Here is a 72,089-nt window from a genome sequence, read left to right as displayed (position 1 = left end):
ATTACAGGCACACCCTCCCACCTCCCACCTCCCACTGGAATTTGGTTAAGCTCCACCCTTTGAATTCTATGTGTAGTATCCAACCAATTCTTTGATTGAATCAGAACTCTCGGTGAGAATACTTTTTCAAGGACCACCTCTCAGACATTTCGCCTGTTGATTAACAACATATCATGAATTTGTGGATTTTCCCCTTCATTTGCTTAATTCTTACATAGTTTTGACTTTGATATTAGACTGAGTCTTGCTGTGAAGCCACAGTGGTTTAGAACTCTAAGTTTAGCAGTCCTCCTGCCTCACCATCCTTCTTCCTGTGAGGATTAAAGGTGGGAATCAGTATAACTGAGTGAATTTTATTCATGTGACAAAAGTTAGTTTTATTTGCTGCAGTTCAGAGTTTAATTTGTTGCTGAAAATAGTCATGTAAAATAATTCATAAGTCTTGTTCACTTGACTTGGAACAAACAATTTTAATAATCACTTATATGTTCTGGAGCTCAAGGACTGAATAAAAAGTTTTTTCAATAAACTACAGTAACACGTATTCAAAGGTTTAGGCAGGATCATGGCTTGATTCCATTAGTATTGTCCCAGGGTCCTGGGTTTCTACTCTGTATTCACAGAGCTACACAGCATGGAGGGAGTCATCTCTCCAGCATTCCATGCACTGGGGAAGATGGCCAGCCCTGTAGCCTCACAATTTGAGAGTTGAAAGCCAGAGGATCAATTCAAAACCATCTTCAGCCATATTATAATACAGAGACAGCCTGAGGTGCACATTTGGAGTCATTTCTAAATAGAGGTCTGAGAAAAGAGGAAAAGGAGGGTTGGAGGCTGTCAGAAATGAGCAAATAAGTCAGGTAGGATCAGCCTAGTATGCTTGCTCAAGTTGAAATCAGTACTAGGACGTGTGCTGAGGCAGGAGGACTGCTAAACTTAGAGTTCTAAACCACCGTGGCTTCACAGCAAGACTCAGTCTAATATCAAAGTCAAAAACTATGTAATAATTAAGCAAATTTAGGAATTCTGCAAATATGAGTGTTCCCAACTTATCATACAGCATTCCAAGATACCCAGTAACCACTGAGCATGTCTCCGTGCCCAATGATCCTTCCTTTCTGAAATCCCCTTCAACTTTCTTAAAACCATGGATGACATATTCCCCCGACACACTTTTTAAACTGGTTTTAAAATATTTTAGTTCAGTACAGGCTTCCCTGACACTTTATATTATAGCCAAAATGACATTGTATTTCTGGGACTTTACTCAGACTCACAAGTTTTGAAAAGAAATGCATGCCTCCATCTGTCTAGATGATGCACTGATACATAAGCTACTCTTTTGTGATTTCCAAGCAAGGACTTTACTTCCTGAGTTACAGTATTGTGGGAGGGAAATGTTAGTGATGCCCCTGAAACCGACATGATCTGATCTGATACAACTCACAGCAGGGTTTTTACACTGTTCAAGTCAGCTCAGCCCACCTCCCAACTCACCTCCATCAAACAGGAAAGTCTTGGTGGTGAGGAAGCCCCAAATATCTGCAGAGGTAATGTGCAAGCATCTAATTGGAAAGCTACTGTTGCCTTTAACATAATTGGCCAGTGCTGGAAGACAATCATTAACTTAGTTTCTGTTACCCTCTCCATTGGTGATTCTTAGGCAAGGGGTGAGATTGTAACTGGAAGGTGCAGGTTTGTTGGGGGAATAATCTAGGGAAACTGGTCTGTTTGAGGGTATAACATGGAAATGCTGGTCATGTTGGGAATTAGCCTAGAGATTTGGATTTGTTGGGGGGGTGGGGGACAACATTGAAACTAATACTAGGTACCAGCCCATTAGTTTACCTGAGTTCACACTTAGCTCATGTTCTCTAAAATTAAGTATGATCTTAAAAGATAAGGCATTTCAGCAGCCATAGAAATCCTTGCCAAAATGAATGCACATCATCCTCCTGCCTCAGCCTTAGGAAGGCTGCCCTAATAGAAGATAGCAAAGCATGAAGCTCAATTCTTTCTTCCATACCAGACAAATAATTGTGTAAGGTATTTGTCATGTCATCTTTCAATGGTATTTCATAGTTTTGTGCATGTATTTTCAAGAATAGATTAAGGGCTACAGGTGAGTTTCCTGGTGAACAATGCTGGTCATAAATGAAGAAAGCACAGCTAGTTGACTTGGCTCACAGAGAGTTCCTCCCAATAGGAAATAAAAACCAAGGCCAAAGGATCTCTGTGAGTTGGAATTCTAAATTACCCCTCGCTATAGAAAACTAGACTAACAAGCAGGCTGGAAGTTTTTAGTTTTTTTCCACCACACACAGAACAAGGCTTGGCAGCAGGATTTCAGCCTCAGGCCGATCCTGAGGACACCCTCAACCAAAGACTGAACTCACGAAAACGAACAAACCAACAAACAAACAAACCAAAACAGAACAAGAAATTCTGTCAGGCCCTCCATCCTCCTACTCTGAAGTGCATGAAACAGAAGATCAAAGGCACCAGGACAGGGCTTCCAGTATTTTTGGGCAAACCATACTGGCCAACCAATTGAATCTAATGTGCTCCACCCTTGCATGGAATTCTTCAAAGTCATCCTTGGCAAGCTTCTCAGAGGGACACACGTCAATGACAGAAAACACTAGACAAAAGCTTGTAGGAATATAACAGCATCAGGTGTCTATCCCTTCCCATTGAGCCCAAAGCCTGGACTTGAAGAAACTTATTTTTCCACCACTGCCTATTTAGACGAAGGGCTCCATGCTTATGAGGGTTCAGTTTTTTCAACCTTCCTAAAAAATATGTCATTGGGTTTTTCTCTGGCTAGATGTACTTGTGGCCCTTCCATTAATAACTGTGGTGCCTATTAGACTGTCAAGGTCAGTTCTAACTTCTGGTCTCCCCAATTCCCTGCTCCTGAGCTGCACCCAGCTCAGCTCAATATCTCCTTTCTCTTGGTCCCATTTTACACTGAAATTCTTTCTTCCCACTATTGATTTCTACTTCATTTTCCCAGGAGACATCCACAGCACTTTGGAAGAAACCCATTTTCTCTTAACCCAAGGATCTGGGACTCTGTAATGCAGTCATTTTCATTCATGAAATCCAAGGACAAGCAGCTGAGATGCCTTTTTAACACCAAGTTCCAATTGTAGGTATTTGTTTGAGGGATAACAAATTATATTATGTAGTCTAGGTTAGACTCAGTTCAGGGGCCTTCCTTCATCAGTCCTTTGAAGCTTCCATCACCACCTTGGATCAACTCTGCTGCTGTTCTTTCAATAATGACAATCTTAGTTCATTTGTGTTTTGCTGTGTCAGCAGGGGAGCCTGCATGTAGATGTGGGAGGACTAGAACCTGAAGTGGTGTCTCTCAGTATACCTGTGGGCTTAATTAGTGAATTCAGGCTTGGTAGCAAGTACCTTTCCTGTCTGAGGCATATCACTGGCTCTAAAGCTCTCTTCAGGTTTTTATTTAGGAATTTTGTTTGCTTGGTCTCATATTTTGTTGTGGCTGTTGCATTTTTGTTTTGTTTTGTTTTGTTTTTGACAGGGTTTGCCTGTGTAACAGCTCTGGTTATATCTGAACTCACAGTTTACACCAGGCTGACCTTGACCTCAGAAGTCCACCTGCCTCTACTTGCCTAATGCTAGGTTTAAGGCCTGTACCTGAATCACTGCCTAAACTATACTTTGTTTGTGTCTTTATTTGTTTTCTGGTTTTGAGACTGGATATCTTCATTTAAGAGCCCTGGTTTTCCCACATGCCACTCTGTGAACCAGTTTTGTCTGGATCTGGAAGACCCCCACACCTCTGTGCCCTGAGTGCTGGTATTAACATCGTGTGACCCCCTGCAGCTCTGGTTTAATTTTAAGATAGATTTTCACTCCACAGACTTCAATGGTTAGGAATTAAATATTTAGGTAAGGCTAGCCCTGAACTCACTGAATGAATCAACCTTCAACTCCTGAGTGGTATGATTAAATGTGTGTGCCACCATTCCCAAATAGATCTACCGTTTAAAAATTTATTCTATGTGTAGGGTGTTCTGCTGACAACAATGAATGGTCATCCCTCACATGCTTGGTGCTGAAGAACGTCAGAAGTTTGTTGAGTCTTTGGTGGAACTCATTCACAGATCAATTCAAGCAACCATGTAGGTGATGGGAATAGAAGATAGACAGGTGCTCATTTTGGATGAAGCAATTCTCCACCTCAAGTCCCACTTCAGATTTCATCCCTTGACTAAGGCTGTTTGGATGATCCTACCTGATATACTCTCTGTTTCCTGAGGAGCCAAGGGCAGCATCTCTTTTACCTTCTTTTATCTGTCTTTTTGTCCATTTACAAAGCAGGTTTTGTAGAGCTCATGCTATTCTTCAGCTTCCAATTTGGCTGAAGATGACTTTTAACTGAGCCTCCTAACTCCAACTTTCAATTTTCAGCTTACCAGCATGCCCCATCATGTATGCTGCACAGAGAGTTGGAGAGATGCCTCCCAGTATACTGCATAGCTCCCTACCATCTGAGTACATACACGGCACCCTGGCAATAATAACGGAATCAAGTCATGCTCCTGTTTCACCCATTTGAGTGGCTGCTGCTGCACTTTATTGACAGAGCATCCACTTCAGTTCTTGAGCTCCAGTACATATTCCTTTCTCTGATGTGGTGTTTGTTCCCTAATCCAGTGAGAAACGAAATCATTGAATTATTTTTTTCTTTAATCAGCAACAGATTAAACCCTCAGGTTTAGAAAACTGGGAATGATTCTAGTCACATGAATAAGATTCAGTCAGATATGGTTATTCACAGCAGTAATCCTAAGAAGGATTCAGAGGCAGGAGGATTGCTAGAATGTTGACTTCTAATATAACCTTGGCTTTAGAGCATGACACAGTCACTGAAGCACATTGAAAACTCAGGAAACCTTAAGCAAGTGAGTGGACAAATCACAAAGCTAGGTGTTGAATGTTTCATTAACAAGTGTTATATTTGTACTTAGCCAAGAAACTTTAGGAGGGGTGGGCAGGGACGGTGATGAGTGGAATGTATGTAATTGCGAGCCCTTCTGATTCAACCACTGAAATGATTGGATGTTTGCTCTAGAAGTAAAATAGTGGAGATTAAACCTGGAAATCCAAATCCAGTTCGCAGCTGAAGGGTGAGGATACAACAGGGAGGGTTGAGCAAAGAGGTACATAAAGGCTTCAGTGGAGCCAGAGAACACACTCAGAGACCTGCAGCCTGAATAACTGCCTGGTTTGCCTGAAGACCTCTCTGTAGTGCTCAAAACTTGGAAGTAATGATTTTCCTTTGGTCATGTAGATGGATGTAAAGACCTTTAGATTCCAGGATAGGATAGAAATTTTAAATTCTGTCTCATGAAAGGAACATATTGAAGAGCTTGGATTTCATTCCAAATGATGTTTTAGGCTCATATCCAAGATATTTCTACTATAGCTTGTATATTTCATTAGTGTGCTTGATATAATGTTTTTCAACAAGGATTCTTTATGTTGTTCAAACACTCATAGAGCTAACCAGGCGGATATGGATAATCTGGAAGTCAGATCACTCTGACTAAGATATTCTCTCATGTTTTCCTTCACTGAAATGATCGTCTTTATTTCTCTTTGTGAAACACTGGCTCATACTGTAGTCTTGAAAATGTTTTATGTTTGGTCTCTTCCAACTCCCAATAACTAGAATTACTCTTGTGAGTTACTTCCATTTACTGTCTCAGGCTTCTCTTTGCACTTTATTTTTTTTTAATCATTATTAACTTGAGTATTTCTTATTTACATTTTGTCTGTTATTCCCCTTCCCGGTTTCCAGGCCAACATCTCCATAACCCCTCCCTCTCCCCTTCTATATGGGTGTTCCCCTTCGCATCCTTCCCCCATTACCGCCCTCCCCCAAACAATCACGTTCACTGTGGGTTCAGTCTTGGCAGGACCAAGGGCTTCCCCTTCCACTGGTGCTGTTACTAGGCTATTCATTGCTACCTATGAGGTCAGAGTCCAGAGTCAGTCCATGTATAGTGTTTGGGTAGTGGCTTAGTCCCTGGAAGCTCTGGTTGCTTAGCATTGTTGTTCATATGAGGTCTTGAGCCCCTTCAAGCTCTTCCAGAACTTTCCCTGATTCCTTCAACGGGGATCCCATTCTCAGTTCAGTGGTTTGCTGCTGGCATTCGCCTATGTATTTGCTGTATTCTGGCTCTGTCTCTCAGGAGAGATCTACATCCGGTTCCTGTCAGCCTGCACTTCTTTGCTTCATCCATCTTGTCTAATTGGGTGGCTGTATATGTATGGGCCACATGTGGGGCAGGCTCTGAATGGGTGTTTTGTATGCCTGTTTTAAACTTTGCCTCCCTATTCCCTGCCAAGGGTATTCTTGTTCCCCTTTTAAGGAAGCAGTGAAGCATTCACATTTTGGTCATCCATCTTGAGTTTCATGTGTTCTGTTCATCTAGGGCAATTCAAGCATTTGGGCTAATAGCACTTATCAATGAGTGCATACCATGTGTGCTTTTATGAGATTGGGTTACCTCACTCAGAATGATATTTTCCAGTTCCATCCATTTGCCTATGAATTTCATAAAGGCTTTGTTTTTGATAGCTGAGTAATATTCCATTGTGTAGATGTACCATATTTTCTGTATCCATTCCTCTGTTGAAGGGCATCTGGGTTCTTTCCAGTTTCTGGCTATTATAAATAAGGCTGCTATGAACATAGTGGAGCATGTGTCTTTGTTATTTGTTGGGGCATCTTTTGGGTATATGCCCAAGAGAGCTATAGCTGCGTTCTCAGGTAGTTCAATATCCAATTTTCTGAGGAACCTCCAGACTTATTTCCAGAATGATTGTTCCAGTCTGCAATCCCACCAATAATGGAGGAGTGTTTCTAATTCTCCACATCCTTGCCAGCATTTGCTGTCACCTGAGTTTTTGATCTTAGACATTCTCACTGGTGCTAGGTGAAATCTCAGGGTTGTTTTGATTTGCATTTCCCTTATGACTAAAGATGTTGAACATTTCTTTAGGTGTTTCTCAGCCATTCAGCATTCCTCAGCTGTGAATTCTTTGTTTAGCTCTGAACCCAATTTTGTAATAGGGTTATTTGTCTCCCTGTGGTCTAACTTCTTGGGTTCTTTGTATATTTTGGATATAAGCCCTCTATCTGTTGTAAGATTGGTAAAGATCTTTTCTCAATCTGTTGGTTGCCTTTTTGTCCTAAACACAGTGTCCTTTGCCTTACAGAAGTTTTGCAGTTTAAGAGATCCCATTTGTCTATTCTTGATCTTAGAGCATGAGCCATTGGTGTTTTGTTCGGTAAGTTTTCTCCAGTGCACATGTGTTCACGATGCTTCCTCACTTTTTCTTCTATTAGGTTGAGTGAATCTGGTTTGATGTCAAGGTCCTTGATCCACTTGTACTTAAGCTTTGTACAGGGTGATAAGCATGTATCGATCTGTATTCTTCTACATGTTGACCTCCAGTTGAACCAGCACCATTTTCTGAAAATGCTATCTTTTTCCCATTGGATGGTTATGGCTCCTTTGTCAAAAATCAAGTGACCATTGGTGTGTGCCTTAATTTTTGGGTCTTCAATTATATTCCATTCATCTATCTGTCTCTCTGTGTACCAATACCATGCAGTTTTTATCACTATTACTCTGTAATACTGCCTGAGTTTAGGGATAGTGATTCCCCCAGAAGTCCTTTTATTGCTGAGGATAGTTTTAGCTATCCTGGGTTTTTTGTTATTCCAGATTATTTTGCCAATTGTTCTGTCTAACTCTTTGGAGAATTGCATTGGTATTTTGATGGATATTGCATTGAATCTGTAGATCGATTTTGGTAAAATGGCCATTTTTACTATATCAATCCTGCCAATCCATGCGCATGGGAGATCTTTCCATCTTCTGAGGTCTTTTTCAATTTCTTTCTTCAGACGTTTGAAGTTCTTATCATACAGATCTTTTACTTGCTTGGTTAAAGTCACACTGAGGTATTTTATATTATTTGAGACTATTATGAAGGGTGTCATTTCCCTAATTTCTTTTTCGGTTTGTTTCTCTTTTGTGTAGAGGAATGCTACTGATTTATTTGAGTTAATTTTGTACCCAGCCACTTTGCTGAAGTTTTTTTTATCAGCTTTAGTAGTTCTCTGGTGGAACTTTTGGAATCACTTAAATACACTATCATATCATCTGCAAATAGTTATATTTTAACTTCTTCTTTACCAATCTGTATCCCCTTGATCTCCTTTTGTTGTCTGATTGCTCTGGCTAAAACTTCAAAAACTACAGTGAATAAGTAGGGAGAGAGAGGGCAGCCTTGTCTAGTGCCTGATTTTAGTGGGAATGATTCAATTTCTCTTCATTTAGGTTAATGTTAGCGACTGGTTTGCTGTATATGACTTCTACTATGTTTAGGTATGGTCCTTGAATTCGTATTCATTCCAGGACTTTTATCATGAAGGGGTTTTGAATTTTGTCAAATGCTTTCTCAGCATCTAATGAAATGATCATGTGGTTTTGTTCTTTCAGTTTGTTTATATAATGGATCACGTTGATGGTTTTCCGTATGTTAAACCATCCCTGCATGCCTGGGATGAAGCCTACTTGATCATGGTGGATGATTGTTTTGATGTGCTCTTGGATTAGGTTTGCCAGTATTTTTGCATGTTATTCATAAGGGAAATTGGTCTGAAGTTCTCTTTCTTTTGGGTGTTTGTGTGGTTTAGGTATAAGAGTAATTGTGGCTTCATAGAAGGAATTTGGTAGTGCTCCATCTGTTTCAATTTTGTGTAATAGTTTGAATAGTATTGGTATGAGGTCTTTCATGAAAGTCGATAGAATTCAGCACTGAACCCGTCTGGACCTGGACTCTCTTTGGTTGTGAGAAATTGAATGAATGCTTCTATTTTGTTAGGAGTTATGGGGTTGTTTAAATTGTTTATCTGTTCCTGATTTAACTTTGGTACCTGGTATCTGTCTAAGAAATTTTCCATTTCCTGCAGATTTTCATGTTTTGTGGAATATAGGCTTTTGTATTAGGTTCTGATGATTTTTTGAATTTCCTCTGATTATGTAGTTATGTCTCCCTTTTCACTTCTGATTTTGTTAATTTGGACACACTCTGTGTGTCCTGTCGTTAGTCTGGTTAACAGTTTACCTATCTTGTTGATTTTCTCAAAGAACCAAATTTTGGTTCTGTTGATTCTTTGTATGGTCCTTTTTGTTTCTTTTATTTATTTATTTATTTTTTTTTTATTAACTTGAGTATTTCTTATATACATTTCGAGTGTTATTCCCTTTCCCGGTTTCCGGGCAAACATCCCCCTCCCCCCTCCCGTTCCTTATGGGTGTTCCCCTCCCAACCCTCCCCCCATTGCCGCCCTCCCCCCATAGACTAGTTCACTGGGGGTTCAGTCTTAGCAGGACCCAGGGCTTCCCCTTCCACTGGTGCTCTTACTAGGATATTCATTGCTACCTATGGGGTCAGAGTCCAGGGTCAGTCCATGTATAGTCTTTAGGTAGTGGCTTAGTCCCTGGAAGCTCTGGTTGCTTGGCATTGTTGTACTTTTGGGGTCTCGAGCCCCTTCAAGCTCTTCCAGTTCTTTCTCTGATTCCTTCAATAGGGGACCTATTCTCAGTTCAGTGGTTTGCTGCACGCATTCGCCTCTATATTTGCTGTATTCTGGCTGTGTCTCTCAGGAGCGATCTACATCCGGCTCCTGTCGGTCTGCACTTCTTTGCTTCATCCATCTTGTCTAATTGGGTGGCTGTATATGTATGGGCCACATGTGGGGCAGGCTCTGAATGGGTGTTCCTTCAGTCTCTGTTTTAATCTTTGCCTCTCCCTTCCCTGCCAAGGGTATTCTTTTTCCTCATTTAAAGAAGGAGTGAAGCATTCACATTTTGATCATCCGTCTTGAGTTTCGTTTGTTCTAGGGATCTAGGGTAATTCAAGCATTTGGGCTAATAGCCACTTATCAATGAGTGCATACCATGTATGTCTTTCTGTGATTGGGTTAGCTCACTCAGGATGATATTTTCCAGTTCCATCCATTTGCCTACGAATTTCATAAACTCGTTGTTTTTGATAGCTGAGTAATATTCCATTGTGTAGATGTACCACATTTTCTGTATCCATTCCTCTGTTGAAGGGCATCTGGGTTCTTTCCATTTTCTGGCTATTATAAATAAGGCTGCGATGAACATAGTGGAGCACGTGTCTCTTTTATATGTTGAGGCATCTTTTGGGTATATGCCCAAGAGAGGTATAGCTGGATCCTCAGGCAGTTCAATGTCCAATTTTCTGAGGAACCTCCAGACTGATTTCCAGAATGGTTTTACCAGTCTGCAATCCCACCAACAATGGAGGAGTGTTCCTCTTTCTCCACAACCTCGCCAGCATCTGCTGTCACCTGAGTTTTTGATCTTAGCCATTCTCACTGGTGTGAGGTGAAATCTCAGGGTTGTTTTGATTTGCATTTCCCTTATGACTAAAGATGTTGAACATTTCTTTAGGTGTTTCTCCGCCATTCGGCATTCCTCAGCTGTGAATTCTTTGTTTAGCTCTGAACCCCATTTTTTAATAGGGTTATTTGTTTCCCTGCGGTCTAACTTCTTGAGTTCTTTGTATATTTTGGAAATAAGGCCTCTATCTGTTGTAGGATTGGTAAAGATCTTTTCCCAATCTGTTGGTTGCCGTTTTGTCCTAACCACAGTGTCCTTTGCCTTACAGAAGCTTTGCAGTTTTATGAGATCCCATTTGTCGATTCTTGATCTTAGAGCATAAGCCATTGGTGTTTTGTTCAGGAAATTTTTTCCAGTGCCCATGTGTTCCAGATGCTTCCCTAGTTTTTCTTCTATTAGTTTGAGTGTGTCTGGTTTGATGTGGAGGTCCTTGATCCACTTGGACTTAAGCTTTGTACAGGGTGATAAGGATGGATCGATCTGCATTCTTCTACATGTTGCCCTCCAGTTGAACCAGCACCATTTGCTGAAAATGCTATCTTTTTTCCATTGGATGGTTTTGGCTCCTTTGTCAAAAATCAAGTGACCATAGGTGTGTGGGTTCATTTCTGGGTCTTCAATTCTATTCCATTGGTCTATCTGTCTGTCTCTGTACCAATACCATGCAGTTTTTATCACTATTGCTCTGTAATACTGCTTGAGTTCAGGGATAGTGATTCCCCCTGAAGTCCTTTTATTGTTGAGGATAGCTTTAGCTATCCTGGGTTTTTTGTTATTCCAGATGAATTTGCAAATTGTTCTGTCTAACTCTTTGAAGAATTGGATTGGTATTTTGATGGGGATTGCATTGAATCTGTAGATTGCTTTTGGTAAAATGGCCATTTTTACTATATTAATCCTGCCAATCCATGAGCATGGGTGATCTTTCCATCTTCTGAGGTCTTCTTCAATTTCTTTCCTCAGTGTCTTGAAGTTCTTATTGTACAGATCTTTTACTTGCTTGGTTAAAGTCACACCGAGGTACTTTATATTATTTGGGTCTATTATGAAGGGTGTCGTTTCCCTAATTTCTTTCTCGGCTTGTTTCTCTTTTGTATAGAGGAAGGCAACTGATTTATTTGAGTTAATTTTATACCCAGCCACTTTGCTGAAGTTGTTTATCAGCTTTAGTAGTTCTCTGGTGGAACTTTTGGGATCACTTAAATATACTATCATGTCATCTGCAAATAGTGATATTTTGACCTCTTCTTTTCCGATCTGTATCCCTTTGATCTCCTTTTGTTGTCTGATTGCTCTGGCTAGAACTTCAAGAACTATATTGAATAAGTAGGGAGAGAGTGGGCAGCCTTGTCTAGTCCCTGATTTTAGTGGGATTGCTTCAAGTTTCTCTCCATTTAGTTTAATGTTAGCAACTGGTTTGCTGTATATGGCTTTTACTATGTTTAGGTATGGGCCTTGAATTCCTATTCTTTCCAGGACTTTTATCATGAAGGGGTGTTGAATTTTGTCAAATGCTTTCTCAGCATCTAATGAAATGATCATGTGGTTCTGTTCTTTCAGTTTGTTTATATAATGGATCACGTTGATGGTTTTCCGTATATTAAACCATCCCTGCATGCCTGGGATGAAGCCTACTTGATCATGGTGGATGATTGTTTTGATGTGCTCTTGAATTCGGTTTGCCAGAATTTTATTGAGTATTTTTGCGTCGATATTCATAAGGGAAATTGGTCTGAAGTTCTCTTTCTTTGTTGTGTCTTTGTGTGGTTTAGGTATAAGAGTAATTGTGGCTTCGTAGAAGGAATTCGGTAGGGCTCCATCTGTTTCAATTTTGTGGAATAGTTTGGATAATATTGGTATGAGGTCTTCTATGAAGGTTTGATAGAATTCTGCACTAAACCCGTCTGGACCTGGGCTCTTTTTGGTTGGGAGACCTTTAATGACTGCTTCTATTTCCTTAGGAGTTATGGGGTTGTTTAACTGGTTTATCTGTTCCTGATTTAACTTCGATACCTGGTATCTGTCTAGGAAATTGTCCATTTCCTGAAGATTTTCAAATTTTGTTGAATATAGGTTTTTATAGTAAGATCTGATGATTTTTTGAATTTCCTCTGAATCTGTAGTTATGTCTCCCTTTTCATTTCTGATTTTGTTAATTTGGACGCACTCTCTGTGTCCTCTCGTTAGTCTGGCTAAGGGTTTATCTATCTTGTTGATTTTCTCAAAGAACCAACTTTTGGTTCTGTTGATTCTTTCTATGGTCCTTTTTGTTTCTACTTGGTTGATTTCAGCTCTGAGTTTGATTATTTCCTGCCTTCTACTCCTCCTGGGTGTATTTGCTTCTTTTTGTTCTAGAGCTTTTAGGTGTGCTGTCAAGCTGCTGATATATGCTCTCTCCTGTTTCTTTCTGTAGGCACACAGAGCTATGAGTTTTCCTCTTAGCACAACTTTCATTGTGTCTCATAAGTTTGGGTATGTTGTACCTTCATTTTCACTAAATTCTAAGAAGTCTTTAATTTCTTTCTTTATTTCTTCCTTGACCAGGTTATCATTGAGTAGAGCATTGTTGAACTTCCATGTATATGTGGACGTTCTTCCCTTATTTTTATTGAGGACCAGCTTTAGCCCGTGGTGGTCTGATAGGACGCAAGGGATTATTTCTATCTTTCCGTATCTGTTGTGGCCTGTTTTATGACCAATTATATGGTCAATTTTCGAGAAAGTACCATAAGGTGGTGAGAAGAAGGTATATCCTTTTGCTTTAGGATAGAATGTTCTATAAATATCTGTGAAGTCCATTTGGTTCGTGACTTCTCTTAGTGTGTCTATGTCTCTGGTTAATCTCTGTTTCCATGACCTGTCCATTGATGAGAGTGGGGTGTTGAAATCTCCTACTATTATTGTGTGAGATGCAATGTGTGTTTGAGCTTTAGTACGGTTTCTTTTATGTGTGTAGGTGCCCTTTTATTTGGAGCATAGATATATAGGATTGAGAGTTAATCTTGGTGGATTTTTCCTTTGATGAATATGAAGTGTCCTTCCTTATCTTTTTTGATGACTTTTAATTGAAAATCTATTTTATTCGATATTAGAATGGCTGCTCCAGCTTGCTTCTTCCAACCACTTGCATGGAAAATTTTTTTCCAGCCTTTCACTCTGAGGTAGTGCTGTCTTTGTCTCTGAGGTGTGTTTCCTGTAGGCAGCAGAATGCAGGGTCCTCATTGTGTATCCAGTTTGTTAATCTATGTCTCTTCATTGGGGAATTGTGTATATTGATGTTTAGAAATATTAAGGAATATTGATTATTGCTTCCTGCTATATTTATATTTTGATGTGAGATTATGTTTGTGTGCTTTTCTTCTCTTTATTTTGTTGTCTAGACGGATAGTTTCTTGCTCTTTCTAGGGTGCAGCTTGCCTCCTTATGTTGGGCTTTACCATTTACTCTCCTTCATAGCGCTGGATTTTTAGAAAGATATTGTGTAAATTTGGTTTTGTCATGGAATATCTTGGTTTCTCCATCTATGTTAATTGAGAGTTTTGCAGGATACCTGGGCTGGCATTTGTGTTCTCTTAGGGTCTGTATGACATCTATCCAGGATCTTTTGTCTTTCCTATTCTCTGGCAAGAAGTCTAGTGTGATTCTTATAGGTCTGCCTTTATATGTTACTTGACGTTTTTCCCTTACTGCTTTTATTATTCTTTCTTTATTTTGTGCATTTGCTGTTTTTACTATTATGTGACGGGAGGAGATTCTTTTCTGGTCCAATCTATTTGGAGTTCTGTAGGCTTCTTGTATGTTTATGTGCATTTCTTTCTTAGGTTAGGGAAGTTTTCATCTATGATTTTGTTGAAGATATTTACTGGTCGTTTGACCTGGGAATCTTCACTCTCTTCTATTATACCTATTATCCTTAGGTTTGATCTCATTGAGTCCTGGATTTCATATATGTTTTGAAACAGTAGCTTTTTCTGTTTTACATTAACTTTGACAGTTGTGTCGATGATTTCTATGGAATCTTCTGCTCCCGAGATTCTCTCTTCTATCTCTTGTATTCTGTGGGTTATACATATATCTATGGCTCCTTGTCTGTTCCCTTGGTTTTCCATATCCTGGGTTGTTTCCCTGTGTTCTTTCTTTATTGCTTCTATTTCCATTTTTAATTCCTTCAACTGTTTGATTGTGTTTTTCTGGAATTCTTTCAGGGATTTTTGGGATTCCTCTCTATAGGCTTCTACTTGTTTATTTATGTTTTCCTGTGTTTCACTAAGGGAGTTCTTCATATCTTTCTTGAAGTCCTCTAGCATCATGATCAAATGTGATTTTAAATCTATATCTTGCCTTTCTGGTGTGTTTGGATATTCAGTGTTTGCTTTGGTGGGAGAATTGGGCTCCGATTATGCCATGTAGTCTTGGTTTCTGTTGCTTGGGTTCCTGTGCTTGCCCCTCACCATCAGATTGTCTCTGGTGTTACTTTGTTCTGCTATTTCTGACAGTGGCTAGACTGTCTATAGGCCTGTGTGTCAGGAGTGCTGTAGACCTCTTTTCCTGTTTTCTTTCAGACAGTTATGGGAACAGAGTGTTTTGCTTTCAGGCAGGCATGAAGTCTTTCCTGACTACTGGTCTTCAGCTCTTCCTGTGGGCCTGTGTCTTGAGTCCACCAGGCAGGTCACTTGGGGCAGAAATGTTGGTCTTACCTGTGGTCCTGCTGCTCAAGTTGCTCCTTAGGGGCTGTTTTTGAGCTCTCCATGAGGGCAGCAACCAGGAGGGCCTGTGCTGCCTTTTCCAGGAGCTCCCATGCACCCGGGTCCCAGATGGCATTAGGTGTTTTTCTCCAGAGTCAGAAATGTCAGCAGAGGGTAGTCTCTTCTGGCTTCCCAGGCGTCTCTGCCCCTCTAAAGGTTTAGCTCTCCCTCCCACAGGATTTGGGTGCAGAGAACTGTTGATCTGGTCCCTTCAGGTCCGGGCATTGTTTGGAGTGGGGGGGACCTGCAGTTCCAGTGCCCCATCTTCCAGTTACCAGAGGTCATATACAGTTTCCTCTTGGGCCAGGGATGTGGGCAGGGGTGGGCAGTATTGGTGGTCTCTCCCGCTCTGCAGTCTCAGGAGTGCCCACCTGTCCCGGCAGTGAGCTCTCTCTCCCAAGGGGTTTGGGAGCCATGAGCTGCGGGCCCGGATCAGAGAGTTTGGGGCTCCAGCTAAAAACTAGAATGGTCTGGTCCCAGAGGAATTTTGCCTTTGTGTGTCTTGAGACCACCAGGAAGGTTGGTTGGAGCAGAAAAGTTGGTCTTACCTGTGGTCCCGAGGCTCAGGTTTGCTCGTGGGTTCTTGCCTTTGAACTCTGCATGAGGGCGGCATCCAGGAGGGCCTGCGCCACCTTTACTGCCACTTTGCACTTTTTTTTTTATTAACTTGAGTATTTCTTATATACATTTCGAGTGTTATTCCCTTTCCCGGTTTCTGGGCAAACATCCCCCTCCCCCCTCCCCTTCCTTATGGGTGTTCCCCTCCCAACCCTCCCCCCATTGCCGCCCTCCCCCCTACAGTCTAGTTCACTGGGGGTTCAGTCTTAGCAGGACCCAGGGCTTCCCCTTCCACTGGTGCTGTTACTAGGATATTCATTGCTACCTATGAGGTCAGAGTCCAGGGTCAGTCCATGTATAGTCTTTAGGTAGTGGCTTAGTCCCTGGAAGCTCTGGTTGCTTGGCATTGTTGTACATATGGGGTCTCCAGCCCCTTCAAGCTCTTCCAGTTCTTTCTCTGATTCCTTCAACGGGGGTCCTATTCTCAGTTCAGTGAGTGGTTTGCTGCTGGCATTCACCTCTGTATTTGCTGTATTCTGACTTTGCACTTTTTAACACATGGCTTTGTTCCATACACATTTTCTGCTTCTCAGACACAGGAAACCCTAAAAACTGCAGAAATGCACTGATACCACCCTGTTTTCTGGGAATCAGTATTGATCCACATAACCAGGCTTTTGTTTGTTTAGATGGTTGTTTGGTTGGGTGGTTCCATGGTTGATTTACTTTCAATTTTGTTTTTGAAAAAGGCTCATACATTTTGACCTGAAAATTCTGTGCCATTTGTGTGATAGAAAGGATCTCATGGTACCATTTTGGGAGTCTGTCTTTCCACCCTCAGTTCAGGAAGAAGAGGTAAATTGTTGTATTTACCACTGACAGAGCAGTAATTCAGAAGCTTAAAGGTTTTGATTATGGGGAAGTTTTATAACTTTATCTTGAAAGTATATTTATTTGACTCCTTACCCAGGAGCTTTCTTACCTGACACCTCAGAAGATGAGTGTTCAGAACAGCCCACACTCCAGAACCTGGCAAGGCACAGTCTGCTAAGAAATGAGGCTGTGAACATGTCCTCTCTGGAGGAGCTGCCTATTGTGCTTTCCTCAGCACTGTTCAAGGAGGCCTTCGAAGGCAGACACACCAATATCATTAATGCAATGGTGGCAGCCTGGCCTTTTCCCTGTCTCCCTGTGGAGACGTTGATGAAGACACCACTCCTGGAAACCTTGAAGCCTGTGATAGATGGAGTAGACATGTGAATGACAAAAATGTGTCACCCCAGGTAAGGAGTAACCATGTACTATAGCAGGGGACACAGGACTTAGACATTAGAGATTATAGGTTCAGGGAGAATGATTTCTGATGGGATCTTCAGACATTGATGCAGAAACCTTGATGTCTATTCTTTATTGTTTTCTTGGAGTAAGGATAGTTGTTTTTGCACTAGGGCTTAGATTAGAGGTAGCCTTGTGGTAGAATGAGCCTAACCCCAGCATTCCCATAAGAACTAATTATAGGAGTAAGGAGAAATAAAGAGTAGCTTAGTGGAAGGAAACTGATCTGATATACAAATGCAACTCAGGATAAGCTTCTGTAGCATGCATGTGTGCACATTACACTCTTGTAGCATAAACGTACACCATGGCAGGGTAGGGGAGACTGGAGTTTAGAGTCATGTAGTGGAAACTGACAGCAGATCTTGTCATGTTTGCTGACACTTCACCTGTTTTACTCTCAGCAGGGGAAAACTTCAGGTTTTGGAACTGAGAAATTTGCACCATACCCTCTGGAATGGTGAGGAAGATGGCAGTTGTTCTTCACAGACCTAGGATGAGTATCTTGTAGTGAAGGTCCTTCCCAGATATGCACTGAGGCAGAAGCTGAATGTGGTAGCTGAGCTGTACCCTGAGCTCTGCCTTGATGAAGCACAAGCATGCTTCTTTAAGTGAGCCCAGCAGAGAATGGGCTCCTGGCATTTTTGCTGTATAAAACTGAAGATCTGGGTCATGCTGGTAGAATTTATCAGAGAGATTTTGAATGTCTTTCATCCAGAGCACATTGAGGAATTGGAACTTCGCACTGAGTGGCCTGTCTTCAAGCTGGCCCATTTGCTCCCTTTCGGTAGATGAGAAATCTTTACTAATTGCTCCTGGCACCCCTCTACAAGAACGTCTTCAATATTGCCAATAGGCCAGGAGAGAAGACAAATGCATCAAGGAGTTCATTTCTCTCTCCAAATTTTATTGTCTCCAGCATCTTTCCATGAGTGACGTTCATTTTCTCACAGAATGCATGAATCAGGTATTCAGGTAAGCAAGGATGGAGCCCTGGGCCACCTAGTCTACCCAAGTATGTAAAATACTGTATAAAAGAACTTCAAGTTTCTGAAGAAAGAAATTGAAGAAGGAATTAGGAGATGCACATGTCTCTCATGCTCCTGCATCCAGAGGATTAATGTAGTATAGAATATGATCTTACCAAGAGCAATCTACTGATTCAAAATGTTTCCCTTTAAATTCCTACACAATTCTCAAGACCTTGAAGGAACAGTTCTCCACTTCATATGGAAAAATAAAAATAAAAATATCTGGGTAGCTAAAAATATCCTCTGTAATCTGTTCTCAAGTTGTATTATATAGCTATCATATAAGAAAAATAAAAACTGACTGGTATTGGCAGGAAATCAGATCGGTCTATCACCATGATACAACTGAAGAACCAGAATTAAACCCTCACAACTCTCAAACATTGACTCTTAATTTTTAACAGAGAAGGACAAAGAGACATTGAAAAAAGAAAGCATCTTCAACAAATTGTGCATGAATACATCGATGTCTCCATGTAAAAGAAAGCGAGTACCTCTGTATGTATCATCCTCCAGTACTCTCTAGTCCATATGTCAAAGGCCTCAACATAAAACTGGATACACAACATCTAATAGAAGAGAAAGTGGGGGATTAGCCTTGAATACATTGGCATAGGAGTTAATTCCTCAACAGAAACCCATAGCTCAGGCAATAAATCAACAATTAATAATGGACCATGAAACTATAGGGGAAAGTAGTATATCAGCAGGCCAAAATGGCAGCCTAAAGTTTGGAAGAAGATCCTCACAAACCTACATCTGAGAGAGAGATGATATCCAAACACTATGAATATAACAAAACATTACTTATCCATGAAACAAATTACTCAATTTCAAACTTCTGTACTGAATTACCCAGAATATTTCAAACAAGGAATCTAATTTGCTGAGAAGCACCTAAATAAATGTTGACAATTCCAAGACATCAGAGACTTGCAAATCGAAATGATCCTTGAGAATTCAGCTTACACACATCACAATGGCTAAGACCTAAACTTCAAGTGACAGCTCATGTTGGGGAGGTTATCGAACAAGGGAAACACTTTTCTATTGCTGGTGAGAGTGAACATTTCATCAATAACTTGGGAAATTAATCTGGCAGTATCTCAGAAATGTGAGAATTGTTCTATCTTCCAGACCCAGCTCTACCACTCCTAGACATACACCCAAAGATGACCCACAATATCAAAAATATACTTGTTCAACTATATTTATAGGAGTTGTCCCTCAACTGAAGATATAAGGCCGTTTTTTTTCTTTTTTTTTCATCTTTATTAACTTGGGTATTTCTTATTTACATTTCGATTTTTATTCCGTTTCCCGGTTTCCGGGCCAACATACCCCTAGCCCCTCCCCCACCCCTCCCCTTCTCTATGGGTGTCCCACTCCCCATCCTCACCCATTATGACCTTCCCCCCCAACAATCACGTTCACTGGGGGTTTAGTATTGGCAGGACCAAGGGCTTCCCCTTCCACTGGTGCTCTTACTAGGCTATTCATTGCTACCTATGATGTTGGAACCCAGAGTCAGTCCATGTATAGTCTTTGGGTAGTGGCTTAGTCCCTAGAAGCTCTGGTTGGTTGGCATTGTGTTCATATGGGGTCTCAAGCCCCTTCAAGCTCTTCCAGTCCTTTCTACGATTCCTTAAACTGGGGTCTCGATCTCAGTTCAGTGGTTTAATGATGGCATTTGCCTATGTACTTGCTGTATTCTGGCTATATCTCTCAGGAGAGATCTACATCCTGTTCCTGTTGGCCTGCACTTCTTTGCTTCATCCATCTTATCTAGTTTGGTGGCTGTATATGTATTGGCCACATGTGTAGCAGGCTCTGAATGGGTGTTCCTTCTGTCTCTGTTCTAAACTTTCCCTCCTATTCCCTCCCAAAGGTATTCTTGTTCCCCTTTTAAAGAAGGAATGAAGCATTTGCATTTTGGTCATCCTTCTTGAGTTTCATGTGTTCTGTGCATCTATGGTAATTCGAGCATTTGGGCTAATATCTGACATCAGGCCTTTTAAACACGGTAGAATTGATGCTCACATAAACTCAGAGAGACTGAACCAGAGTGCACAGGGTCTGCACAAAACTGCACCACATGACATGACAGTGTTGAAAGAAGTAGACAAATTTCCTATTTCTAAATCAGAAGCAATCTCCAATCCATAAAGACTTGTAAATGAAACCCTATCCCCATTTATTGGAGCCTCCTTGTGAATACAAATCCAACTCTCAATGGAGGATAAGTTACCAGCCTAAGATTCCAGCACAAAACAAACTGAAGGACATTTTGGCAGGACTGTGTCTAAGAAGCATGTGGCTGGCCCTCTTTTTTTTTTTTTATTAACTTTGATTTGCTTTTTGATTACAGGTCTTTTCTTTGTAAATTCAGCTACCAATTTCTTGGGTTTTTTTTTTGTTGTTGTTGATTCTTTTGTCTTTGAATGTGCTCTGAATCCTTAAGTTGTTTGTTGTTTTTTTTTAATTTTGTTTGTTTTTTGTTTTGGCTCTTTTTTTCTCTGCTGGTTTGTTTTTTTTATCTTGGTTCAACATGTGCTTTTCCTTTGTTTTAGTTTTCTTTTGATAACTTTTTGTTTGCTTTTTTGATTACTTGTTTATTTCTTTATTTGTTTTTCAAGACGGGGTCTCCATGTGACTCAGGCTGTTCTGTAACTCACCTGGTGGACAAGGTTGGAGGTCTTCCTGCTTCTTACCCACAAGTGCTGTGATTACACTTGTGTACCATTACACCAGTCTCTGTCTCAGGATTCTTTAAATGTCTGTTCTTTTTCTTACCAGAGACACAAAGGGCTCTATTGAGATGGAAGTGAAGGGGAAAGATAATCTCAGAAGAATTGAGGGAGGAGTGCCATATTCACAACACATTGTAGGAAATATATTTTCAGTAAAGGAAAAGCAAAGAATAGGGTCTGCTGATATGACTGAACAGTTAAGAGTACTAGTTGCTGTGGCAGACAACTCAGGTTAATTTTTCAACCTTCACATTGCAGCTCCTGTATGCTGCATCCCCAGTGATCTTAAATCCTGAACCATCTCTTCAGTATATCTTAAGGAAACCTGAAGAAGGGTCATCTTGGCACATTGTCTACAAATGGTGCCATCAAGGTATTAGTTAGACAGGCTGAAGGATCTTACTAAATGGAGGCAGAGACAGGGTGTTCTATAGTTTGAGTATAGCCTGCGATATAATGTTAACTATTGCAGGTAGCCACCGATAGAGAATAGGTGATGGGGTTCAATACCAGAAAGGATCTCGATATCCAGATTTGAAAAGTGAGATAGTCCAATACTTAAAGCTCTGAAGTTCAGGGCACCTCTGAAGTTGGGGGACAGCCAGCAACATGGAGAAGGCACCTTAATGTTAGGCACAGTCTTAAGGACAGGTTGTTTCAAACTCATAGCTGCCAAAATTTTCTGTGATGTGCCCTGGACTGGAAGGCAACTGTTCTGTGTTCTGTACGGTCATGGGGATCCAGCATGGTTAATGCTGATCCCCTGGAAGAAGTTTTACTGAAATGACCCCTTAGGCTACTCTCTATGCATATCTGGCAGATTTTCCAGATTTCAAAAGGTTAAGGACCCACCCTAGATGTGGGCAGTGTTATCTGACAGTTTAATTTCTGGAGAAATAAAATGGAGAAGCCATGCTCAGCAGTTTCTTTGGACTCCACGTCTTCAGTCTCTGGCCACTGCCTATTGTGTGCACCTGCCAGGCAAAGAAGAAAATGGCTGCTCCTGGGTTTGGCAGCAAACAGGTGTTGCTCTGAGGCTCACACGTGTTCTTTCCATGTTCCTACTATGAAGGTACAGGGGTAACAACAGAAATGAATTGTCTGTGTGAGGAAGATGTGAATTCCCAAAATACTAAGGGAACCATTGTGAAGAAACTGCTATAGAAGCATAGGTAGTACAGGGCAGCAAGCAATCAGAATAAAACCTCTGAGCACCAGACCAGCAAGGGGGCTGGAAGTTTGTTTTTCTAGACACAGAAAAAGGGTTAGCAGCAGGATCTCAGTCTCAGCCAAGTCCTGACGACATGCTGAACCAAAGACAGAACTCAGAAAAACAATCAAAAAACACATAAACAAACAGACCAAAAACAAACAACAAAACCTTTCAGGCCCTCCATCCTACTACTCTGAAAAGCATGGAACAGAAGATCAAAGTCACCAGGACAGGACCTCTAGCATCTTGGTGAAACTGTGCTGGCCAACCAGCTGAATCTAGTGTGCTCCTCCCATTTGCATAGAATTCCTCAAGGACATTGGGCAAACTTCCCAGAGGGACACATTTCAAGCACAGAAAAGCTCTAGACAAAAGCTTGTAAGAATATAACAGCATCAGGTGTCTATCCCCTTTCATTGAGCCCAAAGTCTGGACCTGAAGAAATAAAGTTCTTTCCAACTACTGCATATTTAGCCAAAGGCCTCCAAATCCTGTGAGGCTTCAACTTTTTCAAGTTTCCTAAAAAATGTGTCAATGTGTTTATCTCTGTCCAGCCGTACTTGCGTTGTGGCCCTTTAATTAATTACTGTGGCACCTGCACATGTTAACTTGTCAAGGTTAATATTAACCCCTAGGTTTCTTGATTTGCACTGGGAGCTTACTCTACCCACAGCAGTCATTCATCATGAAAATGCTACACACACACACACACACACACACACACACACACACACACACACACACTTGCCTATATGTAATCTGAGGGAGACCAATTCTCAGTAGAGACTCTCCTTCCCAGATGACTCTAGCCATAACTGTGTCAATTTGATTAAACAACAACAACAACAACAACAGCAACAACAACCTTTGCAACAGTTAACAGGAAACATGTTAGCATTCAGCATATTTCCAGTGGAGACCAAAGCAAAACTGGATAATGCTCACCAGCTTATCCCAATGGACCCACATGAAATTCCACATACCCTCTTCTCAGAGCTACATAACTGCTACCAAATAACATCCCAATTTTAAATAATTGTACCATTTTTTATTTCTTTGTGAGGTGGATTCATTTTAATTTAAAGACTTCTTTACTAGGTGTCTATGTGCATGTACATTGTGTGTTTTTGTGCATGTGAGAGGCGGGGTGCACACAGACTTGAAAATGTTGTCTTATCACCTGAAGCCCGAGTACCATTTGAGAACCACCTAATTATAAGATCTGAAACCAACTTTGGTCCTCTGCAACAGTAGCATGTGATCTTAACCTGTGAGCAATCACTCTCACATTTGTTTACAGAATAAAAAGGATGTTTATTGTGGACAAATCTCAGATGCATTCACTGGTCCCAATGAACAAGGCCATGGAACTGGACATGCAGACAGGGAGACAGGTTGTGGGGGAAGACAGAGAGAAGAAGCCTGAGAGTGACTTCTTTTGCTTGTTTTTTTGTTTTCTGTCTTCTTGTGTACCTTAGAATAGCATAGATGTTTGGATATGCCCCATGTTAGCTGAAAACTTTATCAACCTTCCCAAGATTGTAAATTGTGATATTCCTGGCATCGATGTGTTCGTTTTGACTTCAATCCAAAAGGTTTTTGTCTTTGAGTCCTTAAATTTGGATATGTTATTCATGAATACAATCACAATGATATTTGGAAAAGATCCTATGACTTATGCTTTCAATAAATACAGTGTATAATAAATTATTTTATTGATAGTTTACTATACAGTAAGAGATATAATGACTAGGCTGAGGGAGATATGTTCTTTTTGTTACACCTCAAGATTTAGAATAGAATTCTTTTGTAAAGTAAATGCTTTATATGGTTGATGGACCTGAATATTTTTGGAGACCTTTACATACACTTTGGGTACTACCTAGAGTTTGGGAGTCCATAGGAATAAAGCACTAGAGACATGTAGAATAAAGGTTGGATACAGAGGTTCCCAGTAGTAATCTCATAGATGCATGACAAAAAGATCAATGGTTCAAAGGCAGCCTGGAAAGCCTGTTTACTTTTCCTTTTGTTGTCTTCTTCAATTCAGGCATCTCTTATGGGTCCAAGGTGCTTGGTGTTCTGAATATACTGAAAGTTAGTTGTTCATGATCCATTTAATCTTCCTTCATAGAAGGTGTGTCTATGTTGTTCACTTAGGTTAAATGTTTTCAGCACATAAATGATCACCCACACAAGAGGGTTGTAAATGTAGCCTAGGCAAAGGAAATGGGAAAGAATTATCATAAAAGTTTTTATTTTATACTTGCCAATTTCACCTGAAACTTTGCTGAACTCAAAATACCAGTGTTTTTCCATTCCTGGACCCTTGAACTTTCCTGACCATAAACCTGGTACCAAGGTTGGTAACAATCAAATTCAGAGAGAGAGAGGGAGAAAGAGAGAGAGAGAGAGAGAGAGAGAGAGAGAGAGAGAGAGAGATCATCCAACATCTAGTTATGTAGTGAGTTTGTGTGGGCAAATGCCATGTATAAATGCCAAATTATGTTTCTGACTCCACAAATATCCTGTTCTCAAGTCCATCTGACTGTTCCCCATGTCAAGCTCAGTGTCCAAGCTCCAAGTCCTTGTATGTGTTTTGTTTCCAACAATATGTTGAGTGTCAGAAGTCACAGGCCCTGCGTAACCTGGATGAGGGATGTGTTCCAAACCTGTTTTTTATTAAAATCGTGAAGTCATCTTATCCAATTTATGGCCAGCAAATGTAAAGACTGGAAACCTGGGTATAGACAAAGGGCTTGCCACATGTATGGCAGATTTGTATGGCAAAGGAGATGTTCTTGGACTGCCTTATTGCCTTGAGTATATCCATAACCTCCAAAGTTGTGAAAATCTTTCTTTGGAAACATTAGCCAACTCATCATAGCACTCCAGAGGGGCAGGGTATTGCTCCACATTGATCTTGCTCCACATGACTGTGTGCTGCAAAATGTCCTTCAGGGTAGGCATAGAGAAGTCATTGTAGAAGTTGATCTTGGTGAGCTGAGAGCATTTTTTGAGGGCAGGTAGGAGGACAATGAGGTGTGAGTCAATTATTCTACATCGCAGCAATTCCAGAGTCTCAAGAGTGTCTGCCACTTTTTCTAGCAGAGCTCCCAGAGGCATAGTATTCAAATTATATAAGACCACTCAAATCCAGATGTTTTAGCTGAAAGAGGCTCTGACAGCAGGAGAAGCAATTCAAGCCTCTCTGTGAAATTAGGTTGTCAGTGATGGAGAGGGTCTCCAAAGGCTTTGTCAGGCACCTAGGGATAGACCAGAGGGTTAGTTTTGGCTAATGGTGTTGGAGAGGTTAAGCTGGAATATGCACAGTGCTAGAAGGAAATAGGTGCCCAAAGGTCAGTTTAACGAAATGATCAAGAAACTCATCTATGATGCTTCCTGCTGGAAACTGCTCAGTCATGCCAATCCCACAGTTCATCTACTGATCTCACTCTCAAGCTTAAAACAAGTTCAGCCTATAAGCCCAGAAATCACGAAGACCTTCCATCCCATGAAAGTCCTGACAGCCTCTCCACATTTGTGTGTGATCATTGAATCTGAATTCTATCCTTCCCTCTGCAGCCATGCTTGCTCTCAAGCTGTAGCCCATGTCACATGCACTCAGTGCAACTTAGGATCAAAATATTTCATCCATTAGAATGGGGAAAAGATAGAAAACTCTCCTCATAGATATGAGCATACAGCTCATGTGCATACTGTGCTACTGATCTTGACTCATCACTACACATTTTCCCTTCCTGTTCCCTTACCATTTGAATGGGTGATCATCATTTGATGAAAAATTACAACACATCCTTACCCAATCTGACCTATTCTTACCACAATTGTCTTCTTTTATGCATGAGTGCTCATTGAGACACTGATTAAACTTCTAAAATGTACCTTGTATATCTCGGTATACATGGAAAGAAGACATTAATATGGTAGTAGTGACTGCTGGCATCAGGTACCAATCATTGTTAAGAGAGACATATTTGCTTTTGTAGCTGACTCAGTTCTCTATTCTTGCTTACCCTAGGACATAATTCATCTGGTCTTTCAAAAAAGGGGCACAACTCATGAAGAAATGCTGGAGACAGTTAAATTTTGAGAACTGAGAAATAAACTGGTGGATATACTTGGATTCTTTGACTCCTGTTGATAGTAGGGAAGCTGATCTTGTGTAGGGGTGACAAGAAAACTTTGTGAAGATTTCTCATCTGCCCAAAGTAGGGAGCAAAATGTGCCAGCTGTAACAGAGTCCACTCAGTATTAATTCTAATTCTGTCATATGATTTGTGTCAATAACATTCAAGATTTCTCTGATAACATGGAGTGGGAGAGCCCATATCATCATCTTTGTACAGCAGAAATTTATGGAACCCTTTCACTGCTGTGCCCATTTCAAGAAGCCTGCTTGTGCTTCATCGAGGCAGGTCCTGAGGCATAGGTCAAGTATGACCTTCAGATGCTGCCTCAGTGCATACCTGGGAAAGACCTTCACTACTTGTTTTTGTCCAAAGTCACTGCTGAGCAGTCTCTGTCCTCTGCACCAACTCATATGCTCCAGAAGTCATGGAGCATTTTTCTCAGATCAAGAACCTGAAGTTTTTTCCTCCTGCATGAATGTCATGAGACCATGAATCAGCTCTTAGTACATATATCTAAACTCAGCTCTCCTTGCCAAGGAGTATATTTTTTTAAGCACCCGATATCCAAGGTGGACTCAGGCATGCTAGAGATGTTTTGCTAGGCTTCTGTACACTTAATTACTTTACTTTCTCTAAGGTAGACTTTATTTCTCCTTAGTCACATTACTAGTGGTTGTGGGAATGCCAGGAATAGTCTTGTGCCACTGTGAGACTACATATATTCTAGTGTGCATTCAACTCTATTCCATATTAACTTGTCCTCAGTACAAGAAAACAGTATCTTTCAGGAGCTCTGTAACCCTGAATGATGATTCCATCAGTACCATCTGATCCACTTATGACAAATCCAATCTCTCTGATAATGTCCGTTGTGTAACCCATGTCCTTCCGTTTACAGTACTTGGATATTGCCTGCCTGGTGTGAAATTTTCTGGCCAGTTGCATGTCTACTCCATCTATGACATCCTGAAATGTTTCCAGGTTAGGTGTCTCAATCAATGCTCCCAAAGGGAGACAGGGGAAAAGCTAGTGTGTCACCATTGCCTCCATGAGCGTGGTGTGGCTGCCAGCACAGGCCTCCTTGAATAGTGTTGGGAAAAGCCCAGTGGGCAGCCACTTTAGAGAGGACATGGCCAAAGCCTCATCACTCAGCAGAGTCTGCCTTGCCAGCTTCTTGAGTGTGGGTGGGTTCTGACACTGGTCCTCTAAGGACTCCAGTCAGAAGTCTCCTGTCAAAGGAGTCAGAAAAGAATATACTTTCAGGACAACGTTTATAAAACTTCCTTACCATCACATCAACCACTGAGCTATTGAGTTTCTGCTCTGGCAATATAGAGACATCAATTGACCTCTTCATCCTAAACTGGTGGTATAAAAACAAACTTCCTCTCTGGTATTAATGGAACCTATCGATTTCTAAAATCAGTATATAATTTTTGGGCCAAACATTCTATATGTGAACTTTTCTTAAAAAGAGAAAAGGATGAAAGAAAGATAGAAAAATGGGAGTGACTCCCAGGACCCAGTGGGGATCACTCTAGCAGAAATATGCAAAAGAGACGATATAGAACCTGAAGAGAACAGCATCAGGTGTAGGAATGGGTTGCAGTTGATGGAAGGGGCCACACACCCATCTGCAAATTTTTGACCTAGCATTGTTTTTTTCTAAAAGAAATACAGGGGAATAAATGGAGCAGAGACTGAAGGAAAGGCCATCCTGAGACACCCCTATCCTGTGATTCATCCAACTTGTAGACACCAAACCCAAACACTAATGCTGATGCCAAGATCTGGCTGTCCTCTTAGAGGCTCTGTCAGTACTTCTCTAAGACAATTACACATACTTCCAGCCAAATATTGGATTGACCTTGGAGACCCCAATAGAAGAGATACAGAAAGACTGTAAGGAGCTAAGGGGGATTGAAACCCTTTAGGGAAAACAACCAAAATCAACTACGTGGACTCCTCAGAGTTCCAAGGGACTATATCACCAACCAAAGTATATACATGAGTGGATCCTTGCATTGGATACATATGTAATAAGAGTACTGACTTCTCTGGCATCAGTGGGAGGAAAGGCCCTTTATCCTCTGGAGGGTTGTTGCTCTGGTGAAGTACAATGCTAGTGTGGTGAGGCAAGTGTCCGTGGATGAGTGGGGCAGCATGGTCTTTGAAGCAAAGGGAGGGAGCATCAAACAGGGCCTTGTGGAGTGAAGACCAGGAAGTGAACAACCTTTGAAATGTAAATAAATAAAATAATCATAAAAAAGGAAAAAGGTGGAGGAGGAATGAGATGAGGAGCACATAGAGGGCAGACCAGGAGGGGTACAGGGATTAGATTGTAAAAATGTAATCAAGAAATATTAAATTTATTAATAAAAAAGAAAAAACATAAAAAATAAAAAACTAATGAACGCGCAAAAACAATAAAATAAAAGCAAAGAAGCAAATGAACAATAGAACAAATAAAATCTTGTGTTGAGGATCAATTTTGAATTCCCATTCAACAGAATGACAAAAGCGGGTTCCTACAATTTTCAGGTTTCCCCATAAGCAGACCACATCCAAAAGTAAATCTATATGAAAAAGATGCAAAGCAAAACATAAGGTAAGACATTTGAGCAACTCAATAGTGTAATTCCTGTTATTGTGTGTTAAGAAGTGTCAAATAGACATGGTCTATGGGTCTACAGTGTGAGGCAGTGTCTCACAAAAAGAATAAAGACCATAATTTCAGTGGAGGGAAATATAAGGGAACATGTGTCTCAGAATGATCTGATTTCCAGCTTAACAAGAGCCACATGGCCAATTCTAGGAGAGTTTGAACAATTTAGAGAATCATTCTCACACAAAAAATTATATGAAGCACTCCAATGAAATATACAAGCTATCGTAGAATTATATTGGAGGTGAGGCTAAAATTTCATTTAGAAAAAACCCAAAGTCTTCAATATTCCTCTAAAGAGACAGAAACTAATATTTCCTGTCCTATCCTGATGCATAAATTGCTCTACATCAAACTGCATGGCCGAAGGGAAAGACATTACATAGCACCAGTTCTGAGCACTGCAAATAGGTCTGTGAGTCCCAGTTGAACTAGGCAGTTATCCAGGCTCCAGGTCTCTGAATATATTCTCTGGCTCAATGAAGCATTTATATACTTCTCTGCCTATCCCTCCCTCTTGCAGCCATGTCTCAATCCCCAAACTGGTACTGCATTCCATGGTTAAGCTCCACCCTTTGATTTCTAGTTTTTACTTCCAACCACTTGAATGATTGAATGAGAGCTCTCTGTGAGAATACCTCCACACAACCCTGCCCCTCAAACATTTCACTTGTTGATTAACAAAACATCAATTAATTTTGGATTTTCTCACCTGCTTACATATTGCATAATTTTGAGTTTTGTATGATGGGACTGGGTCTTACTTGAAGCTAAGATTGTTTTAGATATCTAAGTTCTAGCAATCCTCCTGCCTCAGTATCCTTCTCCCTGCTAGGATTTCTGTTGTGAATCACTTTAACTGGGTGAACTTTATTCATGGCAAAATCAGGCTCATTTTGAATCAGCTCAGGATTTATTCTGTTGCTGATAATAAACATAAAATAATTCACAGACATTATTATCACTGGATGTGTGACAAATGGTTTTTTAATAGTTAGGAATATGTCCTGGAGTTTAAGGAGTGAATTGGATGCTTTTTCAATCAATTGCAGTACACCTACTCAAAATGTGGAAGCAGGAGCATGAATTGATTCTATTAATATTGTCCTAGGTTGCTGGGTATGAACTCAGTTTTTAGAGAGCTATGCAGGATACAGGGCATTCTCTCTCCAGCACTGCATGCAGCAGACATGATTGCCATACCTGAACCTCACAATTCAAGAGTTGGTAGGAAGAGCATCAATTCAAGGCCATGTTCAGCCATATTGTAAATAGAAGGACATCCTGAGTCTTACATTTGGGTCCATTTATGAATAGACCTGAAGTAAAATGGAAAAGAGTGTCTGAGGGAGGTGCTGCCATTGTCTGCTAGAAAGCAGAGAGTATTTCAGGTAGGATCAGGCCAGCATGCTTGCTCCAGATGAATTCAGGAGTAGACCTGTGCTGATGAAAGACCCCTTAGCAGCAGTAACGCCATTTTGCAAGGCTGTACTTAAGATGACTGGTTCAGGGAAAGGTTAGAACACTGAGTACACAGCGGCTGCCAAGCAGGATGTGTTTGGTTGAAGGCCTGGCAACAAGACGACTGCAGTTGAGCACCTGACAATGAGAAAAGCCCCAGGAGAGGTCCCACACCCTGGTGGGGGGCCGAGTCAGCCGTTATGTTCCAAGAAGGTAGCTAGGAAACTTGCCCCCGGGCTGAACCCTTGCCACATTAGAATCCACCAATTATATCCCTGTAACCATGCATCTGCTTCTGTATGCTTGCTTCTGCTCCCCAGAATCCTATAAAAAGCCCATCCTTGGTTCCGTGGGGCGCACCAGTCCCCCGGGTGACTGAAGCGCCCACAGGTGCCTGTGCCTGTGTATCCCGACAATAAACCAAATCCTCTTGCTGATTGCATCCTGTGGACTCGGTCTGGTCATTGAGTTGGAGGGTCTCCATCCCGAGGGAAAGTTCTCCCTGAGAACTTTTCAATTTGGTGCGTTGCCCGGGAAAGGAGATCCTCCACCCAGGGACCACCGACCACCCACAGGGAGGTAAGCCGGCCGGCGTCTGTCTGATTCTGTCTCGTTCTGCCCTATTCTGTCTGTTCTGTGAGCGCTCAGCCAGGTTGTTTGGAATTTGGGTGGGACAAAGAAGGAGCTGACGAGCTCGGACTTCTCGCCCCGCAGCCCTGGAAGACGTTCCAAGGGTGTTAGGGGCCCGACTTTTCGGGGCTCAATCTGGGACTCTGGTTAGAGGAGGAGGATCCGGACTTACGGCACCTCTGTCTGTATTTTTGGCTTTCAGAGGGCCCCGGACCTTTGCCACCTCCATCTGACTTTTTGCTTTCAGTTTGGTACCAAAGCCGTGCAGCATGCCTGTCTGTTGTTTGTTTGACTGTTGGTGTTGTTTGTTTTCTCTGTGTCCTAATCTTCCTTAGAACTAACATGGGACAGTCTCTAACAAGCCTTCTAAGAAACCTGTCCTCCCGGCAGACCCAAACTCCCCTCTCATAGATCTTCTCTCTGAAGATCCTCCTCCCCCATATCGTTTACCTACAGGCCCAGCTGAAACGGAGGAGGCAGAGCCGCCGGCCAGATCAGTTGCCAGGCCACAGTCTGATAAGGGTTTCTCCCCTGTCGCAGGGAGATTGCGCAATAAGCGCGAGGTGATGCCAGATTCAACCTCCCAGGCTTTCCCACTTAGACAGGGAACCGGTGGCCAGACCCAATACTGGCCGTTTTCAGCAGCTGACATTTACAATTGGAAACAACACAACCCTTCTTTCTCCAAAGATCCGGTGGCACTCACCGACCTAATAGAATCTGTTTTACTTACCCACCAGCCTACTTGGGATGACTGCCAACAGCTCTTACAGGCCCTCTTAACCTCAGAAGAAAAACAAAGAGTGTTCTTAGAGGCCAGAAAGCATGTTCTGGGAGATGATGGGCGTCCCACCCAGCTGTCTGAGGAAATTGATGCTGCATTCCCACTTAAGAGACCAAACTGGGATTTTAATACAGCTGAAGGTAAGGGACACCTACGCCTTTATCGCCAGTTGCTTCTAGCGGGTCTCCGAGGGGCTATACGATGCCCTACTAATTTGGCTCAGGTAAAACAGGTATTACAGGAAGCAGGGGAAACTCCCTCCGCCTTTCTAGAGAGACTTAAGGAGGCCTACCGTATGTACACTCCCTATGACCCAGATGACCCAGGACAAATGACGAGTGTCTCTATGTCCTTCATCTGGCAGGATGCTCCAGATATCAGGACTAAGTTACAGAGGTTAGAAAATTTTCAGGGCTATACATTACAGGATTTACTTAAAGAAGCTGAAAGAAAAAGAAGATAGAGTTAGCAGAGAGAGGGAAGAGAGAGAATTGAGTCGAATCTTGGCCGCCGTAGTTTAGGGCCAAGAAAGGAAGGGAGATAGGGGGGAGCTCGAAAGGGGCTGAAGCTGGATAAAGATCAATGTGCCTATTACAAAGAGAAAGGGCACTGGGCCAGAGAGTGCCCCAAGAAGCCTGGCGGACCCCGAAAGCCTCGACCACGAACCTCCCTCTTGGCTCTAGATAAAGATTAGGGAGGTCAGGGCCAGGAGCCGCCCCCTGAGCCCAGGGTAACGCTTAAAGTTGGGGGGCAGCCGGTTACTTTCCTGGTAGACACAGGAGCCCAGCATTCAGTCCTCACCCGAGCTTCAGGACAACTCAGCGACCGGACGGCCTGGGTACAAGGAGCTACTGGTGAGAAACAATACCGACTATATGAACCGGGACAGGACAAGCCACCAAACCTTTTGAACTGTTCATCGACCCTGTGGCCTCCGGCTGGCCTCCGTGCCTAAGGATGGTGGCTGCTATTGCTGTCCTGATCAAGGACGCTAAAAAAATTGACTTTGGGACAGCCACTCACCATCCTAGCACCCCACGCAGTGGAGGCCTTGGTAAAGCAGCCCCCAGACCGCTGGCTCTCCAATTCCCGCATGACCCACTATTAAGCCTTGTTACTGGATGCAGAACGGGTTCAGTTTGGGCCCGTAGTCGCCCTCAATCCTGCCACCTTGCTTCATCTACCAGAGGAGGCAGAACAGCATGACTGCCTACAAATCCTCGCAGAAGTACATGGAACCAGGCCGGACCTATCGGACCAGCCTCTTCAGAATGCTGACCACACATGGTACACGGATGGCAACAGCTTCTTGGCAAAGGGAGAGCGAAAGGCTGGAGCTGCGGTCACTACGGAGGACAAAGTGATTTGGGCGAAAGCCCTGCCTGCTGGTACCTCCGCACAACGGGCTGAACTCATCGCCTTGACTCAGGCGCTCAAGATGGCAAAAGGTAAGAGGCTAAATGTATATACAGACAGCCGTTATGCCTTTGCCATGGCACACATCCACGGGGAGATCTACCGGAGGTGGGGGCTGCTCAAATCTGAGGGTAAAGATATTAAAAATAAGGCTGAAATTCTGGCCCTCTTAGAAGCCCTATTCTTGCCCAAAAGACTGAGTATTATACATTGTCCAGGACACCAAAAAGGGCACAACCCAGAGGCACGAAGAAACCAGCTGGCCGATGCCACGGCACGAGAAGCGGCCATGAGCAAACAAATCTTGCCCTTAAATAGCCCAGACCAACCCACGCCCCCAACAGTGGGACAAACCGGTTGGGTTTATGCCCATGAGGACATAGAGCTCCTAGAAAAAATGGGGGCCATCTACCACCCTCAACTAAAACAGTGGGTCTACAAAGGAAAGACAGTTATGCCAATAAAAATGACTTTTGAATTGATCTCCTTTTTACACAAATTAACCCATTTGGGGTTTAAGAAGATGAAAACCTTACTAGATCGGGAAGAGATAAATCTGTGTTTTTTGAATCGGGACAAAGCGATACAAAAGGTGACTGAGAGTTGCAAAGCGTGCGCTCAGGTTAACCCGGGAAGGACCATGATTGGACAAGGAGTTCGTCCTAGGGAACACCGTCCTGGCATCCATTGGGAAATTGATTTTACTGAAATTAAACCAGGTATGTATGGATACAAGTATCTCCTAGTGTTTGTAGACACCTTCTCAGGATGGGTCGAAGCCTTCCCCACAAAGCACGAGACTGCAAAAATGGTCACCATGAAGCTCCTCGAGGAAATCTTTCCCAGGTATGGCATGCCTCAAGCGTTGTGGTTGGACAACGGGCCTGCTTTCGTCTCCCAAGTAAGTCAGTTCATGGCCAAATTGCTGGGGATTGATTGGAAATTACATTGTGCCTATAGACCCCAGAGTTCAGGTCAGGTAAAACGCAGGAATAGAACAATTAAGGAGACTTTATCCAAACTTACGCTTGCAACTGGCTCAAAGGATTGGGTGACCCTCCTTCCCCTAGTTCTATATCGGGTCCGGAATACCCCGGGCCCCCATGGTCTAACTCCCTTTGAAATAATGTATGGAGCACCACCCCCCATTTGTCCATTTCTTTGATTCAAACATTGCTGATTTTGCTGACAGCCCTTCTCTGAGGGCCCATTTACAGGCCCTACAGATTGTGCAGAGAGAATCTGGAGACCTTTGGCCGCTGCTTACCAGGACAAGCTTGAGCATCCGGTGATGCCACACCCATTCCAGATTGGAGACACCGTGTGGGTGCGCAGACACCTGACCAAGAATCTCGAGCCACGGTGGAAAGGACCCTACACCGTCCTCCTGACTACCCCGACCGCCCTAAAGGTAGACGGAGTCGCGGCTTGGATCCACGCATCACACGTCAAGGCAGTTCGGTCTGAGGAATTGACAAATCACAACACTACACCCCAGACATGGAGAGTTCAGCGCACTCCAAACCCCTTAAAGTTAAAACTCCTACGTGGCTCCTCCTAGTCCTTTTGTGGCCTAGAGTCAGTGGGGGAATAAGCCCCCACCACATTTATAACATTACCTGGACAGTCACTAATCTCATGACAGGAAGGCTGGCTAATGCTACCTCCGTAAGGGGGACGCTGGCCGATGCCTTCCCTCCCTTATACTTTGACCTTTGTGATGTGATAGACTACCAATCCTCTGACTATTGTGTATTAGTAAAAATTTGGCCCAAAGTCACCTACCATGAATCCGAGTATATATACTCGTTTTTCGAGAGACAGACTCGTTTCCGAAGAGAGCCTGCCACCCTGACTTTAGCTTTACTCCTAAGAGGAATCACCTTGGGGGGAGTGGCCGAGGGTATAGGGACCGGGACCACTGCACTCCTAGAAACTGGTCATTTCCGTCAGTTACAAGCAGCCATGAATGCAGATCTTAAAGCTATAGAAGAGTCTGTGAGTACATTAGAAAAGTCCTTAACATCGTTGTCTGAAGTGGTCCTCCAAAATAGATGAGGGCTAGATATGTTGTTCCTCCTCGAGGGTAGATTATGTGCTGCTCTAAAAGAAGAGTGCTGTTTCTATGCAGACCATACTAGAATAGTAAGAGATAAAAACTGTTTGATTCCCAACAGGGATGGTTCGAGGGGTGGTTTAACCGATCCCCTTGGTTTGCTACCCTCCTGTCTACCCTGATGGGACCCCCTACTTATTCTTCTCCTAATTCTTCTTTTTGGACCCTGCATCCTTAATAGGCTGGTACAGTTCATGAGGGATAGACTTTCAGTCATTCAGACCCTCGTACTGACGCAGCAGTACCATAGGCTGAGACAACAAGAGACAGAAATTTCTTGACCAAGTCGAGTGAAAGATTTCACTCAAAGTTAACAAAAAAATGGGGGAATGAAAGACCCCAGCTTAGCAGCAGTAACGCCATTTTGCAAGGCTGTACTTAAGATGACTGGTTCAGGGAAAGGTGAGAACACTGAGTACACAGCGGCTGCCAAGCAGGATGTGTTTGGTTGAAGGCCTGGCAACAGGACGACTGAGGTTGAGCACCTGACAATGAGAAAAGCCCCGGGAGAGGTCCCACACCCTGGTGGGGGGCCGAGTCAGCCGTTATGTTCCAAGAAGGTGGCTAGGAAACTTGCCCCCGGGCTGAACCCTTGCCACATTAGAATCCACCAATTATATCCCTGTAACCATGCATCTGCTTCTGTATGCTTGCTTCTGCTCCCCAGAATCCTATAAAAAGCCCATCCTTGGTTCCGTGGGGCGCGCCAGTCCCCCGGGTGACTGAAGCGCCCACAGGTGCCTGTGCCTGTGTATCCCGACAATAAACCAAATCCTCTTGCTGATTGCATCCTGTGGACTCGGTCTGGTCATTGAGTTGGAGGGTCTCCATCCCGAGGGAAAGTTCTCCCTGAGAACTTTTTCAGGTGAGTTCTGGGACTGCCAATTTTCTTAAACAGAAATGCTCCCTTTGAAAAATCAAAAACAAAACTGAAAACTGTTTTCTAATTAAAAAAAATTTATGAGCTTTGTAGGCCATGATATGGCTCAGTGGTCAATGGCATTTGCTACCAAACCTGAATTCAACATTAGGAACCAAAGGTGTAAGGAGAGATATCCCTTTACGTGCTCGTCCTCCCATGTCTACATGCAGGGTCCTCTGCCAACACACCTACTCATTTGTTGGACCAAGGTAAAATATGAAGACCTAGATGGAATGTAAGACCCAGGTAACTGTTACCTGGGTGTCTAGAAAACTTTCTCACGTCTTCCTGTTACTAGGCAACTTTCTAATGCCAAAATCTATTACATAATCTGTTATGTTCTGTGCCATTAAAAAAGGATCATGATAGAAATCAGTAGATGTGTTTTGTAGAGTGACCCACAATAAGCTAGGATGCAAACCAGCCACCCAACAGCAATTCCTGAACCTATGTATAGGATTCTATGGTATTTGCCTTTATAGGCTGCCCCTGGGATAGACCCCCAACATAAGACAGACAACTGTACTGCTACGAAATAGTATTTGGAATGAGATTTCCATTTTGAGTAGTGGTCCACTTAATTGTAAGTTCCCACACTCCCCTGCTAACTGAAATCTTACTTGGCAGAGGGAGCCATGGACGCGTGTTACTGACATCATCGTTGGCAAGTTAAGACATGAATGTTAGACAAGTCCCATTCTTATTTACAGGAATGTTAGATAAGGCAAGTTCCCTGCCACAGTTAAATACCCCAACCAATGGGAGTAAGATACTTGTACAACAAAGATATGTGCTTGAGCAAATCCCCTAAACCAAAATGCTAATTGGTGACATAACTTGGCACAGATGTTTGTGGATTTTGGGCTTGACAACCATGTAGCAGAATACCCTGGGTGATTTTAATGAGTTATGGACCCTGTCCCTGTTGCTTGTTCTCCCATACTCTGGAGTGCCAGAGCTCTGACATTCAGGGTTTGTACACTTGTACAATCTCATTTTCAAGTCTGGATATTGAGATCTTCCCTTGTTCCTGACCCCAGTTCATAGTATATATTGTTGGCTAGGTGAAATACTTTCGGTGTACAAATCAGGCTAGACTCAAATTAGATATGGCCTTGTTTCTGTCTCCTTGTGTATTATGAGCCTTAACCCTGCCTACCTCCCATTCTTGGTGTCAAAATCTGTAGACATTGTGCAAGCTTATCATTTCTGGTTTTCTCCTTATGATCCATATAATAGGGGATGGAGAGAGAGCTAAGCTATTATGAGCATTGGCTTAGCTTCCAGAGGACACAAATATGATGGCTCACAATTCCAGAAGAGACCAACCAAATACCTTCACACAAACATACATGCAGGAAACACACAAATGCCCATAAAATAAAAGATAATAAGTCATATAAAATTCAAAAGCAGATTTACCTAATATCTAAACTATTTATTTTACTCTGCACCATGTAGTACTCTGTATGTCTTATGAACATCAGAATTTGGTTTCTTAAATTTTGTTACAGATACCACACCCTTTCTTTCTCTCCTAAAAAATGAACAGGCAGCTAAAGAATACCAAAAACACACCAGGTGTGTTGTTACACACCTTTAATCCTTGTACTTAGGAGGAAGAGGCAGCTAGGTAGATCTCTATGAGTCGGTTCTGCCTGATCTACAAAGCAAATTCCAGGACAGCTAGAGTTATACAAAGAAATCATGTCTCAAAAAAAAAAAAGAAAAAAATAAATAAATGAAAATCAACAAGGACCATATGAAATAAAAAAAGAAACATATTGTCAAATGACAAAATAAAGAAATAGAGGGAAAAGAGCCAATGAAAATTGATGAGGAATACACATTGATGCAGCACAGGTTCACATGCACACAAGAATCTAGTAAAAACACAAAAGTGTTAGCCATAATATGTGAACAAATAAACTGAAAGGGATAAGGACTCTGCAGGAATTCGAACAGAGTGAATTAGCCAGAACCCTTGGAGCTCTCAGAGACTTAATCACCAGACAAAGAACATATATGGGCTGGGCATAGCCCTCCCTACACAGATGTATGAGACATGCAGCTTGGTCTACAAGTGGTACCCAAATGAATGGAGTGAAGGCTACTTCAAAAGCTATTACCTGTATGTGGGATATATTCTTGTATCTGGATTTTTTATCTGTCCTCATTGGTAGAGAATATGCCTAGTTTTTAATATAATTCAAGTAGAATGGCATGGGGATACCCACAGAGCTGCAACCCACTCGGAGAAGAGAAGATGTTATGGGGGAAGGAATGTGGGAGGGTGTGACTCTGAGGGGAGGAGTGACTGGGTTGTAAGATGAGTAAGAAGAAAATTACATTAAATTAAAACAAAATGCCCCCAAACAAAAGGCTTGAGGAAACATTATGAGACATAAGACCTCCAAAGAGACTTTTGAGTTCACTTTGTGCTGGAATATATACTTGGTCATTAATCCTGTAAGAGTGAGATTTGTACCCTCAGCGAGACTCCATTTGAAAGAACTAACTTTTCATTTGGAAATTTTATCAGTACTTTCTGTGATTGGGATGGGAGCTGTGTCCACTTTCTTTTCTCAACAGTGACACCGCATGTGGTATAGGTCCACATGGGCTCTAAAATAGCTACCTCAATCTCTCTGAGTTCATATGTGTATTCATTCTCCTGTATTTTAGAAGGCCTGCCTTCCTTGGTTTCTACCATCCACTCTGGATCTAACCTTCTTTGTCTGTTCTCTACTACAGGATTCCCTGAGACTTGAGGGAAGGAAATGAAGGACATTCCCCTTTAGGTTTGAATGTTCCAAGGAATTTGTCTCTGTCTCTATATCTGTCGTTGTCTTTGTCTCTGTCTCTGTCTCTGTCTCCTTCTCTGTCTGTCTGTCTGTCTATCTGTGCATATAAGCACTATGCTTATTAATTCCAGGAAAGGGCAGAGGATCCCAGAGCACTGAAGATACAAGCCACCACCAACTTTTAACTTTCTAGTTACAAATATATCCCCTCCACACACAGAAATGCCCTCTGATGATTTCATTCTGACAGCAATCTCTTCTTTAGCACAGTTTTCTGTTGAATTGTACAGGTAAAGCTGCTTTCACATTTTAGTCAAGTTTTCTGTTTTTTCTCTGGTATTCAGGTATTCCCTATTGGTAGATATGTATTGTGCTCACTCTTTGAAAAAGGGACTTAGGTCCCCTTCCATGGCCTTTTGACATTTGCTTCTCTGTCCATTCTTCATCTCTACTGGAGCTGTGCTTTCAGGTTTGACATCAATTTTTAACAATATTATCCACCTACCATGTCTATTCATGAAGAAATTCCAAATTTCTCTAGAAACCTGAAAAGGGCTCAGAACTGGACATTGGTCTAGTCTTGGGAAAAAAACTTCCTCTTTGTCTTTCCTAGAAAGACATAAAAGGAACATTTATTCTCCACCCCTCCCCACAAAAAGAGGCAGGGGCAGACAAAAGAAATATTGGATCCAGGCTATGTAGCAGCACCTGCACCTTGGAAAACTTTCCCGTGCTTTATATGAAACTCACCTATGTGTTTAAGCATTTCTAAGGTTTGTGTAGCTTCCTCAAAGCATGGTAACTCATGACAGTTTAGGGCAGGGTCTCATGAGAGGCTGACTTTTCTTCCATTTCCAGGAGGGCTTGTTAACAGACTAGTTCTGTTTTGTTGTGTGACTGCAGGTAAATGACTGCTAAAGGTCACCACATCTGCAGCTGTTCCTCATGGCATCAGTCAAAACAAGCTTGTCAGTGCTGTACTGAAAAGCCTTACCAAATGAACACAAGCCTTTGTGTTCCAGACCTGGCTCAGGACCTGAGTCTAGTGCAGGGATGTAAAGAAAAAGATATTCCATGTTCCCTAGAACTGATAACACCTGAAACCAAGTGAGTTCATTGCCTGCCTGAGACTCAGGTGTGAGACTAATTGATGCAGAAGTAGCTGTGGTGTTGGTGCTTTCATTGGTGTTTCTAGTGCTTCTGTGTCAAGACACAACCAGGGCACCCATCTGTTGTCCTTTCATATCTTGGATTTTTGTCTGTAGCCTGTGTCAGTCTAGGCGACTGAGAAGATGTCATAATGCTTACCAAGGTCAGAGTCGCATGGAGTAATAAGTGGCTTAGACTGGAAATATCTGCTGCTTGGTACTAGTGAAGCAGCTGGAGATATCAGTCAACACCTTTCCTGTCCACAAACCTGGAGCTGCTTCTTCCTTAACTCTTACAGAAAACAGTTAAGGTGCTGAGGGCTAAGAAGCTAAATCTTCAGCAGGCATCCAGACATGCTTATTCTCTGTATTTATCTCAATGTGTTTTAGTGACAGAGACATCTTTGTGAGTCCTTGTTGAATGTACAATAACAGGTCGAAATATAACTCTGTATCTTGGCCTTTGCAGTTGGGGTATGAGGTATGCATTTTTTTCCAATATTGAGATTGTTTTAATCACATTTCCCCTCCCCTTCTAAGCCCTCCTATATAAACTCCACCACTTGCCTTCAAATTAATAACTTCTATTTTACTCATTTGTTGCACCCATATGTGTTTGTATATTCATACATACTCATAAATAAAATCTTTTCTTAGGGATTTTCTGCTGAGAACAGACACCATGACCAAGGCAAGTCTTATGAAGGACAACATTTAATTGGGGTTGGCATTCAGGTTCAGAGGTTCCTTCTGGTAAAAGGAGTAAAATGTTCTCATGTGTCTTCAAGGTTATTCAACTCATCTCGGCCTCAGAGGGGTTTTATTCCACATGTTTTCTTCTTTTTGTTCTTCTGCAGCATAGCTTGGCCCTTCAGGATACCATTGATAAGAAATGCCAGTCTCTCTTCCTCATCCTTGCTCAGTTGTCCCCAGTTCACAGTAACAGGAATTTTCTTTTTAGCCTTCCATTCATGGTGGGTCTTGCGCAAGTGGAGAAAGAGGTAACAAACAAACCTCCTCCTTAGGTCCATGAGAACAAAAGGCCATATGTGGTGCACCCTCACCTATACTTTGAACAATGGGTGCTGGAAAGAAGTATCTTACACAGTCTGTCAACTGTGGGCTCCTGTAAACTGAATTAATTTTTTTCATAAGGAAATAACTGATGTACAGTCATAGGCACATCAGAACACAAATGAACTGGAAGAGTGTGAATAGTTCAATCAGTTGGTAGATTCTCTCAATTTTCCTGTTCTGTCCTTGACCTGTCTGGCCCCTTCAATCATATCTCACACTCCTCAAAATGATTGCCTGAACTCTATCTAATGTTTGGCTGTGAGTCTTTCCATCTGTTTCCATCATTGCCTGTGTGGAACCTCTCAAAGGACAGTTATACTAGGTTCCTGTCTGTAGAATATCATGAATAATGTCAGGGATCTTTAACTCATTGGAAAGTTGAGCTCTTCTTGAACAGAACACCCATAGCTTAGCCACTAAGATCAACAATTAAGAAAAGGGATGTCATGAAACTTAAAATCCTCTATAAAGCAAAGGACAGCATCAGGAGATCAAAATAGCAATTTGCAGAATGAAAAAAGATTTTCACCAAGTGGACATTTGACAAATGGCTGATATTCAAACATTATGGGTTCACAGAGTCTAAACAACCAATCAATGAGCTCGTAGGGTCTAGACCTAGGCCTCCTTAACATATGGACCAATTGTGAAGCTTGGTGTTAATGTGAGTCTTCTAAAAATTAGACTCGGTGTTGTCTCTTATTGAAGTTTGTTACCTTCCTTTTTAACCTTTGTCCTTAACTGGAGTGCTTTGTCCAGTGAGATAGAACTCATTTAGTCCTGATGCAAGTTGGTGTGCCAGGGCAGGGTGGCACATGGTGGGTTGGTAACTGAGGGCCTTCCCTTCTCTGGGGAGAAGGGGAGCAGGAAAGAAGGGGAAGTGGTGGGAAGGTAGGACTGGGAGGAAAGAAAAGGTAGTATGTGATCTGATGGTAAAACAAAAAAGTTCATGTGTTAATAAAAACAAAAAGAAGTGATAAACAGGGAGCTAGATATGTTTAACATCATTTAAACATTGTCCACTGCAAACTGAATAGACATATGCTGTCCCTGAAACATGTTAGCAACATATGTTTTATAGGCCAATTATAATTCCATTGAAATCATTAAATATGCAAATTTTTGCTGTCAGATAAAGATCTGAGTATAGTTATGGACCTTGGTGGCTATAGTTTATAGGTACTTATAACTGATAATTAGCATTTGTATATTATACAATGTTGTCTCACTCAGACATTTCCCTACAGATATAGAGTTAACTTCATATTTATTTTAGTTTCTTATCTTTCTCCCTAACTACATTTTGTCTTTCACTTCTCTTATATATAATTGTTCAATGTTAATACTGTAAAAATTGTTCTGGTTTTTATTATTTTATGTACTTATTTTCATGGCTTTTATTTTGTTTCTAAGCAGGGATAAGATGAGGTAAAGAGGTACCAGAAGGAAAGTCCTGAGGGACTCTAGTTCCATAACAGGAGGAAGTTTTTTGAATTTTCACAGTAGGTATTCATATTGGGTAAGGAGATAAAATGACATCGAGTTTCTTCTCTGAAGTGCCAACCTGTAGGGTGTTGAGATAACTGTTACCGATACCCTGTTTAAGGTGGTTTACATGTGGAGTGAATGGATACATAAACACTCTATGAAGTGAAGTACATCTAGTCCGTTCTTGGAATGACTTGGAACATTGGTATTGCTCTGGCAGTTCTACATTGTAACTTTCTACAAAACAAACAAAAAAGCAAGCCATCGAAACACACACAGGGGTTGGGGATTTAGCTCAGCGGTAGAGTGCTTGCCTAGCAAGCACAAGGCTCCGGGTTCGGTCCCCAGCTCCGAAATATATGGTAAATATATGCTAAAAGTTCGTGGTATAAAACTTATTCAGGTTTTTTGTTATTTTGACTTTTATTTACTTGTTTTGCACAGGTTTTATTCTATTCCTGACCAGGGATAAGATAAAGTCAAGAGAAACCAGAAGGAAAGTGCTAAGGGACCCTATGTCAAGGTGAAGTTTCTTGAATGTTATATTAGATATTCAGATAAGTAGATAGAATCATAACAAATTTCTACTTTGAAATCTCAACCTATAGGGTACTGAGATAATGGTTATGCATGATTACACCCTGTTTAAAGGTACTCACAGATCCAGTGAATGGCTAGACAAACACTCTCTGAAGTGAAGCCGATCCATACATTTCTTGGAATGACTCAGACCACTGGTATTGCTTTGGGAGATCTATTTAGTGACTATTAAAAAAAAACAAAAAGAAACCATCAACACCCACATACATGTTCACAAAACATTTGAAATGCAATGGCTTAAAGATAATACCAATCTGCTAAGTTTTATGCCAAAGAGACACCTGATCCTTGTGATTCTGTATCCCCAAGTGCTTTCCATTGTTAGACATGGGCCTGGAGGGATGATGACTCAGGAATTAAGCATCTGCCTGCTCTTTCAGACAACCTGAGTTCAATTCTAGACAACCATCTGGTAGCTCACTACCATCTATACAGGGTTATGACTCCTTTTTCTGTCATGCAAGCTTACAGGAAATTATCACTGTTCAGGAAGGAGTTAGTACCTCTCACTTTGGTACAGAATTTACCTTGATGACTTGTAACAAATGCCATTTATTCCCTGACCTATCATAAGAACGTGAGCTCTACCAATAGACCTAGGTATTACCAACACCTGGACCCTGGTGGATCACTGACAATGCCTCGGCAGTGTCCAGTGGCCTACTGTCTTGTCAGCTGCCTGCTGGAAAAAGCTCTGAAAATTTTCAGACCAGGAACCTAGCATAAGGTATAGAGATTTACTTATAGAATTTTATGTCATGTCTATGACTCACTATAAGACTAAAGGGTATGTGGCACATCATTTAGAGTGGTGGCTTTCAGAGTATCAGTGCAGACTTCAAAAACAAGAGTGTTAACACAACATCTTGAAAGTTTAACACAACCCCAGTCTGGATGTTGTATGTTGTTGTTATGATTGGTCTTTTTTTTAAACAAATAATTTTCAGTTATAATTAAATATTTGTGGTAACATTCTCTAAACAATGACAGCAATTTTTAAAAGAAACTTAGAAAACAAGTCCTGTTTATTTTTTTAAGACAATCCTTGGTTGCCTGTAGCAGTTGGGGAGACTAACATACAGGAGGAGAACATTTCCTTATGAAAAACTGGAGGAAAACATTGCAATGAGTTGTAAGAGGAAAGAAAGGACATTAGTACACAATATCTTTAATGGATATGTATAGAATAATCCTTTTTTATTTTTCTTGGATATTTTATGTACTTGCATTTCAAATGCCATCCCCTTTCCCCCATCTCACAGACCCCCTCACCTCTCCTCCTGCTTCTATGAGGATGCTACCACCCCCTACTACCCACTCCCACCTCAACACCCTGGCATTCCCCTACACTGGGGAAATGAGCCCTCACAGGAACAAGGGCTTTTCCTCCTGTTGATGATGGACAATGCCATCCTCTGCTACATATGTGACGGGAGTCATGGTTCCCTCCATGACTACTCATTGGTTGGTAGTTTAGTCCCTAGGAGTTCTGGTAGGGTCTGGTTGGTTGATACTATTTTTCTTCCTACGGTATGACAAACCCCTTCAGCTCCTTCAGTCCTTTCTCTAACTCCTCCATCGGCGTCCCCTTTTTCAGTCCAATGGTTAGCTGCAAGCATCTTACTCTGTATCAGTCAGGCTCTGGCAGAGTCTCTCAGGAAACATTCATATCAGGCTCCTGTCAGCACGAACTTCTTGGCATTAGCAATAGTGACTGGGTTTGGTGGTTGTATATGGGTTGGATCCCCAGGTGGGGCATTCTGTGGATGACCTTTCCCTCAGTCCCTACTCCACTCTTTTCCTCCTGTGCGTATTTTGTTCTCCTTTCTCAGAAGGAATGAAGCATCCACATTTTGGTCTTCTTTCTTCTTCATCTGTGAATTTAGTCTTATGTCAAATTGATTTGAGCTATAGTTTTCTAAAAGGAAAGAGCCTCAGTTGAGAAAATGTCTCCATAAGATCTGGCTGTAAAGTATTTTCTTAATTAGTGATTGATGGGAGAGGATCAATCTCACTGTAGGTGGTGCCATCCTTGCATTAGTGGTCCTGAGTTCTATATGAAAGAAGAATGAGCAAACCATGGAGAGCGAGCCAGTAAGCAGCTTCCCTCTGTGGCTTCTGCATTAGCCCCTCACTCTGGGTTCCTGTTCTGACTTTCTTCAGTGATAAACATCAAAATGGAAGTGTAAGCCAAATAAGCTCTTTCCTCACCAAGTTTCTTTGGTCATGTTTTATCACAGCAATAGGAACCCTAACTAAAATGTATGTGGACTGATGACACATCATAAATACCTTATTATATCCCAAGCAGGAGGCCACAAGAGACCAAGAACTAAGAGGTAAGAAGAGGAGTGGTTCAATGTTCCTGCCATTCTTTGTGAGTCCAATATGTCTCAGAAAACACTGATTAGAAGAAAACATATTTGGCTTTCCTCAGAGCTCCAGTACATACTGAATAGTTTCTCTCCTTCTCTTTCCTTTCCTTTCTTTCTTTCCTTTTTGGGGGATTTGTTGTTTTGGTTTTTTTCATTTGGGTAGTGTTTTTTATTGTTTTGTTTGCTTGGCTTGGCTTTTTTTGTTGTTTGTTCTGTTTTGTTTTGTTTTGGGGTTTGGGGGTTTGTTTGTTTGTTTGAGAGAGGATTTCTTTGTATAGTTCTAACTATCATGGAACTCGCTCCACAGACCAGGATGGCCATGAACTCAAAGATCTGCCTCCCAAGTGTTGGGATTAAAGAGGGTGTATGCCACTTCTGGACTCCATCTGTGCCCAGAGCTAAGGCTGTCCCACAGCCCTCTGGATCCAAATCCTGCCTGGAGAGAGCTACTCTCCCAGGAGTGCTCTCACTCCTAAGCCAACAGATGAGACCCCACTTTCGCTCCAATAACTGTCCAAAGAAGGACCCTCCAGGAGCACATGGGGCACAAGAACTGCAGAGCAGCCTGGGATAGGATACTTACTCTCTCTCCATCTGTACCCAGGAGCTCAGGATGTTCTACAGCCTGCCATGCCCAAATCCTGTCTGTAGAGAGCTCGACTCCAAAGAGTGCTCTTATTCCTAAGAACAGAGGCTCACAGACCGATGGGAGGGACAAGATCCAGTCAGAGAGAGGAAGACAAATTAACACCAAAGATAACCAGAAGGCAGGAGAAAAGTCCAAGAACCTAAGCATCAGAAACCAAGGCTATTTGGCATCATCAAAACCCAGTTCTCCCACCAAAGCAAATACTGGATATAGTAACACAGGGGAAAAGCAAGATTTGGATTTAAAAATCACATTTCATGATGATGATAGAAGACTTCAAGAAGAACATAAATAACTCCTTAAAGAAATATAGAAGAACACAGATAAATGGGTAGAAGCCCTTAAAGAGGAAACACAAAAATCCCATAAAGAATTACAGGAAAACCCAACCAAACAGGTGAAGAAATTGAACAAAACAATCAAGGATTTAAAAATGGAAATAGAAAGAATAAAGAAATCACAAAAGGAGACAACCCTGGTGATAGAAAACAAAGAAGGGAAAGAGATCAGGAGTCATAGATGCTAGCATCACCAACAGAATACAAGGGATAGGAGACAAAATCTCCAACGAATCCTAAACAGATAGAGGGCTTATATCTAAAATATACAAAGAACTCAAGAAGTTAGACCGCAGGGAGACAACCCTATTAAAAAATGGGGTTCAGAGCTAAACAAGAATTCACAGCTGAGGAATACCGAATGGCTGAGAAACACCTAAAGAAATGTTCAACACCTTTAGTCATAAGGGAAATACAAATCAAAACAACCCTGAGATTTCACCTCACACCAGTGAGAATGGCTAAGATCAAAAACTCAGGTGACAGCAAATGCTGGCGAGGATGTGGAGAAAGAGGAACACTCCTCCATTGTTGGTGGGATTGCAGACTGGTACGAGAATTCTGAAAATTAGTCTGGAGGTTCCTCAGGCAATTAGACATCGAACTACTTGAGGACCCAGCTATATCCCTCTTGGGCATATACCCAAAAGATGCCCCAACATATAACAAAGACAAGTGCTCCACTATGTTCATAGCAGCCTTATTTATAATAGTCAGATGCTGGAAAGAACCCAGATGCCCTTCAACAAAGGAATGGATACAGAAAATGTGGTACATCTACACAATGGAATATTACTCAGCTATCAAAAACAATGACTTATGAAATTCTTAGGGAAATGGTTGGAACTGGAAAATATCATCCAGAATGAGGTAAACAATCACAGAAAAACACACATGGTATGCACTCATTGATAAGTAGCTATTAGCCCAAATGCTTGAGTTACCCTAGATGCACAGAACACATGAAACTCAAGAATGGTGACCAAAATGCCAATGCTTCACTACTGCTTTAAAAGTGGAACAAGAATACCCTTGGCAGGGAATAGGGAGGCACAGTTTAAAACAGAGGCAGAAGGAACACCCATTTCAGAGCCTGCCCCATATGTGGCCCATACTTATACACCCACCCAATTAGATAAGATGGATGAAGCAAAAAGTGCACGCCAACAGGAGCCAGATGTAGATCTCTCCTGAGAGACACAGCTAAATACAGCAAATACAGAGGTGAATGCCAGCAGCAAACCACTGAACTGAGAATGGGACCCCCATTGAAGGAATCAGAGAAAGGACTGGAAGAGCTTGAAGGGTCTCGAGACCCCATATGAACAATAATGCCAACAAACCAGAGCTTCCAGCGACTAAGCCACTACCCAAAGACTACACATCGACTGACCCTGGACTCCAACCTCATAGGTAGCAATGAATAGCCTAGTAGGAGCACCAGTGGAAAGGGGAGCCCTTGGTCCTGCCAAGACTGAATCCCCAGTAAACGTGATTGTTGGGGGGAGGGCGGTAATGGGGGGAGGATGGGGAGGGGAACAACCATAAAGAAGGGGAAGGGGAGGAGTTAGGGGGATGTTGGCCCGGAAACTGGGAAAGGGAATAAAAATCGATATGTAAATAAGAAATACTCAAGGTAATTAAGATAAAAAATTAAAAAAAATAAAAATATAAAAGAATATGTGTTTATAAAATCCATGCCAGCTTTAATAAGTTGGCAATTAATGTATGCTCCATACATATTATTGTGTATACATAGCATCTGAGATAATGTAGCATACATACAAACTCAATAAATGTAAATTATCTGAAAAAATGTAAATAAAAAATACTCAAGTTAATAAAGATTGAAAAAAAGAGAAAAGTAGTGAGGATTGTTGTTAAGATGGGTGGCTACTGTTAGTATGAACTTAGAACAGACAGCAGCATATGTAAATTATACAATCAATGTTTAAGTCACATACTTCCCTACAGACATAAATAGGTAAGGTTATATTTATTTTAATTTCTTATCTCCTTCCCTCTGTACATTTTTCTTTCTCCTTCCTTATCAACATATCCTTAAAGTTTATACTATAAAAATCCTTTGAGATTTTTATTATTTTGATCTTTATTTATTTATGTTGCACATCTTTTATTCCATTCCAGAGCAGAGATAAGATGAAGTCAAGAGAGACCAGAAAGAAAGTGTTAAGGGATTCTAGCTACCTGTCAAGAAGTTTCTCGAAGGTTGTATTAGGTATTCAGATAAATAGATAGAATGATATTGAATTCTGCTCTGAAACCTCAACCTGTAGGGTGCTGAGGTAACTGTTATGTATTGTTACACCCTAGTTAATGGTGTTCATAGACCCAGTGAATGGATAGACAAACACTCTATTAAGTGAAGCACATTTAGACATTTCGTGGAATGACTCAGGACATTGATATTCTTTTGTCAGATCTACTTAGTGATTATCTAAAAAATAAACAAGCATGCAAGCCATAAATATACACATGTGCACAAACCGTCTAAAATATAACACATTAAAGATAATGACAAACTGGTAAGTTTTTATGCAAAACAGACACCAGGTTTCTTGTGATTATGTATCCATGAGTGCTTTTTCATTGTCATGGACCTGGATGGATAATGGCTCAGTAATTAAGAGTCCTGGCTCTCCTTTCAGACTACCTGAGTTCAATGGTAGACAACCATCTACCACTTCACAACCACTTTAGCACTCTGATGCCTTTTCTCCTAATGAACGCATACAGATAAATAGAACACAACTATACAGAACATTTATATAGAAATAAATGTTGTACCTTGACAAACTCCTCATTTCCTTTCACTCTCCCTTGGTGCAAGACCTCCAAGCCTAGAGACCAGAGGAAACTATGCTATTGCTGGCCAATTGAGCTCAGTGGACACACCTGAACCTCCACATGCTCTCTTCACAGAGCCACACAACTGCTACTGATCAACACCCCTGTTTTAACTAATTGGGCCATTTTTTCCCTTTGTGAAATTGAAGGTATTTTCTAATTTCAAGACTTCTTCAGCTAGGTATATATCTGAATGTGAATTATGTAGGTTTGGTCATGTGAAAGTGGGAATCCACAAAAGCCAGAAAAGCAGGTTTTATTACATGAAGCCTGAGTTCCATTTGAGAGTCACCTGATTATAAGCTCAGAAATCAAACTTTGATCCTCTGCAACAGTAGCATGTGCTCTAATCCTGTGAGCAATTTCTCTCAAACTATAGGTCATTTGTTTTAAGAATATGAAAGCGTGTTTACTGTGGACAAATCTTAGGTGAGTTCACTGGTCCCAAGGAATAAGGCCAGGTAACTGGTCATGCAGACAAAAAGACAGGTTGTAGGGGAAGAGAGAAAAAAGGAGCCTGAGAGAGGTTTCTTGTTCTTTTTTGTTCTTTTTCTTTTGTCTTCTTGTCCACCTTAGGGCAGCATAAATGTCCAGATGGGTCCCAACTTAGCTGATAACTTTATTAATCTTCCCCAGAATATGAAATGTGATATTCCTGGCATCAATGTGTTTATTTTGGCTTCTCTCCAGAGGGAATTTATTGAGTAATTAAATTTAGATCCGTTATTCAATGTAGACAATAACAATGATATTTAAACAGAGAACCTATGGTCTATGCGTTTAATAAATACAATGCATAATAAATTATTTTATTGATAGTTCACTATACAGTAAGGAGTTATAATGATTAGTCTCAGGGATTTAGAATAAAATGCTTTTGCAAAGAAAATGCTTTATATAGTAGGGGGACCTGCATATTACTGGACACCTTACATACACTTTGGGTGCTATATAGAGTTTGAGAGTCCATAGGAATAATGCTCTACAGACACATGGCTGTAGCATAGAGTGTACATAGGTTCCTGGTAGTAATCTCATGGAGGCATGACAAAAAGATCAAGAGTAGAAAGTCAGAGTGGAAAGCCTGTTAACTTTGTCGTGGGTTGTCTTCTTCCATTTAGACATCTCTGAAGGGTGCAAGGTGCCTTGTGGTCTGAATGTACTGTATTTTCATCTTCTGTGGTCCATTTAATACTACTTCATTGGAGGTGTGTCTATGTTGCTTACTTTAGTTTAAATGTTTACTGCACATAACTGATCAGTGAAATAAGAGGGTTGTAAATGTAGCCAAGGAAAAGGACAAGGAAAAGAAGTATCAAGAAGACTTTTATTTTATACATGGCAATTTCACCTTGCCATTTGCTGCACCCATGCAATACCAGCGTCTTTCCATTCTGCACCCATTCAGCACAAGCCTTTTTTTTTTAAATACAGAAGTTCTACTTCACAATTTACTGCCAGCAACAACAAAGCCTGGGCCCATTATGATAGACACAGCGCTCACCACATGTATAACAGATTTCTGTAGCAAAGGAGATATTCTTGGGCTGCCGTATTGCCCTGTGTGTATCCATGAGCTCACGACAAAGTTGGGCAAATCTTTCCACAGAAACTTGAGCCGAGTCATCATAGCACTCCAGAGGGGCAGGGTATTGTTCCACATTGATCCTGCTCCAGTTGGCTGTGTGCTGCAACAGGTCCTTCAGAATGGGCATGGAGAATTTGTTGCTGTAGAACTTGACCGTGGTGAGCTGAGAGAAATTTCTGAGGGCAGGTAGGAGGGCATAAAGCTGAGAGTCCTTCATCCTACAACACTGAAAATCCAGAGTCTCAAGAGTGTCTGCCACTTTCTCTAGGAAACCTCTCAGAGACATAATATCCACATCATGTAAGATCACTCCTCTCAATTCCAGATGTTTTAACTGAAAGAGGCTCTTACAGCAGGAGAAGGAATTCAACTCATTCTGTGAAATTATGTAGTAAGTAACTGAGAGGGTCTCCAAAGGCGTCAACAGGCACCTAGGGATAGAACAGGGGGTCAGTTCTGGCTAATGGTGTTGTAGATATTTGGCTGGAATGTAAAGAGAGGTAGAGGGAACCAAGTGCCCCACGGTGAGTTTGACTAAATGATCAAGGACATCATTTCTGATGTTTCCTGATGGAAATTGCTCAGTCATGCCCACCCCACAGTTCATGGACTGACTTCACTCTCAAACTGAAAAGCGGCTCAGTTCATGAGTCCAGAAAGCACACACAAGAACTTCCATCCCAGTAAAGTCCTGACAGCATCTCGACATTTGCATCTGGATTCTATCCGTCCTTCTGAAGTTACCCATGTTCTCATTTACAAGCCCCCTGTCCCAGGCACTCAGTGCTACTTGGGCTCTCAATGTTTTATCCAAGGGAATTGAGGGAAGATAGAAGGTTGTTCTATAGCTCAGGTTCACCCTATGCTACTGAGTCCCCCAACTCCTGGATATGAAACTTGGTAGAATTCCAACCTACTCTTATTATCTATCTTAACTCCAGGTCAATTCTCTAATTAATGAGTGCTCAGTTGAAACACTTATTTCACCTGTAAAATTAACCGAGTGTCACTCAGTATACATGAAAATAGGACACAAATCCTGAGTCTTATGTGTCTCTGAATGTTTGTTCCTAGTGACTGCTGACATTATACACCACTCATCCTTAAGATAAGAGAGACAGATTTGCTTTGGGAGCTGAACTAGCTCTTCATTCTTACTTACCCTAGGACTTGATTCATGTGATCTCTAAGAAAATGGGGGCAAAACATACTGAGATGCTGGAGACAATTGAATTTGGAGAACTGAGAAATAAACTTCTTGATACACTTGGCTTCTCTGTCTCCTGTTTCATTGTGATTAGAAGAGATCATCCCTTTCAGGGGTTCCAGGAAGACTTTGCGGAGATTTCTCATCTGTCCAAAGTAGGGAGCAAAATGTGCCAGCTCTAACAGTGTCCACTCAGTATGCAGTTCAAATTCTGTGATATGCTGCGGATCAAAAACATTCAAGATCTGTCTGATAACATGGACCGGCAGATCCCAGATCGTCATCTTTGTACAGCAGAAATATAGGGAGCCCTTGCTCTCCTGGGCCCACTTTAAGAAGCATGCTCGTTCTTCCTCAAGGCAAGAAAAGATGGACAGTTCAACTATGACCTTCACACGTTGCCGCCTCAGTGCATATCTGGGAAACAACTTTGCTACTTGCTTTTCCTCCAAGTTCTCTGCTGAATGGCTGCTGTCCTCTGCTCCAGTCCATATATTCCAGAAGTTATGGTGCACATTTCTCAGATCGAGGACCTGTAGTTTTGTCCTCCTGTTGGTGAAACATATGAACCTCATGAGACTCTGAATCAGCTTTTAATACATATATCTAAACTCATCTCTCCACTATTGAGAGGTATGTTTTTAAGCACCTGATATCCAAACTGGATTCAGGCATGCTCCAGATACTTTCCCAGACTTATGTGCACTTGATTACTTTTATTTCACTAATGTAAACCTTACTTTTAATTAGTCACATTATTAGTGGTTGTGGGAATGCTAGGTATAGGCTCATTCTACTGTGAGGCTATATTTACTCTAGTACATATTCAACTATAATCCATATTCAACTATCCTTAGTACAAGTAAATTGCTTTCAAGAACCATGTATACCTGCATGATGATGAGATCAAAAATTTCTGATCCAAGTATAACCAAGCCAATCACCTTGACAATCTCTACTGTGCAGTTCGTGTGCTCTCTTATACAGTACATAGTTATTCCTTACCTTGGGTGAAACTTTCTTGTCAGTCGCATGTCTATTCCATCTAGCAGAGCCTTCATGGTTTCCCCATTAGGTGTCTTCATCAATGCCCCCACAGGGAGACAGGGAAAAGGCCAAGCTGCTACCATTTCCTTCACGAGGTTGATGTGTCTGCCCTCGAATGCCTCCTTGAACAGTGCTGGGAAGAGCATAGTAGGCAGCTCCCCAAGACAGGCTATGGCCATGGCCTCATTTCTTAGAAGAGTCTGCCTTGCCAGCTTCTGGAGTGTGGGTGGGGTATGCCCAGTCATCTTCTAAGGTCTCCAGTCAGAAATCTCCTGGGGAAGGAGTCAAAAAACAATGCACTTTCAAGAAAAATTTATAAAACTTCCTCACAATCACAGCAATGATGAAGCTACTGCTCTGGCAATGGTAGAAATGTCATTTTTCCTCTTCATCCTAAATTGGTCATGTAAAGAAAGACTCCCACACTGGCAATGTGGGAGATTTTTGATCCCTCAATGGGTATATAATTTTCTGGTCAAAAGATTTTAAGTATGACACTTCCGTTTAAAAAACGGAAGAACGGAAAGAGAATTGATTGCCCAGACATATGGGCATTCTGAGACTGCAGGGCAGGAGAGACTGCCCATCTTTGCCTGCATGTCAGACCCAAGAGGAAACTGTATAGGGCCTCTGGGAACAGGAAGACAGGGGCACTCAAGTTGCAGGAGCCCTGCAGTCCAAACTATGCCGGGATCTGAAGGGACCCAGTCAAACAACTCCCTGTACCCAAATCCCATAGGAAGAAGAGCTAGAACTTCAGAGGGGCATATACACCTCGAAAAACAGAAGAGACTACTCTCTGCCCACATTTCTGACTCTAGAGGAAAACACCTAGCACCATCTGGGCCTCCTATGCACAGGGACAGAGGAGAAGGTGGGGCAGGCCTTCAGGTTGCTGACCTCAAGGAGAGCTGAAACCCAGTCCCGAGGAATGACTTCAGACCCAAGACCAGAGGTAAGACCAACTTTTTTACTCCAACTGACCTGCTTGGTGGACTCAGGACACACAAAGGCAAAATTACTCTGGGACAGGACACTTCCGATTTTTAGCTAGCACCGGATCCTCCCTGATCACAGCCTAGAGCTCCCTGATCCAAAACCTCATGAGAGAGACAGCTGCCTGCTCAGACGTGTGGGCAATCCTGAGACTGCAGGGCCTGAGATACTGCCAGTACCGCCCACCTTTGTCCACATCCCAAGAGGCAACTGTATAGGGCCTCTGGGAACAAGAAGATAAGGGCACTCAAGCTGCAGGAGCTCGGCAGTCCAGACTGTGCCTGGATCTGAAGGGACCTGGTCAAACAACACCTTGCACCCAAATCCCGTAGAAGGGAGAGCTAGACCTTCAGAGGGGCAGACACAACTGGGAAACCAGAGGAGACTACTCTCTGCCCACATTTATGACTCAAGAGGAAAACACCTAGCGTCATTTGAGCACCCTGTCCACAGAGACCCGGGAAAGGTGGAGCAGGCCCTTCTGGTTGCTGCCCTCAAGGAGAGCTGAAACTGAGACCAAGGAGCGACTTCAGGCACCAGACCAGAGAGGTAAGACCAACTTTTCTGCTTCAAGTGACCTGCCTGGTGGACTCAGGACACACACTCACAGGAACAGCTGAGAGTCAGTAGACAGGAACGACAACACGCCTGAAAGCAGAACACTATGTTCCTATAACTGGCTGAAAGAAAACAGGAAAACAGGTCTCCAGCACTCCTGACACACAGGCCTATAGGAACATTCTAGCCACTGTCAGAAATAGCAGAACAAGGTAACACCAGAGACAACCTAATGGTGAGAGGCAAGCCCAGGAACCCAAGCAACAAAAAGCAAGACTACATGGCATCATCGGAGCCTAATTCTCCCACCAAAGCGAACACTGAATATCCAAACACACCAGAAAAGAAAGATGTAGATTTAAAATCACATTTGATCATGATGCTGGAGGACATCAAGAAAGATATAGAAACTTTTTTAGAGAAATGCAGGAAAACACAAATAAACAAAGTAGAAGCCCTTAGAAAGGGAACACAAAAATCCCTGAAAGAATTACAGGAAAGCACAAACAAGTGAAGGAATTAAAAATGGAAATAGGAGCAAAAAAGAAAGCACCAAGGGAGACAACCCTGGATATAGAAAACCGAAAAAAAGAGACAAGGAGCTGTAGATACAAGCATCCCTATCAGAGTACAAGAGATAGAAGAGAGAATCTCAGGAGCAGAAGATTCCACAGAAATCAGCAGCTCTGAGTGCTTGCAGAAAGAAACAGGAGAAAGCATATATCAACAGCTTGAGAGCACATGTAAAAGCTCTAAAACAAAAAGAAACAAATACACACAGGAGGAGTAGAAGGCAGGATATAATCAAACTAAGAGCTGAAATCAACCAAGTACAAACAAAAAAGACTATACAAAGAATCAGCAGAACCAAAAGCTAGTTCTTTGAGAAAAAAAAAAAACCAAGATAGATAAACCCTTAGCCAGACTAACCAGGGTACACAGAGAGTGTGGTGTCCAAATTGACAAAATCAGAAATGAAAAGGGAGAAATAACAACAGAGTCAGAGGAAATTCAAAAATCATCAGTTCCTATGACAAAAGCCTATATTCAACAAAACCAGATACCAGGTACCAAAGTTAAATCAGGAACACAGAAACCATTTAAACAACCAGATAACTCCTACAGAAATAGAAGCAGTCATTATAAGTCTCCCAACCAAAAAGAGCACAGGTCCACATCAGTTCAGTGCAGAATTCTATCAGACCTTCAAAGAAGACTTCATACCAATACTATCCAAACTATTCCACAAAATTGAAACAGACTGAGGGCTACCAAATTCCTTCTATGAAGTCACAATTACTCTTCTACAAAAATCACACAAAGACCCAACAAAGAAAGAGAACTTCAGACCAATTTCCCTTATGAATATTGATGCAAAATACTCAATAAAATTTTAGCAAACCGAATCCAAGAGCACATAAAACCAATCATCCATCATGATCAAGTAGGCTTCATCCCAGGTATGCAGGGGTGGTTTAATATACAGAAAACCATCAACATAGTCCACTATATAAACAAACTTAAAGATAAAAACCACATGATCATTTCATTAGATGCTGAGGAAGCATTTGACAAAATTCAACACACCTTCATGATAAATCCTGGAAAGATCAGGAATTCAAGGCCCATGCCTAAGCATAGTAAAAAGCCATACACAGCAAAGCAGTAGCTAACATTAAACTAAGTGGAGAGAAATTTAAAGCAATCCAACTGAAATCAGGGACTAGACAAGGCTCCCACTCTCTCCCTACTTATTTAATATAGTTCTCGAAGTTCTAGCCAGACCAATCCAACAAAAAAAGGAGATCAAAGGAATACAGATTGGAAAGGAAAAAATGAAAATATCACTATTTGCAGATGATTTGATAGTGTATTTAAGTGATCCCAAAAGTTCCACCAGAGAACTACTAATCCTGATAGAAACTTTCAGCAAAGTGGCTGAGTATAAAATTAACTCAAATAAATCAGTAGCCTTCCTCTACACAAAAGAGAAACAAGCTGAGAAAAAAATTAGGAAATGACACCCTTCATAATAGTCCTAAATAATATAAAATACCTTGGTGTGACTTTAACCAAGCAAGTGAAAGATCTGCATTGTAAGAACTTCAGGCCTCTGAAGAAGGAAATTGAAGAAGTACTCAGAAGATGGAAAGATCTCCTATGCTCATGAATTGGCAGGATTAATATAGTTAAAATGTCCATTTTTAGGGGTTGGGGATTTAGCTCAGTGGTAGAGCACTTGCCTAGCAAGCACAAGGCCCTGGGTTCGGTCCCCAGCTCCAAAAAAAATAAATGTCCATTTTTATCAAAAGCTATCTACAGATTCAATGCAATCCCCATCAAAATTTCAAACCAATTCTTCATAGAGTTAGACAGAACAATTTGCACATTCATATGGAATAACAAAAACCCAAGATAGCTAAAACTATCCTCAAAAATAACAGGACTTCAGGGGGAATCACTATCCCTGTACTCAAGAAATATTACAGAGTAACAGTGATAAAAAGCTGTATGGTATTGGTATAGAGACAGGCAGAGAGACCAGTGGAATAGAATTGAAGACCCAGAAATGAACCCACACACCTCTGGTTACTTGATTTTTGACAAAGTGGGGAAAACAATCCAATGGAAAAAAGATAGCCTTTTCAGCAAATGGTGCTGGTTCAACTGGAAGTCAACATGTAGAATAATGCTGATCGATCCATTCTTATCACCCTGTACAAAGTTTAAATCCAAATGGAACAAGGACATCCATATCAAACCAGATATGCTCAAACTAATAGAAGAAAAATGAGGAAGAGTCTCGAACACGTGGGCACTGGAGAAAATTTCTTGAACAAACACCAATGGCTTATGCTCTAAGATCCAGAATCGACAGGTGGGATCTCATAAAAGTACAAAGCTTCTGTAAGGCAAAGGACACTGTTGTTAGGACAGAATGGCAACCAACAGATTGGGAAAATATCTTTACCAACCGTACAACTGATAGAGGTCTTATATCCAATATATACAAACAACTCATAAAGGTAGGTTGCCAGAAAACAAGTGGGGTTCGGAGCTAAACAAAGAATTCACAGCTGAGGAATGTCAAATGGCTGAGAAGTACCTAAAGAAATGTTCAACATCTTTAGTCATAAGGGAAATGCTAATGAAAACAACCCTGAGATTCCACCTCACACCAGTGAGAATGGGTAAGATAAAACCCCTGGTGACAGCAAATGCTGGCGTGGATGTGGAGAGATAGGAACACTCCTCTGTCATTGGTGGGATTTCAGACTGGTACAACCATTCTGGAAATCAGTCTGGAGGTTCCTTAGAAAATTGGATATTTCACTACTTGAGGACACCATTATAATCTCTCTTGGGCATATACCCAGAAGGTGCTCCAACAAATAACAAAGACACATGCTCCACTATGTTCATAGTAGCCTTATTTATAATAGCCAGAAGCTAGTAATAACCCAGGTGCCCTTCAACAGAGGAATGGATACAGAAAATGTGGTACATCTACACAATGGAATACTACTTAGTTATCAAAAACAATGACTTTATGAAATTCATAGGCAAATGGATGGAACTGGAAAATATCCTCCTGAGTGAGGTAACCCAATCACAGAAAAACACACATGGTATGCACTCATTGATAAGTGGCTATTAGCCCAAATGCTCAAATTACCCTAGTTGCCACAAACACATGTAACTCAAGAAGAATGACCAAAATGCCAATGTGTAACTCCTTCTTTAAAAGGGGAACTAGAATACCCATGGGAGGGAGTAAGGAGGCAAAGCTTAGAACAGAGGCTGAAGGAACACCCATTCAGAGCCTGCCCCACATGTGGCCCATACATATGCAGCCGCCCAATTAGATAAGATGGATGAAGCAAAGAAGTGCAGGCCTACAGGAATTGGATGTAGATCTGTCCTGAGAGACACAGCCAGAATACAGCAAATAGGTGAATGCCAGCAGCACACCACTGAACTGAGAAAAGGATCTCCATTGAAGAAATTAGAGAAAGGACTGAAAGAGCTTAAAGTGCTTCGAGACCCCATGTGAACAACAATGCCAACCAACCATAGCTTTCAGGTTCAAACCACTACCCAAAGACTATACATGGATTGACCCTGGGATCCAAATGCATAGGTAGCAATGAGTAGCCTGGAAGGGCACTGGTGGAAGGCGAAGCCCTTGGTCCTGCCAAGGCTGGACCCCGAGGGAACATGTTCACTGGAGGAGACTGGTTATGGGAGGACATTTGTGAGGGGAAGACCCACATATAAGAGGAGTGGGAGGGGTTAGGTAGATATTGTCCTGGAAACCGGGAAAGGGAATAACATTTGAAATGTAAATGACAAATACCCCAATTAATAAAGATGGGGGAAAAAGGAAGAAAGAGAGATAGAAAAATGGGAGAGACTTCCAGGACTGTACTGTGTATGACAGTAGTTTAAATATGGAACAGAGGAGATGGAACCTTAAGAGACAACCACCCCAGGAAATACATGGATCCCAGTTGAAGGATGGCACAACTAACCCATGTCAAAATGTTTAACCCAGAATTATTGCCATCTAAATTAAAACAGTAACTAAAATGGAGTAGAGACTGAAGGAAAGTCCATCCAGAGACCACCTACTTTGAGATTCATGCCATCAACAGACATCAAACTCTGACACTATTGCTGATGTCAAGATGTGCTAACAGACAGTAGCCTGGCATGGCTGTCATCTGGGAGGCTATGGCAGCCCCTGTCTCAGATAATTGCAGTCACTCACAGGCAAGCAATTTCACTGAGCTTGGAGATCTTAATGGGAGAGAGAGGGGAGAACAGAAGAAGCTGAATGAGCCTGCAACCCAATAGGAATAACAGTAATATGAACTACCTGGACCACACAGAGCTCCAAAAGACAACCAACCAACCAAAATGTATAGGTGGATTCATGGTTCCAGATAAATATGTATCAATAATTAACTTATCTGGCATCAACGGGAGGGAAGGCACTTGTTTCTGTGGAGACTTGTTGCCCCAGAGAAGGGGGATGTTAAAAGGATGAGGGAGAAGTGGGTGGGTAGATGGGGGAGCACCTTCTAAGAGTCAAATGGGAGGGAGGTTGGGAAGGGAGTTGTTGAGGGGAGACCAAGAACTGGGATATCCTCTGTAATGTAAATCAATAAAATAATCCAAAAAAGGGAAAAGAGAAAAAGAAAGGAAAAACCAACTAAACAACAAAGAAAAGGTGAAATAAAAAATAAGTAAACAAACAATAAAAGAAACAAACAAAAAAAACACCCTCCTGTCACGGATCAAAATTGAAATTCTACTAAGAATGACAGCAGTGGGCTCTTAAAATTTAGAGGTTTTCCTTGTTCCCAAAAGCAGATCCTATCCAAAAACAGAGCTATGTTAAAAAGATGCAAAGCAAAGGCTAAGGTAAGATATTTGAGTAACTGCAAGTATAATTCTAGGTATTGTGAGTTAAAGAGGATCAAAGATATATGGTCTTCAGGTCTCCAGTATGAGCCAGGATCTCACAAAAACAAACACAAAAAGCATTTGTGAGAATGAAAATATGAGGGAATATGCTAGTATTCTTAGCCCTGAGGAGACTGCTGAGTCAGGAGGATTTTGATATCCAGCCTATCCAGAGACACACGGCCATTTCTAAGAAAGCTTGAATAAGGTAAACTTCTTTCCAAAAATCAACCACAATAATTAAATCAACAGGTTAACCTAGATGTTTGAGATGAAGCTAAACCTTGATTTGGAATTAAATCCAAGGTCTTCAATGAGTTCATATAAAGAGACAGAAATTAAAATGTTTTATCATATCTTGGCATCTAAAGGTTTACATCAAACTGCATGACTCAAGGGAAACCAATTACATACCAGTTCTGAGCACTGCACAGAGGTCTCTCAGTCCCAGGGAAACCAGGCAGCTATCCAGGCTCCAGGTCTCTGAATAGTTTTTCTGGCTCCACTGGAGCCTTTATATACCTCTCTGCCTGTCCCTCCCTGTTGCAGCCACGCCTCTAAACCCAAACTGAAACTGCATTAGTTGATTAAGCTCCACCATTTGATTTCTATACATAACTCCCAACTACTTCATTGATTGAATCAGAGCTCTGGGTGAGAATACCTCCACACAACCCTGCCCCTCAAACATTTCACTTGTTGATTAACAACACATCACTTAATATTTGGATTTTTTGATTTGCTTACTTATTACATAGTTTAGAGTTTTGTATGGTGAGACTGGGTCTTGCTCTTAAGTTAAGGTCATTTTAGATATTTAAGTTCTAGCAATCTTCCTGACTCATCATCTTTCTTCCTGATAGGATTACTGTTGTAAATCACTGCACCTGGGCGAATTTTATTCATATGACCAAAAACAGTCTGATTTTGAGTCAATTCAGGTTTCAATCTGTTGCTGATAATACAAATAAAATAATTCATAGACATTATTGTGACTGGATTTAGAACAGTTTTTAACAGTAAGAAGTATGTTCTGGAGATAGAGGCCTGAATTGGACGTGTTTTCAATAAACTGCAGTAGCATCTCCTCAAAAGTTAGAGGCAGGAGAATGGCTTGATTCCATTAATATTTTCGTAGGATAGTAGGTGTGGACTAAGTTGGTAGAGTTACCAAGCATACATGGTGTCCCAGGTTATTGCTGACGTTAGTTGGTCTTGCTGTCTCTGACTGTAGCTTGTCCCTCCTGTGGGCCAGTCTTTAAAAATTCAAACACATTGAAATTAGAGTATTTCAAAAATATCCTGTCACACCAATATATTGGGAAAAGATCTTTACCAATCCTGCAACAGATAGAGGACTTATATCCAAAATATACAAAGAACTCAAGAGGTTAGACCGTAGGGAGACAAATAACCCTATTAAAAAATGGGGTTCCGAGCTAAACAAAGAATTCACAGCTGAGGAATGCCTATGGCTGAGAAACACCTAAAGAAATGCTCAACATCTTTACTCATAAGGGAAATGCAAATCAAAACAACCCTGAGATATCACCTCACACAAGTGAGAATGGCTAAGATCAAAAAATCAGTTGACAGCAAATGCTGGCAAGGATGTGGAAAAAGATGAACACTCCTCCATTGCTGTTGGGACTGCAAACTGGTACAACCATTCTTGAAATCAGTCTGGAGGTTCCTCAGAATATTGGACAATGAATTACCTGAGGACCCAGCTAACCTCTCTTGGGCATATAACCAAAAGATGCCCAAACATATAACAAAGAACATGCTCCACTATGTTCATAGCAGCCTTATTTATAATAGCCAGGAGCTGGAAAGAACCCAGATGCCCTTCAAGAGAGGAATGGATACAGATAATGTGGTACATCTACAGAGTGGAATATTACTCAGCTATCAAAAACAATGACTGTATGAAATTCATAGGCAAATGGATGGAACTGGAAAATATCCTCCTGAGTGAGGCAATCCAATCACAGAAAAACACACATGGTATGCACTCATTGATAAGTGGCTATTAGCCCAAATGCTTGAATTACCCTAGATGCACAGAACACATGAAACTCAAGAAGGATGACCAAAATGCAAATGCTTCACTCCTTCTTTAAAAGGGGAATAAGAAAACACTTGGCAGGGAATAGGGAGACAAAATTTAGAACAGAGGCAAAAGGAACACCCATTCAGAGCCTGCCCACATGTGGCCCATACATGTACAGCCACCCAATTAGATAAGATGGATGAAGCAAAGAAGTGCAGGGTGACAGGAACTGGATGTAGATCTCTCCTTAGAGACACACCCAGAATACAACAAATACATAGGCAAATGCCAGCAGCAATCCACTGAACTGAGATCGGGACATGAGTTGAAGGAATCAGAGAAAGGTCAGGAAGAGCTTGAAGGGGCTCGAAACCTCATATGAACAACAATGCCAACCAACCAGGGCTTCCAGGGACTAAGCCACTACCCAAAGAGTATACATGGACTGACCCTGGGCTCCAACCTCATAGTGGGCAATGAATAGCCTTGTAAGAGCACCAGTGGAAGGGTAAGCCCTTGGTCATGCCAAGCCTGAACCCCCAGTGAAAGTGATTGTTTGGAGGAGAGTGGTAATGATGGGAGAAAGGGGAGGGGAAGCCTATATAGAAGGGGAGGAGGAGGGGTTAGTGGGATGCTGGCCGGGAATCTGGGAAGGGGAATAATAATCGAGATGTAAATAAGAAATACTCAAGTTAATAAAGATAAAAAATTAAAAAAGAAATTCAAAAGCAGATTTACATAATATTTAAGCTGTTTATCATTGTACCATGCAGTACTGTGTATGTCTTATGGTCATCAGTTGTTAGGTTTGTAAATGGTATTACAGATATTTGGGAGCATCTTTGTGAATGTTGGAAAATGACCTATGATTCTTTGTAAAAGCAGTCAGTGCTCTTGACTGCTTAGTCATCTCCCCCTTCTCCTGCTTTGTTCCTTTTATTTACTGAAAATAATTTTTTTCGTAACAGTATGTCCTGATTATATCTTTCCCACCCCTAACCTATCTGGGATCCACTCCACTTTCTCTTCTATCTCAATCTACACCCCCTCTGCCTCTCCTAAAAAACAAAGAGGCAGTTAAAGAATACCAAAAAAGAGGAACCAGGTGTGGTGAAACACACCTTTAATCCTAGTACTTAGAGGAAGAGGCAGGTAGATAGTTCCTTATGAGCTGGTCTGGCCTGATCTACGAAGTGATTTCCAGGACAGCCAACGTTACACAGAGAAATCATTTCTCAACAAGCAAATAATCAAACAAAGAAATGAAAATCAAACAAAGAAAGGATCATATGAAAATAGAACAAAAAGAAACATGTTGAATATGACAAAATAAAGAGATAAAGGACACGAAGTTAGTCTCCAGAGAGCCAAATAAGCCTATTAAAATGGGATACACAGCTAAACAAAACATTCTCAGCTGAGGAATATCGAATGGCCAAAAGGCACCTAAAGAAATGTTCAACATCCTTAGTCATCAGGGAAATGCAAATCAAAATAACCTTGGGATTCCACCCCACTCCAGTCAGAATGGCTGAAATAAAAAACTCAGGCAACAGCAGATGCTGGTGAGGATGTGAAGAAAGAGGAATGATCCTCCATTGTTGGTGGGACTACAAACTGGTTCAACTACCCTGGAAATCAGTCTGGGGTTCCTCAGAAAACTGGATATTCCACTACCTGAGGACCCAGCTATACTTCTCCTGGGCATATACCCAAAAGATGCTCAACATTCAACAGATATACATGCTCCACTATGTTCATAGCAGCCTGATTTATAATAACCAGAAGCTAGAAAAAACACAGATGCCCTTCAAGAGATGAATGGATTCAAAAAATGTTGTACATCTACACAATGGAGTACTACTCAGTTATTGAAAACAATGACTACATGAAATTCATAGGAAAGGGATGGAACTAGAAAATATCATCATGAGTGAGGTAACCCTGAAAAGTTCTCAGGGAGAACTTTCCCTCGGGATGGAGACCCTCCAACTCAATGACCAGACCGAGTCCACAGGATGTAATCAGCAAGAGGATTTGGTTTATTGTCGGGATACACAGGCACAGGCACCTGTGGGCGCTTCAGTCACTCGGGGGACTGGCGTGCCCCATGGAACCAAGGATCCAAGGATGGGCTTTTTATAGGATTCTGGGGAGCAGAAGCAAGCATACAGAAGCAGATGCATGGTTACAGGGATATAATTGGTGGATTCTAATGTGGCAAGGGTTCAGCCCGGGGGCAAGTTTCCTAGCTACCTTCCTGAAACATAACGACTGACTCGCCCCCCGCAAGGGTTCAACCCGGGGGGCAAGTTTCCTAGCTACCTTCCTGGAACATAACGACTGACTCGGCCCCCCACCAGGGTGTGGGACCTCTACCGGGGCTTTTCTCATTGTCAGGTGCTCAACCGCAGTCGTCCTGTTGCCAGGCCTTCAACCATACACATCCTGCTTGGCAGCAGCTGTGTACTCAGTGTTCTAACCTTTCCCTGAACCAGTCATCTTAAGTACAGCCTTGCAAAATGGCGTTACTGCTGCTAAGCTGGGGTCTTTCAACCCAATCACAGAAAAACACACTTGGGATGCTCTCACAGATAAGTGGACATTAGCCCATATGCTCAAATTACCCAAGATGCAATCCACACACCACAGGAAGCTCAAGAAGAAGGATCAGCATAATGCAGAAGCTCCCACTCTTTCTTAAAATGGGGAACAAAAATATCCATAGGAGTGTATATGGAGGCAAAGTTTAGAGCAGAGACTGAAGGAACTGCCATTCAGAGCCTGCCCCACATATGGCCCATATAAATGCAGCCACCAAAACTAGATAAGATAGATGAAGCTAAAAAGTGCATGCTGAAAGGGACCGGATATAGATCTCTCCTGAGAGCCACATCCAGAGCATTTCAAATACAGAGGTCAATGCTAGTAGCAAACTTCTGAACTGAGAACAGGACCCCCTTTGGGTTAACTAGAGGAAGTATTGAAAGAGTTGAAGGAGCTCGCAGCCCCATAAAAACAACAATGTCAACCAACCAGAGTTTCCAAGGACTAAACCACAACCGAAAGACTATATATGGAGTGATCCTGGATTTCAACTGCATATGTAGCAAAGAATAGCCTTGTTGGGACACCAGTGGAAGGGGAAGCCCTTGGTCCTGCCAAGGTTGGACCCCATTGAGGGGAACGTCTGGGGGGGCTGGCACTAAGGATGGGGAGGAACATGCATATTGGGGAGAGGCAGGGAATAGGGGTTTATGGACAGGAAACCGGGAAAGGGAATAACATTTGAAATGCAAATAAAGAAAAATATCTAATAAAAAAGAAAAAGAGGAAAAAAGAGTTAGAGGAAAAAGAGCCAAGAAAAGTGATCAGGATTACATATCGATATAGAATGGTTTCATGAGCACACAAGAATCCAGTAAAAACAACAAATTGGTAGCCATAATATATGAGCAAAGAAATCAAAGGGGATAAGGACTCTGTAGAAAGTCCAGCAGAGTCAATTAACTGGGTCCTTTAGGGCCCTCAGAGACTCAACCACCAGACAAAGAACATACATTGGTTGGACATAGGCCTCCCCTATGTCCAACAGATGTAGGAGACATGCAGCTTGGTCTTCAAGTGGGTCCCCTAAGGACTAGAGTGAAGGCTACTTCAAAAGATATTGTTCTTATAGCTGGGCTGCTTTGTATGGCCTCAGTGGGAAAAGATATGCATAGTCTTGAAAATACTTGAAGTACCATGGTATGGGGATACCCAAGGAGCCCCCATCCTGTTAGAGGAGAAGTGAAGGAGGTATAAGGAAGAATAAGTAAAAAATTGAATTAAATTAAAGAACAAAAACAATCCTCCCAAAAACAAAAGGCCTGAGAAACATTATGAGACATAGGAGCTCCAAAGAGACCTCTGAGTTCACTTTGTGTTGGCATGTACCCTTGGTCATGAATCCTGCTTGTAGGAGTGAGATTGGAACCCTTAGGGAGACTCCATTTGAGAGAACCAATTTTTTATTTGCAAATTCTTATCAATAGTTTCTGTGTTTGGGATGGGAGTTTGTGTCCACTTTCTTTTCTCAAAAATGACACCCCATGTGGTACAGAGCCACATGGGCCCTGAGAAAACTACTTCAGTTTCTCTGAGTTCATATGTGTATTAGTTCTCCTGTGTTTAAGGAGGCCTGGCATCCTTGGTGTGTACCATCCCCTCTGGCTCTAAACTTCTTTCCTTGTTCTCTTCTACACGATTCCCTGAGACTTGATGGGAGGATTTGAAGGAAATGTACCTTTAGGTCAGAATGTTCCAAGAACTTTGTCTCTGTCTCTGTCTCTGTCTCTGTCTCTGTCTCTGTCTCTCTCTCTCTGTGTATGCATGCATATGAGCATTTTGCTTACTAAGTCAAGGAAAGGACACAGGATCCGAGGACGCTGAAGTTACAGGTGGTTTCAAGCCACCACCACTTTCTAGCCTTTCTAGTAACAGATGTTTTCTTTCCACGCACATAAATACCATCTGCCAATTCCACTCTGCTCCTGTAGCACTGTGTTCAGATTGATTTGTAAATGTAAAACTGGTTTCAAAGTTCAGTCAAGTTTTGCCTTTTTTTCTGTGGTGTCAGGGTACTGCTGGTAGCTGTGTTTTTTGTCTAATCTTTGAAGAAAGGGCTCCTGTGGCTTTTGCCTGCCATTTGCTTCCCTGTCAGGCCTTCATCCCTTCTGCAGTTGTGTTTTCAGGACTGACATCAATACTTAACAATACAATCCTCTACTGTTGGTGGGATTGCAAGCTGGTGCAACAACTTTGGAAATCACTCTGATGGTCTTCGAGAAAACTGGACATAGTAACTACTTGAGAACCCAGCTATACCACTCCTGGGCATACATCCAAAAGATGTTTCAACATATAAGAAGGACACACACTCCACTACATTCATACCAACCTCATTGATAATAGCCAGAAACTGGAAAGAACCCAGATGTCCTTCAACAAATGAATGGATACAGAAAAAGTGGTACATTTACACAATGGAGTATTACTCAGCTATTAAAAATAATGACTACATGAAATTTTTAGGAAAATAGATGGAACTTGAAAATATCATTCTAAGTGAGGTAACCCAGTCACAAATGAGCACACATGGTATGTACTCACTTACGAGTGGATGTTAGCCCAAAATCTTGGAATACTTAAGAAAAAAATCACAGATCATATTAAGCTCAAGAAGAAAGAAGACAAAAATGTGGATGCTTCACTCCTTCTTAGAAGGGAGAACAAAATACTCATGGGAGGAAGTACAGGGACAAAGGGTGGAGCAGAGACTGAAGAAAAGGTCATCTAGAGACTACCCCAGCTGGAGATCCATCCAGCATGCAGCCACTAAACCCAGTCACTATTGCTGATACTGCTTGCAGACAGGAGTAAAATATGGGTGTCCCCAGAGACCTAGTGATACAGATGAGGATGGTTGCAGGTGATCATTGGACTGAACGTGGGGCCCACAATGGAGGAGTTAGAGAAAAGACTGAAGGAGCTGAAGGGCCTTGCAACACCATAAGAAAAACAACAATATCAACCAACCAGACCCCACCAGAGTTCCTACGGACTAACTCACCGACCAATCAGTATACATGGTCGAACCCATGACTCCAGCTACATATGTAGCAGAGTATGACATTGTCCAGCAACAATAGGAGGAAAAGCCCTTGGTCATGGGAAAATGAAGGCTCATTTTTCCAATGTCTACTAATGATAGGGAGTTAAGGTTGGAGTGGGTGGAAGGAGTAAGAACATCCTCATACAAGTACGGGGAGGCTGGAGGAGGTATGGTAGATGGGGAAAGTTGATAAGTTGAAATGTAAATACACGAGATATCTAAAAAAACAAAATTTAAAAAAATAAAATTTTAAAAAAGAAAAAAACAAAGACAAAACCAGTACTTTCCTCCTCCCTTGCCTAGTCACAAAAAAATTTCTAATTTTCTCTAGACACTTTAAACAGGCACAAAACTGGTGATTCTGGTCTAGTCTTTTGAAAAACTTCTTTGACTTTTCTTCAAAGACAGAAAAGGAACATTTATTCTTCATCCTTCCCCATGGGAATGAAAAGCTGTCAGGGAGAACTTTCCCTCGGGATGGAGACCCTCCAACTCTAAAGACCAGATCGAGACACCACAGGATGCAATCAGCAAGAGGATTTGGTTTATTGTCGGGATACACAGGCACAGGCACCTGCGGGCGCTTCAGTCACTCGGGGGACTGGCGCCCCACGGAACCAAGGATGGGCTTTTTATAGGATTTTGGGGAGCAGAAGCAAGCATACAGAAGCAGATGCATGGTTACAGGGATATAATTGGTGGATTCTAATGTGGCAAGGGTTCAGCCCAGGGGCAAGTTTCCTAGCTACCTTCTTGAAACATAACGACTGACTCGCCCCCCCAAGGGTTCAGCCTGGGGGCAAGTTTCCTAGCTACCTTTCTGCAACATAACGGCTGACTCGGCCCCCCACCAGGGTGTGGGACCTCTCCCGGGGCTTTTCTCATTGTCAGGTGCTCAACCGCAGTCGTCCTGTTGCCAGGCCTTCAACCAAGCACATCCTGCTTGGCAGCCGCTTTGTACTCAGTGTTTTAACCTTTCTCTGAACCAGTCATCTTAAGTACAGCCTTGCAAAATGGCATTACTGCTGGTAAGCTGGGGTCTTTCAGGAAGAGTCAGGGGGCAGATCCAAGAAAGAAGGATTGCATTCAGGCTACACAAGAAGCAACTGGGCCTTGGAAAATTTTCCAGACCTTTGTATCAAACACAGCAATGTGTTTCAGGATCTGTAATGTTTCTGTAGCTGTGGTCAAGTTAGGTGGATGGCTCAGTACAAGTAAATTGGTCTTCGGACAGGATCCCATGAGAGTCTGGCTTTTCATTACTCTTCAGGAGGGTTTGTTAGCAGACCCATTTGACCTTGACATCCGATGTCTAGTTCTGGTTTGTTGTGTGACTACAGGTCAAGGACTGCTCAAGGTCACCACAGCTACAGCAGTTTCTTATGGCGGTTGGTCATATTAAGCTTGGCAGTGCTGCACTGAACAGCTTTACTACATGAACACAATGCCTTGCTGTTCCAGGATGACTCAGGATCTGAGTCTAGTGCAGGGATGTATAGAGAAAGTTGATCCGTGCTCAGTGGAACTGAGAACCCCTGTTATGCTCCTCCCTGATCACTCTCCCTATTGTAGCAATACCCTTCAACTTTGAACTGGATTTGGATTTCATGATTTAATCTCGAACCTTTTACTTCTAGAGCAAAATTCAATAATTTCATTGGTTGAATCAGAAGGACTTGTTACATACACCCCACTCCTCACCATCCCCGACCACGCCCTTAAAAAAGTTTCATGGATAATTACAAACATAACCCTTCTTAAATAACTATACAACAGCAAGGTTTTGATTTGTTCCTTCACTTGGTTAAGGTTTCCTTAGTTTTCAATGTGTTTCAGTGATTGGATCATGCTCTGAAACCAAGGTTGTTTTATAAGTCTAAGATCTAGAAATACTCATGCTTCAGAATTCTTCTTATGCTGGGATTACTGTTGTGAATAACCATATCTGGATGAATTTTATTCATGGGAACAGAGTCATTTCCACTTTGCTTCAGCTCATGGTTTTATATGTCCTTTTAAAGACATAAAATAACTCAATGATTCTTTTTTACTGGATTTGGGACCAAACACTGCAACAGAGGCAGGAATGTGGACTGGAGTTCAAGGACTGAAGTGGATGCTTTGTCAATAAACTACAGCAACAGCCACACAAAAGATGGAAAAGGGTCATGGCTTGATTGCATTACTACGGTAGCCCGGGTAATGGGTATGTATTCAGTTGATAGGGAGCTATTCAGTATACCTGGAGTCCTCTCCCCAACTCTCTATACATCACACATGATGAGGCATGCTGCTCAGCTCATAATTGAAAGTTGGAGGTAGGAGGCTCAGTTAAAAGTCATGTTCAGCCAAATTGTAAGCTGAAGAATAGCAGGACCTCTACAAAACCTGCTTTGTAAATGGACAAACACAAAGATAAAAGTAGGGTCTGAGGGAGATGCTGCCGTTGATGCCTCAGGGAACAGAAAGTATGTCAGGTAGGATCAGCCCAACTGCCTTACTCAAGGAGATGAAATCTGGAATGGGAATTGGGGTGAAGAGTTGGTTCATCCAGAATGAGCACCTGTCAATTTTCTATTCCCGTCACCTACAGGGATGCTTGAGTAGGTCTGTGACTCCAGTTCCACCAAAATCTGAAACCCCTTTCTGACCTTTCTCAGCACCAGACATGTGAGGAATGCCCATGTATATTTGTAGGCAAAAGAACCCTGCACATAGAATAAATCTTCTTAAAACAGAAGATCTATGTTGGGAATGTTGGCACACACATTTACTTCCTCCACTCAGGAGTCAATGGTTGACTGATTCGGTGAGCTCAGGGCTAGCATTATCTAAATAATTAATTTGTAACCAGTGAAGCCTGTGGAGTGAGGCTATGTCTTAAAATTAAACCAGAGCTGGGCAGGGGGCACAGAATGTTAATCCCTGCACTCAAGAGACAGAGGCAGTGAGATATTCGTAGTGTAGGACAAACTGGTCCACAGAGGTGCTTGTGGGATAGCCAGGGCTCTTAAACAATGATACCCAATATCAGAACAACCAAACAAACAAAGACCCAAACAAAGTATGGTTCATGCAGTGGTTCAGGTACATGCCTTAAACCTCGCAGTAGAATCATGTGGACCTCTGAGGTCAAGATCTGCATGATGAACACTGTGAGTTCAGGAATCTTAGCTTTTAAACAGCAAACTCTGTCAAAAAACAAAACAAAACAAAAATACAACAACAAAAAAACAAAATCAAAAAACAAACTAAGCAAACAAACAAGCAAAACGCCTGGCTTGGCCTTCCTTTCCTGCTGGGAGGATTTCTATGTGAGTCAATTCAGCCGGCTGTGTTTTCATCATTTATGACCAGCATTGTTCAGCAGGAAAGTCACCAGGAGTCCTTAATTTAGTCTTGAAAATACATGCACAATACCTTAAAATGTCATCGTAATAGAACATGACAAACACACAGGTTTTTGTCTGGTCTGGAATAAAGAGTTGAGCTTCTTGCTTTACCATCTTCTACTGTGGCAGCAGTCAGAGGCTGAAGCAGGAGCATGACTTGCATTCATTTTGGCAAGGATTTCTATGGCTGCTGAAATGCCTAATCTTTTAAGGTCAGAATCCATTTTAGAGAACCTGACTTATGTGTGAACTCAGGTAAACTAATGGGCTGGTACCTAGTATTAGTTTCAAAGTTGCTCCCCAACGAAATTAAATATCTAGGCTAATCCCCAACAAGACCAGCATTTCCAGGTTATACCTTCAACCAGACCAGTATCCCTAGGTTATTCCCCCGGCAAACCTGCACCCTCCAGTTACACGCCCAGCCCTTGCCTAAGAACCACCAATGCAGAAGGGAGCAGAAATTAAGTTTATGTTTATCTCCCAAAACTGGCTAATTATGTTAAAGA

General features: G+C 41.8%; 2 protein-coding genes across 4 annotated transcripts; one reads left to right on the top strand and one right to left on the bottom strand.

The window, feature by feature from the left end:
• The first annotated feature begins 32,995 nt into the window (after nt 1–32,995).
• LOC134481886 (protein NYNRIN-like) lies at nt 32,996–50,325 on the top strand. The gene is made up of 3 exons (XM_063273857.1): nt 32,996–33,264; nt 33,814–34,133; nt 50,194–50,325. The coding sequence occupies exons 1-3, from the start codon at nt 33,255–33,257 to the stop codon at nt 50,323–50,325; spliced, it is 462 nt and encodes a 153-aa protein (XP_063129927.1). The 5' UTR covers nt 32,996–33,254.
• Nucleotides 50,326–51,068: 743 nt separating this feature from the next.
• On the bottom strand, nt 51,069–53,704 carry Pramef8l3 (PRAME family member 8 like 3). Of its 3 annotated transcripts, none has more exons than XM_003751305.3 (3): nt 53,418–53,704; nt 52,368–52,961; nt 51,069–51,636 (listed from the first exon to the last, which is right to left on the bottom strand). In XM_003751305.3, the coding sequence occupies exons 1-3, from the start codon at nt 53,702–53,704 to the stop codon at nt 51,069–51,071; spliced, it is 1,449 nt and encodes a 482-aa protein (XP_003751353.2). The 3 variants fall into 3 exon arrangements, with proteins under 3 accessions (XP_003751353.2, XP_017455048.2, XP_017455049.2); XM_017599559.2 differs by having other exon boundaries at nt 52,368–52,958; XM_017599560.2 differs by lacking the exon at nt 52,368–52,961.
• Between the last annotated feature and the right edge of the window lie 18,385 nt (nt 53,705–72,089).

This window comes from Rattus norvegicus, chromosome 14, assembly GCF_036323735.1.
Source record: "Rattus norvegicus strain BN/NHsdMcwi chromosome 14, GRCr8, whole genome shotgun sequence".
Lineage (NCBI taxonomy): Eukaryota > Metazoa > Chordata > Mammalia > Rodentia > Muridae > Rattus > Rattus norvegicus.
The sequence above is the reverse complement of the archived record's forward strand: the minus strand, read 5'-3'. Positions and strand labels throughout refer to the sequence as shown.

Excerpts from the sequence above, each read along its gene's own strand:
- Pramef8l3 (XM_003751305.3), bottom strand. The coding sequence starts at position 53,704 with ATGACTGGGCATACCCCACCCACACTCCAGAAGCTGGCAAGGCAGACT. Across the intron at positions 52,962-53,417 it reads ACAAGAAAGTTTCACCCAAG|GAGGACAAAACTACAGGTCC; the intron begins GTAAGGAATAAC and ends TTTCACCAACAG. Across the intron at positions 51,637-52,367 it reads CACATGAATCAAGTCCTAGG|GTGCCTGTTGACGCCTTTGG; the intron begins GTAAGTAAGAAT and ends TTCTATCCCTAG.
- LOC134481886 (XM_063273857.1), top strand. Across the intron at positions 34,134-50,193 it reads GGCCTGCTTTCGTCTCCCAA|GGCAGCATAAATGTCCAGAT; the intron begins GTAAGTCAGTTC and ends TGTCCACCTTAG.